Source organism: Orcinus orca, chromosome 2, assembly GCF_937001465.1.
Source record: "Orcinus orca chromosome 2, mOrcOrc1.1, whole genome shotgun sequence".
In the NCBI taxonomy this organism is placed as follows: Eukaryota; Metazoa; Chordata; class Mammalia; order Artiodactyla; family Delphinidae; genus Orcinus; species Orcinus orca.
The window spans coordinates 107,543,412-107,615,500 of record NC_064560.1 but is presented as its reverse complement, the minus strand read 5'-3'; the positions used below and the strand labels follow the sequence as shown (position 1 = coordinate 107,615,500).

Genomic DNA, 72,089 nt, shown 5'->3' with positions numbered 1-72,089 from the left:
GGGGTATCTGGAAGGCAGCACCTCCTTTCTTCCCTCCTTTACTTCCACAAGCCCTGCTTGCTGATGCTTATAATTCTTTTAGACAATTCCTTAGAAAAACAAAAACCTATGTTGGAAGGGAGGAAAACATTTTGAATATTAGCTATGCTTTATAACATGAGTAGGTAAGTTTAGCAGATCAAGAAAAAATTGGTGGGGGGCAGGTTTTGATAAGAGAACTTGAGACACCAAGCCTGTGTGTTGGGGTTTGTGTGGGTAGGTTTGATAAACTCTATGAAGCAGGTAGCAAAGGAATATAAATGGATGGAAGGGCAGAATTTATCTGTAAAATGGGGGTGTACCTGCCTCACAGTATTGTTGAGAGAATTAAATGAAATGATTATGTAAAGGACTTAATATAATAAGAAAGTAAGTACAGTTACTATTGTTTTTCTTGGTCTGAAAGAATGAATACATGTCACAATAAACTGGAATGGGAAAGAGGCAGAAAAGTGAAGTGTTCTCACCTCCTCATCCATCCAAGCTGCACTAGGCTAGAAGAGGAAGCCTCCGTGCCTGTGTCTGGCTGGGTCTCCTCCATGCCAAACACCTGGCCATTTGGAAATAACCAGATGAGGGACTGACTATTTCATTCATAGCCGACATCCTTGCCAAAAGAAGAGATTGCCTAACAGCTGTCTCCATCACAATGGGCTTCTTAGCACTTGTCAGTTTGGCCTAAATGGAGAGAATTTTATGGCCATCATGAGGTCTAGTTTGCCCCTGTGTTTTTATAGTAAATTACTACTCTTTTCTCCACTGTCTGATTTTTTCATGCAGTACCACATCTGACATGAATTGAAATTGTGCAAAACTAGAAGCGTTCCTAGTGGTTAGGTAATAGCTTAATGGAATCTGATAATTTCCAGTTGAGGCAGCTGATGGAATCCACACGTTAATACTACCACCTCACACTAAGTGAAGTTTTACAGCACTTTCCCATGCACTACCTCTCTTGAGACGGAGCCTCCAAACATGCATGGAAGTGGGTAAGGCAGGTAGAATCATCCAGATTTTCTGGACGAAGTAACTAAAGTACTTCCTGACTTAGATTCCTTGGGTAATGAGGCAGGGAATGAGCAAGGCTTGAAAGGGGTTTACCCAACACCACCTGGGGGAGAGCCAGGAACCTGGGACTACACTCCTCAGCCTTCCAGCAGTGAGTCCTGCTGCAAAGAGGTGGCATGATGGAGGGGCCAAGACTTTGGGATGAGAAATGGACTAGAATCCAGCTCCTTTACTGGCTGGGCCCTTGAGGGCAAGTCTCACCAAATCCCTGGGCCTCTGTCTTGTCATGAACAATGTGGGGCTTCCTGGGGCAATCATACTAATGTGAGAGTTGTCATGAAGCTTAAAATGGAATCGTAATGTTGAAGCATCTGGCACATCTTCTGCCCCCTCCACTGCATGAAAAGAGGTTTCAGGGTGTCATGATCAGCCTAATTACTGAGCATCATCATTTTCAGGCCCCAGGCTTACTGAGAGGTTGCCCTATACCAGACACTGTGCTGAGAGCTCACATAAATTTATCCCTTGTAATCGCCACATCAACCTTATGAGGAATTTATTATCCCCATTGGATTGATGAGAAAAGTGAGGTATGAAAGACTAAACAGTTTGACCAAAGCATACATTTAAGAAATGGCTGAGCCCAGATTCAAGGCTTCATTCCCTCCATTTTTATAGATTCGTAGAGCTGAAAGGAACTTTAAAAATCACCTGGGCCACAGGCTGAACTTCCGTGTCTCATAACTTAGAACTTAAGACTTTGACATGTCCAGCTGAAAGTACACAAATTCCATTCGACTTGTCAGTTTGAAAAAGTTTAATTTATCCCGACTTTCTACAAGTACCGGTGAGAGTTTCGGTCCCAGAGACCAAATAATACAGGAGATTGAGGAGGGTCCAGGTACCATTCTTTCTGTGAGCCAATGCCACACACTATTATGGAATATTAGCACCATGAATGGTGAGCCATGAATGGTGAGCCATTCATTAGCCATGAATGGCTGCTGCTTAGAAATAAAAAGTGACAACTCCCAGCTGGCATTTCTGAATACGTGGAGCCTTTCTGAATGAGATGATTTTCCATTTGGGGGAAGTAAGAGTAAGATGTCAATGAAGGCAGAGGCAGGTGTCTGGAACATCCAAAGACAGGAGACTACAGTTTTCCTCACAGTTTGAAAATGATAGAAATCTTATAGGCATGCATTTCACTAATAGTCTATACATCCCAGTTTGTTTTTTCTTAACATCTTTACTGGAGTATAATTGCTTTACAATGTTGTGTTAGTTACTGCTGTGTAACAAAGTGAATCAGCTATATGTATACATATATCCCCATATCTCCTCCCTCTTGCGTCTCCCTCCCACCCTCCCTATCCCACCCCTCTAGGGGGACACAAATCACCGAGGTGATCTTCCTGTGCTATGTGGCTGCTTCCCACTAGCTATCTATTTTACATTTGGTAGTGTATATATGTCCATGCCACTCTCTCACTTCATCCCAGCTTACCCTTCCCCATCTCCGGGTCCTCAAGTCGATTCTCTACGTCTGCATCTTTATTCCTGTCCTGCCCCTATGTTCTTAAGACCTTTTTTTTTTTAGATTCCATATATATGTGTTAGCATATGGTGTTTGTTTTTCTCTTTTGGACTTACTTCACTCTGTATGACAGATCCTAGGTCCATCCACTTCACTACAAATAATTTCTTTTCTTTTTATGGCTGAGTAATATTCCACTGTATATATGTGCCAATCTTTTTTTTTAATTGAAGTATATTCTTTATTTTTTTACATCTTTATTGGAGTATAATTGCTTTACAATGGTGTGTTAGTTTCTGCTTTATAACAAAGTGAATCAGTTATACATGTACATATGTTCCCATATCTCTTCCCTCTTGCGTCTCCCTCCCTCCCACCCTCCCTATCCCACCCCTCCAGGCGGTCACAGAGCATGGAGCTGATCTTCCTGTGCTATGCAGCTGCTTCCCACTAGCTATCTACCTTACGTTTGGTAGTGTATGTATGTCCATGCCTCTCTCTCGGTTTGTCACAGCTTACCCTTCCCCCTCCCCATATCCTCAAGTCCATTCTCTAGTAGGTCTGTGTCTTTATTCCTGTCTTACCCCTAGGTTCTTCATGACAATTTTTTCCTTAAATTCCATATATATGTGTTAGCATACGGTATTTGTCTCTCTCTTTCTGACTTACTTCACTCTGTATGACAGACTCTAGGTCTATCCACCTCATTACAAATAGCTCAATTTCGTTTCTTTTTATGGCTGAGTAATATTCCATTGTATATATGTGCCACATCTTCTTTATCCATTCATCTGATGATGGGCACTTAGGTTGTTTCCATCTCCGGGCTATTGTAAATAGAGAGGCAATGAACATTTTGGTACATGACTCTTTTTGAATTATGGTTTTCTCAGGGTATGTGCCCAGTAGTGGGATTGCTGGGTCATCTGGTAGTTCTATTTGTAGTTTTTTAAGGAACCTCCATACTGTTCTCCACAGTGGCTGTATCAATTTACATTCCCACCAGCAGTGCAAGAGGGTTCCCTTTTCTCCACACCCTCTCCAGCATTTATTGTTTGTAGACTTTTTGATGATGGCCATTCTGACCGGTGTGAGGTGATACCTCATTGTAGTTTTGATTTGCATTTCTCTAAAGATTAGTGATGTTAATCATCCTTTCATATGTTTGTTGGCAATCTGTATATCTTCTTTGGAGAAATGTCTATGTAGGTCTTCTGCCCATTTTTGGATTGGGTTGTTTATTTTTTTGATATTGAGCTGCATGAGCTGCTTGTATATTTTGGAGATTAATCCTTTGTTGTTTCATTTGCAAATATTTTCTGCCATTCTGAGGGTTGTCTTTTCGTCTTGTTTATGGTTTCCTTTTCTGTGCAAAGCTTTTAAGTTTCATTAGGTCCCATTTGTTTATTTTTAATTCCATTTCTCTAGGAGGTGGGTAAAAAGGATCTTGCTGTGATTTATGTCATAGAGTGTTCTGCCTATGTTTTCCTCTAAGAGTTTTATACTGTCTGGCCTTACCTTTAGGTTGTTAATCCATTTTGAGTTGATTTTTGTGTATGGTGTTAGGGAGTGTCCTAATTTCATTCTTTTACATGTAGCTGTCCAGTTTTCCCTGCACCATTTATTGAAGAGGCTGTCTTTTCTCCATTGTATATTCTTGCCTCCTTTACCCAAGATAAGGTGACCGTATGTGCATGGGTTTATCTATGAGCTTTCTATCCTGTTCCAATGATCTATATTTCTGTTTTTGTGCCAGTACCAGACTGCCTTGATTACTGTAGCTTTGTAGAATAGTCTGAAATCCAGGAGCCTGATTCCTCCAGCTCTGTTTTTCTTTCTCAAGATTGCTTTGGCTATTCGGAGTCTTTGTGTTTCCATACAAATTATGAAATTTTTTGTGCTAGTTCTGTGAAAAATTCCACTGGTAATTTGATAGGGATTGCATTTAATCTCTAGATTGCTTTGGGTAGTACAGTCATTTTCACAATGTTGATTCTTCCAATCCAAGAACATGGCATATCTCTCCATCTGTTTGTATTGTGTTTAATTTCTTTCATCAGTGTCTTATAATTTTCTGCATACAAATCTTTTGTCTCCTTAGGTAGCTTTATTCCTAGGTATTTTATTCTTTCTGTTGCAGTGGTAAATTGGAATGTTTCCTTAATTTCTCTTTCAGATTTTTCATCATTAGTGTATAGGCATGCAAGAGATTTCTGTGCATTAATTTTGTATCCTGCTACTTTACCACATTCATTGATTAGCTCTAGTAGTTTTCTGGTAGCATATTTAGGATTTTCTATGTATAGTATCATGTCATCTGCATACAGTGGAAGTTTTACTTCTTCTCTGATTTGGATTCCTTTTATTTCTTTTTCTTCTCTGATTGCTGAAGCTAAAACTTCCAAAATTATGTTGAATAATAGTGGTGAGAGTGGGCAACCTTGTCTTGTTCCTGATCTTAGTGGAAATGGTTTCAGTTTTTCATCATTGACAACGATGTTGGCTGTGGGTTTGTTATATATGGCCTTTATTATGTTGAGGTAAGTTTCCTTTTTGCCTACTTTCTGGAGGGTTTTTATCATAAATGGGTGTTGAATTTTGTCGAAAGATTTTTCTGCATCTATTGAGATCATCATATGGTTTTCTCCTTCAATTTGTTAATATGGTGTATCACATTGATTGATTTGCATATATTGAAGAATCCTTGCATTCCTGGGCTAAACCCTACTTGATCATGGTGTATGATCCTTTTAATGTTCTGTTGTATTCTGTTTGCTAGTATTGTGTTGTGGATTTTTGCATCTATGTTTATCAGTGATAGTGGCCTGTAGTTTTCTTTTTTTGTGCCATCTTTGTCTGGTTTTGGTATCAGGGAGATGGTGGCTTTGTAGAATGAGGTTGGGAGTGTTCCTCCCTCTGCTATATTTTGGAAGAGTTTGAGAAGGTTAGGTGTTAGCACTTCTCTAAATGTTTGATAGGATTCACCTGTGAATCCATATGATCCTGGGCTTTTGTTTGCTGGAAGGTTTTTAATCACAGTTTCAGTTTCAGTGCTTGTCATTGGTCTGTTCACATTTTCTATTTCTTCCTGATTCAGTCTAGGAAGGTTGTGCTTTTCTAAGAATTTTTCTGTTTCTTCCAGGTTGTTCATTTTATTGGCATATAGTTGCTTGCAATAATTCCTCATGATCCTTTGTATTTCTGCAGTGTCAGTTGTTACTTCTCCTTTTTCATTTCTAATTCTATTGATTTGAGTCTTCTCCCTTTTTTTCTTGATGAGTCTTGCTAATGGATTATCAATTTTATCTTCTCACAGAACCAGCTTTTAGTTTTATTGATCTTTGTGATCATTTCCTTCATTTCTTTTTCATTTATTTCTGATCTGATCTTTATGATTTCTTTCCTTCTGCTAACTTTGGGGTTTTTTGTTCTTCTGTCTCCAATTGCTTTAGGTGTAAGGTTAGGTTGTTTATTCGAGATGTTTCTTGTTTCTTCAGGTAGGATTGTATTGCTGTAAACTTCCCTGTTTGAACTGCTTTTGCTGCATCCCATAGGTTTTTTTTTTTTTTTTTTTTTGCGGTACGCGGGCCTCTCTTATGGCCTCTCCTCTTGCGGAGCACAGGCTCTGGACGCACAGGCTCAGTGGCCATGGCTCATGGGCCCAGCCGCTCTGTGGCATGTGGGATCTTCCCGGACTGGGGCACGAACCCCTGTCCCCTGCATCAGCAGGCTGACTCTCAACCACTATGCCACCAGGGAAGCCCATCCCATAGGTTTTTGAGTCATCATGGTTTTTTTTGTTGTTGTTTTTTGACATTGAATAACCAAATTTTTTTTTTGAATTTTATTTATTATTTTTTACAGCAGGTTCTTATTAGTTACCCATTTTATACATATTAGTGTATATATGTCAATCCCAATCTCACAATTCATCACACCACCACCATCCCCCCTCCACTTTTCCCCGTTGGTGTCCATACATTTGTTCTCTACATCTGTGTCTGTATTTCTGCCCTGCAAACCGGTTCATCTGTACCATTTTCTAGGTTCCATATATATGAGTTAATATACGATATTTGTTTTTCTCTTTCTGACTTATTACACTCTGTATGACAGTCTCTAGATTCATCCACGTCTCTACAGATGACCCAAGTTTGTTCCTTTTTATGGCAGAGTAATATTCCATTGTATACATGTACCACATCTTTTTTATCCATTTGTCTGTTGATGGGCAATTAGGTTGCTTCCATGACCTGGGTATTGTAAATAGTGCTGCAATGAATATTGGGGTGCATGTGCCTTTTTAATTACGATTTTCTCTGGGTATATGCCCAGTAGTGGGATTGCTGGGTCATATGGTAATTCTATTTTTAGTTTTTTAAGGAACCTCCATACTGTTCTCCATAGCGGCTGTATCAATTTACATTCCCACCAATAGTACAAGAGGGTTCCCTTTTCTCCACACCCTTTCCAGCATTTGTTGTTTGTAGATTTTCTGATGATGCCCATTCTAACTGGTGTGAATTGATAACTCATTGTAGTTTTGATTTGCACTTCTCTAATCATTTGTGATGTTGAGCATCTTTTCATGTGCTTCTTAGCCAACTGTATGTGTTCTTTGGAGAAATGTCTATTTAGGTCTTCTACCCATTTTTGGATTGGGTTGTTTGTTTGTTTTAATATTGAGCTGCATGGGCCGTTTGTATATTTTGGAGATTAATCCTTCGTCCGATGATTCATTTGCAAATATTTTCTCCAATTCCGAGGGTTGTCTTTTCGTATTGTTTGTGGTTTCCTTTGCTTTGCAAAAGCTTTTAAGTTTCATTAGGTCCCATTTGTTTATTTCTGTTTGTATTTCCATTACTTTAGGAGGTGGATCAAAAAATATTTTGCTTTGATTTATGTCAAAGAGTGTTCTTCCTATGTTTTGATCTAAGAGTTTTATAATGTCCAGTGTTACATTTAGGTCTCTGATCCATTTTGAGTTTATTTCTGTGTATGGTGTTAGGGAGTGTTCTAGTTTTATTCTTTTACATGTAGTTGTCCAGTTGTCCCAGCACCACTTATTGAGGAGACTGTCTTTTCTCCATTGTATATCCTTGCCTCCTTTGTCATAGATTAGTTGACCATAGGTGCGTGGGTTTATCTCTGGGCTTTCTATCTTGTCCCATTGATCTATGTTTCTGTTTTTGTGCCAGTATCATATTGTCTTGATTACTGTAGCTGTGTAGTATAGTCTGAAGTCAGGGAGTCTGATTCCTCCAGCTCCGTTTTTTTCCCTCAAGACTGCTTTGGCCATTCGGGGTCTTTTATGTCTCCGTACAAATTTTAAGATTTTTTGTTCTAGTTCCGTAAGAAATGCCATTGGTAATTTGAGAGGGATTGCGTTGAATCTGTAGATTGCTTTGGGTAGTATAGTCATTTTGACAATATTGTTTCTTCCAATCCAAGAACACGGTATATGTCTCCATCTGTTGGTATCATCTTTAACTTCTTTCATCAGTGTCTTACAGTTTTCTTCATACAGGTCTTTTGACTCACTAGGTAGGTTTATTCCTAGGTATTTTATTCTTTTTGTTGCAATGGTAAATGGGACTGTTTCCTTAATTTCTCTTTCAGATTTTTCATCATAAGTGTATAGGAATATAAGATATTTCTGTGCATTAATTTTGTATCCTGCAACTTTATGAAATTCATTGGTTAGCCCTAGTAGTTTTCTGGTGGCATCTTTAGGATTCTCTATGTATAGTATCATGTCATCTGCAAACAGTGACAGTTTTACTTCTTTTCCAATTTGTATTCCTTTTATTTCTTTTTCTTCTCTGATTTCCATGGCTGGGACTTCCAAAACTATGTTGGATAATAGTGGTGAGAGTGGACATTCTGTCTTGTTCCTGATCTTAGAAGAAATGCTTTCAGTTTTTCACCATTGAGAATGATGTTTGCTGTGGGTTTGTCATATATTGTCTTTATTATGTTGAGGTAGTTTCCCTCTATGCCCCCTTTCTGGAGAGTTTTTGTCATAAATGGGTGTTGAGTTTTGTACAAGGCTTTTTCTGCATCTATTGAGATGATCATATGGCTTTTATTCTTCAATTTGTTAATATGGTGTATCACCTTGATTGATTTGCGTATATTGAAGAATCCTTGCATCCCTGGGATAAATCCCACTTGATCATGGTGTATGATCCTTTTAATGTGCTGCTGGATTCTGTTTGCTAGTATTTTGTTGAGGATTTTTGCATCTATGTTCATCAGTGATATTGGTCTGTAATTTTCTTTTTTTATAGTATCTTTGTCTGGTTCTGGTATCAGGGTGATGGTGGCCTCAAAGAATGGGTTTGGGAGTGTTCCTTCCTCTGCAATTTTTGGAAGAGTTTGAGAAGGATGAGTGTTAGCTCTTCTCTAAATGTTTGATAGAATTCATCTGTGAAGCCATCTGGTCCTGGACTTTTGTTTGTTGGAAGATTTTTAATCACCGTTTCAATTTCATTACTTGTGATTGGTCTGTTCATATTTTCTATTGCTTCCTCGTCCAGTCTTGGAAGGTTATACCTTTCTAAGCATTTGTCCATTTCTTCCAGGTTGTCCATTTTATTGGCATAGAGTTGCTTGTAGTAGTCTCTTAGGATGCTTTGTATTTCTGCGGTGTCTGTTTTAACTTCTCCTTTTTCATTTCTAATTTTACTGGTTTGAGTCCTCTCCCTCTTTTTCTTGGTGAGTCTGGCTAGTGGTTTATCAATTTTGTTTATCTTCTCAAGGAACCAGCTTTTAGTTTTATTCATCTTTGCTATTGTTTTCTTTGTTTCTATTTCACTTATTTCTGCTTTGATCTTTATGATTTCTTTCCTTCTGATAACTTTGGGTTTTGTTTGTTCTTCTTTCTCTAGTTCCTTTAGCTGTAAGGTTAGATTGTTTACTTGAGATTTTTTTGTTTCTTGAGGTAGTCTTGTATTGCTGTAAACTTCCCTCTTACAACTGCTTTTGCTGCATCCCATAGGTTTTGGATGGTCGTTTTTTCGTTGTGACTTATGTCTAGGTATTTTTTGATTTCCTCTTTGACTTCTTAAGTGATCTCCTGGTTATTAAGTACTAGTTATTTATTGTTTAGCCTCCATGTGTCTGTATTTTTCACAGATTTTTTCCTGTAATTGATATCTAGTCTCATAGCATTGTGGTCAGAAAAGATATTTGATATGATTTCAATTTTCTTAAATTTACCAAGGCTTGATTTGTGACCCCAAGATATGATCTATCCTAGAGATTGTTCATTCCATGAGCACTTGAGAAGAAAGTGTATTCTGTCGTTTTTGGATGGAATGTCCTATAAATATCAATTAAGTCCATCTTGTTTAATGTGTCATTTAAAGCTTGTGTTTCCTTATTTATTTTCATTTTGGTACATCCCAGTTTTCTGAGTTAGTAAAAACAGAATCCACAGCACATTCAGAGTGCTCTAAGTACTTAATAATTAGGTAAAATTCTGAAGAGAAAACAGGATTTTCAAATATATGCCCATCAGCCCAGTGAAGAGTCAATGACACTCCAGATTCTTAGACCAAGCCTGTACAAACATATGGGGTTTGTCAATACCAGAGAAAGAGAATTTCAAGTTGAGTAATTACTCAGATAATTTGATTCTGGGAGAGTTTGCTTTCATCATGCAAACCAGCAGTTCCCCTCTTCCTGTCCTCCTCTGGTCTCCACCTCCTAGTCCTGTTTTCCCCTAGCATATTTTTTATCTGCATTATCTATAGACAACTATATCCACCTCCATCTCACTTTGACTGTATAGGTGATGGCCTTGGCTACGTATATGTACACATTAAATACAGTAGATGTTCAAGGGAATTGGATAGCTGAAGTGCAGTGGTCCAAAATCTGTTTTCCTCTACTGTACAGCTCTAGTCACAGTAAACTGTGTGTTCACAATCATCTAGTGAGTTAATGTGAATTAAGGAATTTAGACATTGTCTAAAATCCTGGACTGTCTTTTGCAGATCTGGATTATTTGGATGCTTGTCTAGACTTGACTACAGACATATCCAGGTGCACAGGCCTATTTCAACATATGTTTAGGCCATGTAGATGATCCAGATGATTCCAAGTTCAAGTATTTCCTACTTTTTTAACCTGAAGTATAGTTGATTTACAACACTGTGTTAGATTCAGGTGTACAGCAAAGTGCAAATATTTCCTGCTTTACTAATGCCCATCCCGGACCACTTTGAATACCTCTCCCTTTTACCTGGATTCTGGGTCAATTAGAATGTCTCTGAGCCAGAGTGTTGATTCAGTACTGATCTTGAGAGTAAGAATGGAGGACAGTAGGAAGCTGCGTGTCACTAGGCATGGCCAAAAAAAAAAGAATGGGGGACCGGCATGGATTCCAAAAGAAAAGAGCTCTGCCAAATAGCAGGATGAGAAGAATATTCAGGTTGACTCAATGGCCAAGATTTACAAGTGTATAAATGAGTTTAAGTTTTCAGTTTTTAAGTGGCCTTCAGTATACACATCCATATTGGTGATATAACAGAAAGAAACTGGTATTTGGAAAATTCACTCATCTATTTTATTCTCTCTCAAGAGCTAATTCCGAAGTTTGCATTTTACCCCTGACTACATGTAATGATTAGATAAACTAGATAACTGTTAAATCTCTAAGGTAATTGTTAAATCTGAGCTAGGATAAAATGTGATTGTAGGGGATCTGCCCTGGCCATGTTCTCTACTGATCTGTTGCTCTTTTCTTTGGGGCCATGGAAAGTAAGATGGGGAGAAATGTTGAGGGAGAAGGATAATGGTATATGAGGAGCACTCCTTAGAAGTTTGAACTCACTGGGTTGTAGATTTAGATATAGATTCAGAGACTTCCCCTCCCCCAAATCATGGACCTGTGATAAGAGTTAATAGGTGCTACTGCCTAGGGTATTCTCTTTCTTAGGGCACTCATGGAACTAAACAACAATGCAGACATGAAAAAAAGGAATTTTATTTTAATTTCAAACCCATTGTATGAATTTCTTTCCTAGAACACATATATAATCTGGTTGAGGCATAAATTGAGAGACTGGGAAACCACAGTCTTCCATTGAACTTTTGCCACAGTTAAATCACATGAGGTTAAACAAGAGTTAATTTAACATAATTCATAGGAAAAGGCAAATGCTGAATTTGTAAGTATTTCTCCAAAGGTGTGAATATTGCAGTACCCAGCCCACCAAAAACAAAATCAAAAGCCCTTTATTCATACTAGTGGGTGTGTTTAGCTCTAGGTACCCAGTGTCAGCCTGGCCTTTGTAATGGAATTGAATGCTTCTGCCCCAGTCATTACAAAGCTCCCATCTCAGGGCAGGACAGTGAGGAGTCGGGCGTGAGTCTTGCTGATGGCTTGTCTTTCCCAAAGCACGTTTTGTGGAACTGGGCCTTTAGGGCTTCAGTTTCCTGCACAAATCTTGGCCTCCGTATTTTCTCCTGCAGTCTGGTTTCTGGTTTGGATGAGCTCAGATGACCGGTGTCTCCCGGCTCGCTAATACCCCACAGGAGGTAAGTGTATAAAAGGCCAGAGGCCACGGTTGTTCATGGGAGGAGGACTACCTGGCAAAGGTGGGTGGTTTCCATGTGGAATACTGTTGAGAAGTGCTCCAGGGCAGGGACTGACCAAACTTTTTTAGTGGTCGAGGCACTTGTCTGAATTTCTTGGGATGAAAATCATTCCTAGCAGGTCGCTGGTCTCATCTGGTTGCAAAGATAAGTCATTTTTCTTCTGCATCTTTTCAACACATTGACCTTGCAATGTCTGCACGTGGAAGCGTCTCAGAAGTGTGACCAGGATGACCTTCATCATCACCATGGCAATGTATTTTCCCGCACAGGCCCGGGGCCCAAAGCCAAATGGCTGAAAGTACCTGTAAGGAACCTAGGAAAATGATCAGACAATTAGCCCGAGAAGTAAAGGCTAGAGTCATGCATATCTGTTTGATTCACCCTGAAAACACTGTGAGTCAGAATGCTCGGTTTCGGCGACTTGGCCATACTGCTCCTTCACGGAGAGGAATGACTGTAACTCAGATAAGCCTCTTTCTCCCTCCAGTTTGATTCACCCTTTGTGTTACGGACACAACTTCAAACAATCCCCTGTTTTGCTTTTCATGTAAATACTCAGCTAGCTCTGTGGGAAGACCATGGCTTTACTGCTGTTCTGCCAGTCATTGAGGCAAAGATTGTTTTTGTGCCAGGGCATATAACATGATGACAAGGACAAATTTAGGCAAAGGTGTGGATTCCCTGTCTATTAGTGCCAAGGATCTAAATATATTTAGTTATACAAATATTTAATGGGACACCTCTGCCTGTCTTGTCCCCATTTGGACTCACATAGTGCCTGGCACTTAATACACGCTCAGTAAGTTATTTTTGACCAATTGCCAACATGGCGTGGGTTGCTTATCTAGAAATGGAATGAATTAGACAACTGGTTTAACTAAGATCATATTTCCATATGCAAATGGAAAAAGGGGACACAGAGGGAACTATCAGGATAATTCAGGTTAAAAAAGTCATTGCCTAGAATTGACATAATGGAGGCAGAATCTCCAGTACACCTCAGTTACAGAAAAAGAAGAAGCTGAGGCTCTTGTAATTACAAAGTCTTATATAGAATGAGGCCTAGTGCTTGTGGGGCCATTTGAGAAACCAAAGGCCCACTGCCAAAACCAAATCTTTTCTTCTCACTTGATTTCCATCTGAAGCAGAAGTGGATTTCCTTGACTTAGATGATGCTACGGCTGAATCTACATGGTGACAAGGTGATAAGTTTAAATGGAAAAGTTAAGTTTAAATGGGTTGGTTAAAGAAAATTTGCCTCATTTTAAGCAAATTAAGGGCCTGAATTGTTCACCTTTTGACCTATTGTGTACCTCCATGAAGACATTTCTGAGAGCTGGAGAGCCAGCCTCCTTGCCTTGAGGACAGACATGGTAGCCATGTTCCAAGCTAGGAGAAATGTGTTTTCCTGGTGAGGTGTGAAGAGAATGAGTAAATAGAATGAAATATACATGGTGCAAACACAGAAACAGAGAGGACTTAAGAGTTGACATTTTCAAGAGTGGCACACACAGTTTTAAGGAAGGGCTCTTACATTCTTGGCAAAGTTTTCAAGAGTAAATTCATTGGGCTTGGGGAAAAACTCGAGTCTATGCATTCTTCCAATATTCAGGATAATGTTAGTCCCCTTTTTCACTGGGTAGCCATCGATGACATCATCCTCTAAGGCTTTGCGCATGACCAGGTCCACGACAGGCTGGTACCGCATGCTCTCATAAATAAAGTTTTCTACCACTTTTAGTTTTTGCATATCATCAATGCTTATGTCTCTTTCAGCTGTGGGATCAGATAAAAAGGACAAAGTAGGTCATGTTAGTTTCAACATGTGATGGGCATAAAACTCAGAGTTTCAGATCAGTATAGTTATAGGTCAGTTCGGTCTTGGTTGAAAAAATTTATATATATAATTGTAAAATATTTTATGTTTGGTCCACAGAGTGTCTTATGAAAATTCAGATTTGAAGTCAATTATCTTAACATCTGAGAGATTTCATACAAATGTCTGGATTTGTATAGAAATTAAAAAACAGGTTACATTGGACTCACATCCCCACATGACAATAGTTAGCTGAGGGTGGGTGGCTGATGAGCCCTTTAGAGGAACTTCCTCTCTGCAGCATCATGTAGACCGACCTAATCTGCTTCAAACATTTATTGCCACCTGTGTGGTTCTTGAGTTTTGTCCCCTACTCTGAATTCTAGAAGACGTTCATTCCTCCTCTAGTCAAGTGAGATGGTGAGATTAATGATGTTCACAGAAATTTTCTCTTCTGGTATCCAATGCAGTCATCTGTCAGAAAATATCACTGATAGCTACCCACCACCAGTCTCTCCCATCAGGAAACTTGCACAAGCCTCTTAGATAGCCTCATCCACCACAGGGCAGACAGCAGAAGCAAGAAGACCTACAATCCTGCAGCCTGTGGAACAAAAACCACATTCACAGAAAGATAGAAAAGATGAAAAGGCAGAGGGCTATGTACCAGATGAAGGAGCAAGGTAAAACCCCAGAAAAGCAACTAAATGAAGTGGAGATAGGCAACCTTCCAGAAAAAGAATTCAGAATAATGATAGTGAAGATGATCCAGGACCTTGGAAAAAGAATGGAGGCAAAGATCAAGAAGATGCAAGAAATGTTTAACAAAGATCTAGAAGAATTAAAGAACAAACAAACAGAGATGAACAATACAATAACTGAAATGAAAAGTACACTAGAAGGAATCAATAGCAGAATAACTGAGGCAGAAGAACAGATAAGTGACCTGGAAGACAAAATGGTGGAATTCACTGCTGCGGAACAGAATAAAGAAAATGAATGAAAAGAAATGAAGACAGCCTAAGAGACCTCTGGGACAACATTAAACACAACAACATTCGCATTATAGGGGTCTCAGAAGGAGAAGAGAGAGAGAAAGGACCCGAGAAAATATTTGAAGAGGTTATAGTCGAAAACTTCCCTAACATGGGAAAGGAAATAGCAGCCCACGTCCAGGAAGTGCATAGAGTCCCATACAGGATAAACCCAAGGAGAAACACGCCAAGACACATAGTAATCAAATTGGCAAAAATTAAAGACAAAGAAAAATTATTGAAAGCAGCAAGGGAAAATTGACAAATAACATACAAGGGAACCCCCATAAGGTTAACAGCTGATTTCTCAGCAGAAACTTTACAAGCCAGAAGGGAGTGAAATGATATACTTAAAGTGATGAGAGGGAAGAACCTACAATCAAGATTACTCGACCCACAAAGGATCTCATTCAGATTCGATGGAGAAATCAAAAGCTTCACAGGCAAACAAAAGCTAAGAGAATTCAGCATCACCAAACCAGCTCTAGAACAAATGCTAAAGGAACTTCTCTAAGTGGGAAACACAAGAGAAGAAAAACGTACAAAAACAAACCCAAAACAATTAAGAAAATAGTCATAGGAACATACATATCAATAATTACCTTAAACGTGAATGGATTAAATGCTCCACCCGAAACAAACAGGGTTGCTGAATGGATAGAAAAGCAAGCCGCATATATGTGCTGTCTAAAAAGTCCCATTTCAGACCTAGGGACACAGTCAGACTGAAAGTGAGGGGATGGAAAAAGATATTCCATGCAAATGGAAATGAAATAAAGCTGCAGGAGCAATACTCATATCAGATAAAATACACTTTAAAATAAAGAATGTTACAAGAGACAAGGAAGGACACTACATAATGATCTAGGAAACAATCCAAGAAGAAGGTATAACAATTATAAATATGTATGCACCCAACATAGGAGCACCTCAATACATAAGGCAACTGCTAACAGCTATAAAATAGGAAATCGACATTAACACAATAAGAGTGGGGGACTTTAACACCTCACTTACACCAATGGACAGATCATCCAGACAAAAAATTAATAAGGAAACACAAGTGTTAATTGACGTAATAGACCAGATAGATTTAATTGATATTTATAGGACATTCCATCCAAAAACAGCAGATTACACTTTCTCCTCAAGTGCACACAGAACATTCTCCAGGATAGGTCACATCTTGGGTCACAAATCAAGCCTCAGCAAATTTAAGAAAATTGAAATCATATCGAGCATCTTTTCTGACCACAACGCTATGTGATTAGAAATCAATTACAGGGAAAAAAAGGTAAAAAACAGAAACACATGGAGGCTAAACAGTACGTTACTAAATAACCAAGAGATCACTGAAGAAATCAAACAGGAAATCAAAAAATACCTAGAGACAAATGAAAATGAAAACAGGATGATCCAAAACCTATGGGATGCAGCAAAGCAGTTTTAGAGGAAAGTTTATAGCAATATAAACCTACGTCAAGAAACAAGAAAAATCTCAAGTAAACAATCTAACCTTACAGCTAAAGGAACTAGAGAAAGAAGAACAAACAAAACCCAAAGTTATCAGAAGGAAAGAAATCATAAAGATCAAAGCAGAAATAAGTGAAATAGAAACAAAGAAAACAATAGCAAAGATGAATAAAACTAAAAGCTGGTTCCTTGAGAAGATAAACAAAATTGATAAACCATTAGCCAGACTCACCAAGAAAAGGAGGGAGAGAACTCAAACCAATAAAATTAGAAATGAAAACGGAGAAGTTAAAACAGACACCGCAGAAATACAAAGCATCCTAAGAGACTACTACAAGCAACTCTATGCCAATAAAATGGACAACCTGGAAGAAATGGACAAATGCTTAGAAAGGTATAACCTTCCAAGACTGGACGAGGAAGCAATAGAAAATATGAACAGACCAATCACAAGTAATGAAATTGAAACTGTGATTAAAAATCTTCCAACAAACAGAAGTCCAGGACCAGATGGCTTCACAGATGAATTCTATCAAACATTTAGAGAAGAGCTAACACTCATCCTTCTCAAACTCTTCCAAAAAATTGCAGAGGAAGGAACACTCCCAAACCCATTCTATGAGGCCACCATCACCCTGATACCAAAACCAGACAAAGATACTACAAAAAAATTATAGACCAATATCACTGATGAATATACATGCAAAAATCCTCAAGAAAATACTAGCAAACAGAATCCAGCAGCACATTAAAAGGATCATACACCATGATCAAGTGGGATTTATCCCAGGGATGCAAGGATTCTTCAATATACTCAAATCAATCAATGTGATACAGCATATTAACAAATTGAAGAATAAAAGCCATATGATCATCTCAATAGATGCAGAAAAAGCTTTGGACAAAATTCAACAGCATTTATGATAAAAACTCTCCAGAAAGTGGGCATAGAGGGCACCTACCTCAACATAATAAAGACAATATATGACAAACCCACAGCAAACATCATTCTCAATGGTGAAAAACTGAAAGCATTTCTTCTAAGATAAGAAACAAGACAAGGATGTCCACTCTCACCACTAGTATTCAACATAGTTTTGGAAGTCCTAGCCATTTCAATCAGAGAAGAAAAAGAAGTGAAAGGAATACAAATTGGAAAAGAAGAAGTAAAACTGTCACTGTTTGCAGATGATATGATACTATATATAGAGAATCCTAAAGATGCCAGCAGAGAACTACTAGAGGTAATCAATGAATTTGGTAAAGTTGGAGGATACAAAATTAGTGCGCAGAAATCTCTTGCATTCCTATACACTAATGTTGAAAAATCTGAAAGAAAAATTAAGGAAACACTCCCAGTTACCATTGCAACAAAAGGAATAAAATACCTAGGAATAAACGTATCTAGGGAGACAAAAGACCTGTATGCAGATAACTATAAGACACGGATGAAAGAAATTAAAGATGATACCGACAGATGGAGAGATATACCATGTTCTTGGATTTGAAGAATCAATGTTGTGAAAATGACTGTACTACTGAAAGCAATCTACAGATTCAATGCAATCCCTCTCAAATTACCAATGGCATTTTTTACAGAACTAGAACAAAAAAAATCTTAAAATTTGTATCGAGACACAGAAGACCCTGAATAGCCAAAGCAGTCTTGAAGGAAAAAAATGGAGCTGGAGGAATCAGACTCCCTGACTTCAGACTATACTACACAGCTATAGTAATCAAGACAATATGGTACTGGCACAGAAACTGAAACATAGATCAGTGGAAGAAGATAGAAAGCCCAGAGATAAACCCACACACCTATGGTCAAGTAATCTATGACAAAGGAGGCTAGGATATACAATGGAGAAAAGACAGTCTCTTCAATAAGTGGTGCTGGGACAACTGGACAGCTACATGTAAATGAATGAAATTAGAACAATCCTTAACACCATACAAAAAAATAAACTCAAAATATATTAAAGACCTAAATGTAAGACCGGACATTATAAAACTCCTAGAGGAAAACATAGGAAGAACACTGTTTGACATAAATCACAGCAAGATCTTTTTTGATTCACCTCCTTGGGTAATGGAAATAAAAACAGAAATAAACAAATGGGACCTAATGAAACTTAAAAGCTTTTGCACAGCAAAGGAAGCCGTAAACAAGACAAAAAGGCAACCCTCAGAATGGGAGAAAATATTTGCAAATGAATCAACGGACAAAGGATTAATCTCCAAAATATATAAACAGTTGATGCAGCTCAATATTAAAAAAAAACAAAGAACCGAATCCAAAAATGGGCAGAAGACCTAAACAGACATTTCTCCAAAGAAGACATACAGATAGCTAAGAAGCACATGAAAAGCTGCTCAACATCACTAATTATTAGAGAAATGCAAATCAAAACTACAATGAGGTATCACCTCACACCAGTTAGAATGGGCATCAGCAGAGAATCTGCAAACATCAAATGCTGGAGAGAGTTTGGAGAAAATGGAACCCTCTTGCACTGTTGGTGGGAATGTAAATTGATACAGCCACTATGGAGAACAGTATGGAGTTTCCTTAAAAAACTATAAGCAGAATTACCATATGACCCAGCAATCCCACTACTGGGCATATACCCAGAGAAAACCATAATTCAAATAGGCACATGCACCCCAATGTTCATTGCAGCACTGTTTACAATAGCCAGGTCATGGAAGCAACCTAAATGCCCATCGACAGACGAATGGATAAAGAAGATGTGGTACATATATACAATGGAATATATCTCAGCCATGAAAAGGAACGAAATTGGGTCATTTGTAGAGATGTGGATGGATCTAGAGACTGTCATACAGAGTGAAGTAAGTCAAAAAGAGAAAAACCAATGTCGTATATTAACACATATATTTGGAACCTAGAAAAATGCTACAGATGAACTGGTTTGTAGGGCAGAAATTGAGACGCAGATGTAGAGAAGAAACGTATGGACACCAAGCGGGGAAAGCAGTGGGGGGTGCGGGTCATGGTGTGATGGATTGGGAGATTGGGATTGACATGTGTACACTCATGTGTATGAAATGGATGACTAATAAAAACCTTCTGTATAAAAAAGTAAAGAAAATTTTTTAAAAAAGAGAAAAATATCACTGTTAGTCTCTCCTCCTCATCTCATCAAGGACAACCTGGGTGGTAAAGTGGCAAGAACGCCCTCTCTCCACCACAACAAATGGGGTGCCTCATCAGCTCCAGGTGAGCTGGGGATTGATGGACACCTCCATGTCTCAGCTTGGCTCGACACTGGTCAGAGAGGCTTGGATTACTCTCAGAATTGGCAAAACTTCAAAGCATCCTGAAATGGGCTACTGTTTTTGCAGAATGAAAGTCAACCCAGGGTCCTGAGGCAGCTCTGTCTCCTGTACAGTTAGGTTATTCAGGAGTGGTCTCACTTGGTTAGAGAACTTTAACAACACAGCCCCTCACATACTGCTTTTCGAACACAGCAAGAGTCTAATGGGTGTATTTATCTGTGGTGGGGAGTTAGAGGGCAGATGATGGAGAAGGTAACAAAAGGCATACTTTTAGAAGTAATTACCAGTCCTGTGGGTCTAGGGGGAACAACTATACATGTACTAGTGGTTGTCCCAGTTTTATCTTTCAAGAGGACTGTCGTGTCAGGGGGATATCAAGGGGCACAAGAACTTTTCATGTCTCAAGGAAATTGTATTAAAGGTTTATGATCTCAAGAGCAGTTTCCCCTGTGTTGCCTGTACCCCCATCATTCTGTGACTCTCTCTCACTCCACTGAGCTTGTTTCTTGAATTCTCTTTTTCTCACGAGACTGAGAGCCCAGGACTGCAGGGATGGCACTGGCTTGTTCACCGCGGTGCCCTTGCACCTGGCACAGAACCCATAACCTGAAAAGGGTGCTTGAGAAAACATTCCAGAATTTGAAACCCGGATGTCATTCTGGCTCCTTGCTATCTACCTTCCCAGGCAGTGGCCCTCCTATGGCAACGCGTCTGCAGAACCCTTTCACATATTTAATCCGTGTATGAAATTTCCCCTTGTCATCTGTTTCAAGCAGCACTCAAATGGTTTTAAAGATAAGATAAAAAGTTTAAAAAATACATGGTGCCTTTTAACAACAAAATAGGTTGTTTCACAGAGACCTGTAAAGTCAAGAAAGAAAAATCTATATCATTACTGATACCTCTTCGCATATGTCTGAAATGTGTTCCTAAAGAGATTGCTTATGTGAAGCACACTCCAAATAAGGCATTCTGTTTTCTCCAGAAAGCAATTCTGACTTCTTCTGAACGTGGCAGTGTCTCCAGGGAAGGGTGGGGATATCCAAAGCAGTGGCAGAGTGATGCTGAAGCAATGGCAGAGCAGGGAGGGGACAGAGTGGGGAAGAGCTGAGTAGGGACCTGGAGGCTCTCCTGCAGAGGAGGAGGAGAGGGTGGGGGAGGGAAACTGATCGCTCCCCTGCCTCTGCTATCATCACCCTTACCTCCTCCCTCTGCCACCACCTGGAAGAACGGGCTGCTTGAAACCCAGAAACACTGCAGAAAATGATAGCCATTTCCCTGGGTGGACCGTCAAAAGCCTTTTGTCACTGATAAGGTAGCAAATCCTTGTGGAAGATCCCATGTTTTTTTACACACAGACAAATAGAACCGCATATATGTGTTTATGTGCCCATCAAAAAAGACCTTGAAGAATACACATCAAAATATTAACAGTGGGGCTTCCCTGGTGGCGCAGTGGTTGAGGGTCCGCCTGCCGATGCGGGGGACATGGGTTCGTGCCCTGGTCCGGGAGGATCCCACATGCCGCGGAGCGACTGGGCCCGTGAGCCATGGCCGCTGAGCCTGCGCGTGCAGAGCCTGTGCTCTGCAATGGGAGAGGCCACAACAGTGAGAGGCCCGCGTACAGCAAAAAAAAAAAAAAAAAAAAAAAAATTAACAGTGATTCCCCCTGGGGAATGGGAAGGAGAGTGGAAGGGATCAGGAAATAATACTTTCTGCTTTATACATCTCTCTCTTATTTGGATTTTTTTCCAGCCAGCGTGTATTTTTTTTTATATTAGAAAAACACAGAAACCTGTTTGGCATAATGAAAATACGACACATTGACTTGCTCTGTTGTTCTCTGGGTGGATTCTAATAAAGATTTTGACATAAGATTCTTACGACCTAGAAGCTGATATTCAGAAGGAATTGTTTTCTCATCTCTATTAGTTGCTTGATAAATTCTTACCAACAACAGTCTGGATTTCCTTCATTATTGCCTCTTCAACTAGGGGGTGCTTTGCAATGAGAAACAGCATGAAAAACACAGAGACGGACATGGTGTCTGGTGCTGCAATCAGCATTTCCAATACGCACTGGTTCACATTCTCTCTTGTCAGGTCACCACGTTTCTGAACAATTGAAAGCGGGGAGAAACATTGGCAACGTGAATGAACGGTTCAGAACAGGAGGGGAGGTGGCGCTCAAGGATTAATAACCTCAACAAAATGAAATCATAGAAATTATGTGTCTCTGTGTCTGATGATGGACATTTGCATTAACAATCTTCATCTCAAAGCTGAAGAACTTAACGAAATATCTATGTGTTCAGTGTCTTTGGATTCCCCAGTTTTCCTATTTTTATTGTGCAGAAACACAGAAGTTTCAGTCTTAAAGTTCAATCTTACCTGACTGTCTAATAGGGGGCTATTGGATTGGGCATTATAGAAATACTGGAGCATATAGTCAAAGCAGAAACATGCAACAGTTAACAGGAGAGAATTTTTAGACACTGATACAGTCATACACGTATGTTGTGTGGGAATTAGGGTCAGTTCAGGTCTGTACCTCAGCCAAAATCAACTCAGTGGTGAAATCCATTGAGTCTTCCAGTTTCTCTGCTATGAAAATCCTGCGTCTTTTTTTTTCTACCAGAATTTCCATTTCTTCTTTCAGCTCCTCGCTGGAAAAAACAGTGTAAATATTATCTACTTGTACACAGATATGACATCTAGATAAATGGATTTGTTTGCCATGTTTAAAAGTAAAATGATCTGCTTTAGTGGAAGCCATTAGTGCTCATGAATAACTGAATTTATACTTAATTCTTCACAAATATTCTTAAATTACATATTATATCATGTTAAGGAACCAGAGTTAGCCCATGTATCTCGGCAGTGGTAGCAAAATCAAGGCTGTAACTGTAGTTAAGGGATGAAAACTGGTACCAAATGGCTAAATCCAATTATGTTTTCTGCTATTTGATTGGGCCAGCACAGTGCTTAAGTTAAACATCAAAAACCAAAGCCAGTGAATGCCTTTAGTGGGAGCATGCACTCTCCAGTCTCCCACAGGCACCTCCATTTCCTGTGTCTTACATCCACCCAGCCCACTTTTATCTGCATAGTCTCGAAGACAATTGAGTTTGAGGTTCCTCTTCTACACAGGCAGGAAGTATTTTTCCTGATATTTATCTCATACCTTGCAGTTTCTGCCTCATAGTAACACTAAGTAAATATTTGTTGAACGAATGACTGTCTGCATCAATATACATATGCCTTTTGACAGTGTGCAGGAGGGAAAAACACCTTCGACAAAGGGTCAGGTTCTGGTCCAGGTTGTTGTCGTTCCACGTAACCTAGTTTAAGTCTCTGAGTCTTATGTCTCTTTTAAAGTGAAGGGATCAGGCTAGATGAACAATAAGGCCACCTTGAGATCTCAATTCTGTTATCTTTGACTTTGTCTTTAAGTGTATGCATTCACATATAATTGTATTGTTCCCCAATCTCAGGGAACAGTATTCTGTATTATGTTAAATGTACAGTAAATCTTTCTTTCAAATTCTTGTTGACACAGTTGCCTACACGCTTAAATACTCTGTTGACCTAAATAGCCTCTATGTTTACTTCAGTTCAACAGGAAAAGTAACAGAGGATTCTTTAAGATACCTCCTATCTTCAAAAGTTTTTTGGGGGGGCATCTCAAGGAAGATGTTTAAACATTCTGAGAGATATTCTTCAGGGTAGTATTTTCATTGTGTCATTCTAAATAAGGATGCCTACTATTGTTTATCTCTGTAAGTATGCTTTATAGGCGCGCGCACAAACACACACACACACTCACCATTCCAGACATACAGCAGGGATATATTCACGTTTATTCATTTACCTACCCATCCATTTGTTCAGCAAATATTTGTTGAGTATCTCCTACATTTATTCAATAGTGGGCTAGAATGCTCATAGCATTCCTACCTAAGCAGTGGCTCCCAAATGGCCTGGGATGTGTTGAAATGCCCCTAGACTTTGAATTCCTAGAGAATTTCTTGATGGAGCTGCATCCACTTCTAAGCATCTCCTTCCTCCCTGGGCCAGAATCAGGGGCCTGTGAATATCCACTGGGATTCCTCCTATTCAGGTTAAAATTTGCTTCTGCTTAAATGTATGTATTTGAATTTGTATGTCATTAAAAACTAGGAGAATTGAGTTAAATGTCAGTTTACAGGAAATAAGAAGTCTCTGACTTACAAATTATATTGCAAGAATTCCTCTGTTTGTACGAAAATAATGGTGGCTACGTTCCTAGTCCAGGCCACAAACACTTATTTAATGTATTCTGAGACTGAAAAACCTACATTTGACAAAACAAAAAGTAGAAAACAGTACTGTGCTAATATTGGGAATTCAAAGAGGGAAAAATATAAAATTGAATAAATAGGGATGGAAGTAGATGTCCCAGAAACCTTTACATAAATATATTTTTTAAAATATTGGTATGAAAGACAAATTCTATATGATCTCTCTTATATGTGGGATCTTAAAAAAACAATAACAAAAGGAGAAATCCCAACCTCAGTTTTACAGGAAGAGATTGGTGATTGCCATGAGTGCTGGGGGTAGGTTGGGTGTGAAATGTGTGAAGGGGGTCAAAGGTACAAACTTCCTTCCAGTTATATGATCAGTAAATCATGGGGATGTAATGTACAGCATGATGTCTACAGTTAATATACAGTATTGCATATTTAAAAGTTGCTAAGAGAGTAGATCTTAAAAGTTCTCATCACAAGGAAAAAGTTTTGTAACTATGTATGGTAAAAGATGTTAACTAGATTAATTGTGATGAACATTTCTCAATATATTCAAATATTGAATCAGGCTGTACACCTGAAACTAACATAATGTTATATGTCAATTATGCCTCAAAAAAAGTATCAGCATTATTGCAATGGAATGCAGGGGAAGGAGATTAAAAGATTTCTTTAGGTTTTTACTGCTCTAGATCAGAGGAGATAGTACATAGTGAACTAACCATTGGCAAATTTATATAGAGAGGGAATGTTGTTGAGATAATTTTAAAGAAACCAAAGAGAAACTTATAGCAGTTTTTACTGCTCTAGATCAGAGGAGATAGTACATAGTGAACTAACCATTGGCAAATTTATATAGAGAGGGAATGTTGTTGAGATAATTTTAAAGAAACCAAAGAGAAACTTATACAGTCTCATGCAGTAAGTTTCTATGGGCCTGCTGACCATACTGAAGCTAAACTAATGACCAAGTTTAACTGCGGACCAATAAGACTCTTGAGACGACCACAAATTCTGACAGCAGTGAAGAGATGAACCATTTATCTTACCGATTCAAGTCACAATAAACTCTGGTAGAAACAAAGAGAAATGTTTAAAGGACCAGGTGTCCAAATCATCCACCTAATACTCATCATCCGCTTGAAATACATAAAGCAACATCAAGCTGACTACCTGGAGACTAATACTACTGAATTTCAAAACACGCAAACAGGATGAAGTTAGCTCTTCAAACAACTTTGGGAAATTGTAGAGATGGAGAATTTAAGATAGTCAGGGACATCTGGGAAAGATATGAACAGAGGGATGGGGAAAACTAACATGTTTATTGCCTACTATGTGTCATGCTTTGTGCTGATTGCCCTTCATAGAGGATCTCATTAACCTGTATTGCCACCACGGAGGGTATGTTATATTTTACTTTGAAGAACTTCCCAAGGACATTTGGTTACTAAGTGGTAGAGATAGGATACAAACCAGGTCTGTCTACCTTTAGATCCCCTGTGCTTTCCACTGGTGGTTAGAGGTGGCATGTATACTGGCTGGCTACTTACACTCTGAAAACCATTGATTATCCAGTAGGTCATTGGGCATTTGTCTAGTCTTCTGCTAGACTAGTCTGACACCAAAGCAAAGCCATTTAATGACAATTTTAGGATCCCCCAAGATATAAGATGCATAACTAAACAAACAACACGTCTTAAAAAAGTTCATCATGAAAAAAATTCTCTTGCAACTACTGTCAATTCTGACAAATTGAATTAAGTTAAATTCATTCAGAAGCAACACAACAATAAAATGATTTATGTTTCCATTTTTCCAGACATGCAAAGGGAATTTTGACTAATGATAAGGATAGGTTCAGCCAACCCTTCTCTTCAACTCAAAATACACAGCAGTGTCCTAGTTCCAGAGATGGAGCTCTCAGCCTCCTAGGGGAAAACTGCCCTGGGCCAAAGTCTTCTTTTCCTCTGTGGTCTGGCCACATGCTGCCAAATTGCTGTAAGAAGTGTTTCACCGGCAACTTAACAGCTCCCTTGCGGTCTGGAGAGGAGAAAGCTTGCCGAAGAGGCCAGCAATAACTAAGACACAACACAGATCAATCCAATCTCAGCAATAAATATTCCAAAATATGTTACTTACACAGACTTTTCATACTTTCTGCGTAGCCAAGAAATCTTAAAGAAGATGTCTGGTTTGAGAAGGAGAGCTTGCCATGCATCAAAATAACCCTGGATTTTAACCACGATGGCCCTTTCTGGAAAAACAGAAAAAGATCAGAACAGATGAGCAAAAATGTGAGCCCAAGAATGGTACACTGCTCAGAGAAGATCCCCTGTAGACTTTCCTACCATCTGGGACTCTAAGCAGGTCAAGGTTCCACCTTCACTGGGTGTTTCAGCCAGGGGAATGCTACTAAACAAATCAACACTAATTTATTCTGCTTGGCATCTAAACTGGCCACGTTAACCAGAGATTTGCCAGTTTTCAAGTTTGTGCTAGAGACACAGCCTAGAATCTCACACGCTTCTCCATGGCTGAGCCTCCAACTCCCTTCTGTTTACCTGACCGTTTGAAATGAGAAGTAATTAATGCTGTTACGGCCTCAATTCTGGTGCCTGGAAAGGCAAAAAGCCTCCCCACTCTGTTTATATTTCAGTCCAGAGTGTAGAATTCATCTTGGAATCTTCAGTGCCTTGTCCTGAGTCTTGTGCACAGTCAGATCTTAACGGATGTTCTTGAATTAAATTGAATACTAGAGAAAAGAAAACCCCTGCTTTTTTCAAATTACACACAAGAGAAGGGAAGAGACATTTGCAGATGCAGAAACTGCAGTTCATAGAAATGAAGAAACTTGCCCAACGTCATACAGCCAGAGTGGCAGGAAGTCCCTAGGCTGGAGCTCGATTCTGTCTGACCTCAGGGCCATGTCCTTTCCTCTTTGGTGCACTGAGTCCCTCAGGCCAAATGAGAGTTTAACAAGGACCCGGTGAGCAGAGGGAAATACACATAAGTCTGTATGGGTTATGAAGGTTCTTAGACAGCAGTCTGCATCCATAAGTTAACAGAGAGCTGTACAATTCCCTTTACTTGATCCCTCCTAAGAGTCAAGGCTAGTGGGGAACCAAAGAGCAGGGACTGCTAAAATAGGTACCTGTCATATCTTAGGAGAGATGTACATGGAACAGGCAAACAGGACTTTCAGAGTCCCTGTGTGAAAGGGGATAAGGCAAGAGACTGTGACTTTCAGAGTGAATGGGGCTCCCATCCTAATGTCAATCAGATGGGGTTCCTATGACTCTGGTAAGGAGTCATTAAAGAGCCAGGGAGATGAGGCAAGGAGAGTGGAGCGGAGAAAGGGAGGGCTTATCGCTTGTCTGCTTGTCCAAATGTGGTCAATCAGGGAGCAGGTGTGATAGCTCAGCCGGTTTGGACAAGTGTGAAACTCGTGCCTTGTTCTTGTGCCTGTGATGTTCTTCCTTCAGATCTGCACATGGCTCATCGTCACACTTCATCTGGGCTATTTTCAGACATCCTCTCCACAGAGGCCTTCCTGACCACCCTTTGTCTCCACAAGAGCTTCAGCCTCCCACTGACCTCCCCCTTCACTTTCTAGCCCTTTGCTCTACTTTTTTTTTTTTTTTTTTGAGGTACGCGGGCCTCTCACTGCTGTGGCCTCTGCCATTGCGGAGCACAGGCTCCGGACGCGCAGGCTCAGTGGCCATGGCTCACGGGCCCAGCCACTCCGTGGCATGTGGGATCCTCCCGGACCGGGGCACAAACCCGTGTCCCCTGCATCAGCAGGCGGACTCTCAACTACTGCGCCACCCGGGAAGCCCTGTTTATTTAAGGCACTTATTATAGCCTAATATATTACTAGATAGTTAGTTGTTTACTGTCCATATACCCACTAGGATGTAAACTCTTTGAAGGCAAGGACTTCGTCTTGTCCAACTGGTCTATCCCCAGAACCTAAGTCTGGCATAAAATAGGCAATCAATAAATATTAGTTGAATGAATGTATGAATCAATGAGCATTGCTAGAAATCAAGTCAGGAGAAATTACATTAAGCTGACAGCAGCAGAATGGAATGAATCCACATGATTAATGTTTGTTCTTTTGTTGGCGGTAGAGTTGCATGTATGTGTTTAATATTTGATTCTGTAATATAGTGAGGAAAGCAGTTTCTTGAGTGAGACATCTTGCAAGGATTGTTATAAATGCTAAGTGACAAAGTTTATGTGAAGCAAGTTTTTATACTGCTTGGCACATAGTAGATACTAAATTTATGTTAGTTATCATCATCATTTCCAGCAGCCTCAGTACCCTTATCATCATATAGAATCAAAATTTTCATACTTAGTGGCTTTGAGGGAGAGGTGTGTATGTACATTTATGTGTGTGTGTAGATATATGGAATGTGTCTATGTGTTTGTGTGTGTATATATATAACTATACATACATATATACACATATATATGTCTATATCATGCCCAAAAGAATGGTTGGTAATGGTTAAATACATAGGTTTGGTGGTAGGATATATTTATGACCAAATCAAATGATCACATCTGTTAAGTTTCAGCTGTGGGTAGAATCCTATTTTCTAGAGCAATGAAGAGAGATACAAAAGAAATAGAAGATGGCCCCTTCTGTGGATATTTATGACCTTATAAGTGAACAAGGCAGACATACCAGGAAAAATATTTGGGAATACTTAGAAGGGTTTAAAGAAGAGCAGTATGCAAAAGAACATATCTTTGCTTGAGTCCGTTATCCTTCTTCTCATGCCCTGTTTAATACAGGGCTGAATGTCAAGTCATAAGAATGAAAATTTCAGGGCTTCCCTGGTGGCGCAATGGTTGGGAGTCCACCTGCCGGTGCAGGGGATGCGGGTTTGAGCCCTGGTTCGGGAGGATCCCACATGCCGCGGAGCGGCTGGGCCGGTGCACTGCAGCTGCTGAGCCTGCGCTCTGGACTCCACGGGCCACAACTGCTGAAGGCCGCCTGCCACGGCTGCTGAGGCTTCCGTGCCTGGGGTCCGTGCTCTGCAGCAGGAGAGGCCACAGCAATGGGAAGCCCGTACACCACAATGAAGAGTGGCCCCTGCTTGCCACGGCTAGAGGAAGCCCGCGCACAGCAACGAAGACCCAACACAGCCAAAAAAAAAAAAAAAAAAGTAAATAAATATATTTTTTAAAAAAGTGAAAATTTCAGTACCGTTCAAGGGGATCCCCAGGAAGAGCTTGTTAGAGGTGTCCAGCATGATGCACCGCACGAGGGTCAACACATCCACATAGCCCGACTCGTTGCGGACCTCCTCCAGCCTGTCCAGATGCTTGGTGATGGAATCAGCACAGACGGTCACCGTGCGCACCAGGCCAGAGCCAGACAAAGCTGAAGGGTACATGTCAGAGTGAGCCGCCTCCAACTCCAGGGCACACAAACTATCAGGCAATTTTGGCTTTTTATGTTTGGAGCTTAACTGACGACAAATTTTTATTCAGTAAATGGGTGGAAATTTTCATATTCTTTTCATTTTTCTATATTCTACTAATTGTCTACTAGAAAGTATCACTTTTATGATTAAAAATGAATGAATGAATGAATGACAAATCTTTTTAAAACAAATGATTCACAATTAAACTTTTATTCTACCTATGACAAATCATTTGTGAGATTGCAAATGAAACATTTAGTATTTGTGATCATAAATTACAAATCAGTAATTTTCTATATTATGTACATTTCTCTCTAAAGAAGGTTTGGATTTCACTTGGGTGATATTTTATGTTTCAATGAGTGGCAGAATATTGCTACAGAAGTATTCAAATTGGATCTTACTTTTTAGATCTAAGGTGCTTCCTGTTTAATTGTAGTTCATATGTGTAAAGTCCTAGTCTTATAAACTACCAAATGTATCCTTAATTTTGGTTTCTCTTCAAACTACATCCAGATTAATTGTACTCAATCAATGTCATAACAACAAAACAAAACTTTGTTGGTTGAACAGTCTTCTTCACAGGACTGGGAACACTGGGGACAGTGATAACCTATTAGCATTGTACTTCAAGTCCATAGTACAGGGTGGCCCTTGATATATATTTGTCAAAAGGAGGAATGAATGAATGAATAGATGAATGAATGAATGAAACCAGGTAGAGTGAACTGGCTCTGATCTCTCTCTTTCTTGGCTCCTGACCATCTGAGCATCTAGTGGTCCTAATGGTAGGTGGTCTAACATGAGTTTAACTCTTAAAGTCCTCCTTTCTCTGTTTGTTCAAGGTTGCTCTAAGCTTTCTTTAGGAGTAATCTCTCTTTTTTACGTCTTTTTTATTCAGACTTGCTGTTAAAGTCAGAGCCCTCAAACAAAGCAAATCAGCTGTGCTGCAGAAGCCCCTGAAGGCACACTTTGCAAATAAGAAAGGAAACCTGGTGAGTGGTCCTAGAGTCTAAGCATTTCCACCCATGTGTAAAAAGGAAGTTTGGGTTGGCAGCATACGTTCTGACTTTAGGAGGGACCTGGAGGTATGAAAGGCCAGGATGCTGTTTTCTTGGGTGACTGTCACAATCACAAGTGAGATAAATGATTCCTCAATGAATCAGTCCTTTGCATGGAAGGGTTGGCTTTGTTTATCACTCCCAGACTGATGTATGATTTGCCTCTACGTTCAAGAGCTTGAAACCACATTTCAAATGTATAAACCACATTTCAAATGTATAAAAGGAATGGGGAGCCTTTAGAACCTGGAAAAGGCAAGGAAACACTTTCTCCCTAGAGGCTCCAGAAAGGAACACAGCCTTGCCAGTGCCTTGATTTTAGCCCCGTGAGACCCATGTCAGACTTTTGACCCATAAAACTGTAAGGTAATGAATGTATAGTTTGAAGCCAAAGGCTTCCATTCCAGCAGCATATATAGTAGAGGGGGAAACCACTAGATAAGGAGGTTTGTAATCCAGTCTCTGCTCCTCCATACCTGGCTATGTTGCCTGGAGGAAAAATCACAAGCTCTCTAGAAATGTACTCCTTAAGTATAAAACTCAGAGTCTGGATGGAATGACATATACAACTCTTCTCAGTTCTAAAATTCTGTAATTTATTTGCAAATTGCTATTTTAAGATATCTGGGATGTCAGCCAATGATTCAGCAAACATGTTGGTTATGCTAAATCAACTATATGGCTGACATACTAAGTTCTTAACTGAAGTGATCTTAAGTATATAGGGTGCCAATTCTCCTTCACATTCATGAAATTGTTTGTGGGTCAACAAGAAGGACAGAGTTTGTGTTGGGTGAATATGTAGGCTCTGGAATTGTATCCTGTGCTACCATTTGCTGTTGGTGGAAACTTGGGCAAGCTATTTAAACTCTTTATGCCTCAGTTTTCTCAGCTGTAAAATGGAGGTGATAAGGGTATTTAACACATGGGGTTGCTGTGGGATTAAAGTTATCAAGGGCTTAAACAGTGCCTACTACATAGTACATGTATAATGAATGCTAGCTCTTACTGTTTCAAAACTGTGAAGCAGCAGAAGTTAAAAATGATTTCAAGAAGGCATATTCATAGACAAAAGAGCAGAATGTAGCCAGACATCTGAATACCTTTCATAAAGTAAGTTCTAACAGCTTTCCAAAGGACTGGATTATTGTTAAATATGACGCCTTTCTCATGCATGCCAATGCACTGCAACCCAAGTTTGCTGCCGAATCGGGATGTGTAGTGACTGTGCTTCATTACGTGGAACACGCTTGAGGACCTGCAGAGAAAGCAAACCTTGGAGTTACTTGTTGAGGGTCAGGAGAACTCAGTGTGATGAGTTTGCCTACCAGGTGGCTCTCATACCAAATGCCTGTTGATCTAAATGCAATGCATAATTTCTAGTATTCAGATTAAATAAGCACTTGTGTTAGCACAAGAACTTCCTTCTCCAGTTGAAACATTTCTACTGCTAGCTCTCTGTTTGAGCATCACTAAAGATCAACACACACACGCACACACACACACATACACACACACACACAGAGTTATTCGTTATTTCCCCTTATCTAACTCCAAGTCACTAAAATACTCCCCATTACTGTTGTCAGAGCTACAAGGCTGTAAGAAACTGAACCCTCCACACCACCATATTCCTGAGAGCCTCCAGCCTCCAAGCAGTCCCTCTCCAGACAGTCCTCCCCATGCAGAAGTGAGCCTCATAATCGGAAGTTGCTGGAATACCTGAAGTCTTATCTCTTTAGTTTGGAACCAGCAGTTCTGCCTTGTACCACCCGTCCCCCAGAGGCCCTAATCAGGCCTGGCCCCTCCAGGGGAGTATCATTATAGGACTGAAGGACATCTCCTGGGCACCTCTGGCCCTGGGCTTGGCTGGCTGGGCTGGCCTGGAAGGCTCTCTCTGGTGGTGACAGCAGCTGTCTTGGGGCTCTGCGTCCATCATGATTCATCAAGGTCTCCAGGGTCACAGAGTTCTCCCAGGACATAGGACACGCTGAGCCATTAGATAGCCCTTGCTGTGGCAACCCTGGGACCTTGCCAGGAACCCAGGCTTCCTTGAACTTCCTGGTTCCTCTTCCACTGCTCTGCCCTCTATTCCCACCCCCAGGCCTGGCTCTTAAGGCCTGAGCTGGGTCTTCAGAGCAACTAGGAAGGAGCAGGCAGCCCCTCCCCACCCATGTCCTCCTTCAGGTCTTGCTTCCTGCCCCAAATCCCACTCTAACTGGGGCACGATAAGGCAATGAGCATTATAACATGTTGTAAAATCCTAGCTGAAGACGTCATGGGGCCTCCGTGTGTGAGGAGAATATTGTCTTCTTAGGACAGTGGTACAGAATTCTTCTGCAGAGAGACTCACTTTGTTGAGAAGATGTTTCAATAAGATTGATTATAAATTAGGCTATGGCATTGGAAGTATAAATTGATCATTTAAATAATTTAACATTTGAGAGCATAAAGGATAAATGGATAGTTAGTCTCTTCAGGATAAAAGATGGGGTGGCTTTATGTCTTCTATTGTATTTTCAATACGCAAATCCAGATACTTCAGTTTGTATTCCAGGGAATTAATTTGACTGATACATAGATAAAATTTTGTCCTGTATATGACATCATGCTATAGAAGGGACTGAAATTCTTATTAACTAATAGACTTCAGAATTCTAGCTATTCGTACCGTCCCCTAAATCACTCTGTAATCAAAGCAGCAAGTAATTTGTATACTCTTTACTCACAAACTCAGATCTACAAATTTTAAGTGATTAGTTGACAAACAGAATACTATTTTTCTGCTCTGACCTGTAGAGCTTTTGAGTATATCATAAAATACATTGGTCTGTCCATATGTTTTGAGGAATTACTGGTCAATTAAAAACTTCAACCCAAATAAAGAGCGAATGATTAAGTCAGTTGTCCTTTAGGGGGCGCCAACATCTCAGTTATCCTGAGACAGAGGCTCTGACTTGGCAAAAAACAAAGCAGGGAAGACAGAAGTGATACACACAGCAAGCAAAGTGTCACCAAGGATGAGCAGTTTAAAATAAGGTCACTTATCAAAAGTAGGCTGGCTTTATCTAACTGGAGTAAATCAGGAAAGTGAAGAAGGGAAGGTTGGTGATGAACTAGGGTTGCCAGCCCAGAGCTCCCCTGATATTCAGGAGAACATTAGAGATCTTCCCACAATGCGGGCCGGCCTGTAACACCAGGTGAGGGAGATGTTACATTGACTGACTGACTGACTGACTGACTGACTTACTGACTGGCTGGGAGAGTGAGGACTTCTTACCACTGAGGAGAGACAGTGTGAGTCCCCACCCTCAGAAGGAACAGTGGGTAGTGTAAGATGCCTGATCCCTGGGGTAATTATTCTTCTTGAAACATGACTGAAGTCAAAAGACATCCCCAAAGATGGCAAACCTAACGTCTCTTCAAAATGAAAAGTAGCCAGGAAGTAAGTCCTTAGGTGGTAAAGAAAAAGCCACCCTCCCGTTCTGAGTTTAAAGAACTCACACACCTGTGGTCAGGTTCAAGATTGATAAGTACTAGAAATAGGGGGGAGACAATCAATGGAATATTTGATACCAAACATTTAAAAACACATGCCTTATGTAGACCTGTTCTGTGCCTGTGACTTATACTCCATCAATCCTACCACATTTTCCCTGTCCTTTGCCCTCTAATATCCTTACCCAGGTTTGATACTGAGGTCACTGCAAGAGAAAAAGAATCTTTGTAACAGAGAGTTCTGACTGTAACCACCCTAAGCTGACCAAATTTAGTATCTCTAATATGGGAACACCTTCCCTGGTCTCTTGATGTGATGCAATGTGAAGTGCCTAGGACTAACAGGAACGTATTATTACGCAACAATTAACCTGAATCGAATAGAGCCTATAGACCTAGTGTTCAGTTTATAAGCAATACCGGGAATAGAAGAATATGTTCAATGACACCATAATGAGATACTGAGAGAGATTTGGAATGTGGGACGTCCTGTAAGACAACTGATGTGGTCTCTTCAGAAGGTCAAGGTCATGGGGAAAAAGGGCAGAGGACTGCTCTTCTAACTTTCCTGTTCATTTGAACTTTTCATACTAGAAAGTTGGAAAAATATTTTCTTGTCGATCATTAGAGTCTCTCCCTTCCATGCATCCTCAAGTCCCTTGACCCTCTGCTTACTTTGTCCTAGTTGCCTGGTAAAACCTCAACCCTGGCTAAATCCAGCTCTCAGTTTAGCTTACTCTGTGCTTGCACCTGGCAGTTGAATGGGGCCAGGGAAAAAACCATACATGCACATGGACACACACACACACACACACACACACACACACACACAAACACTGGCAGGTCTCAGTTAAATTCAAGTGAGCCCTTAGTGCAGCTGGCAATTCTACTACATTTCCCAAGTCCAGTCACTCTCTCACTTTCCTGGATGACTGTTATATCCTGTCTCCTCTGTCCCCCAGTGTTGTACTTCTCACCTTTATTTCAACTACAGACTTCATTTCCTATTTTATTGAGAAAACAGAAGCAACTGGAACCTCTGCAAGTCCAACCACCAGGATCAGTGCCCATATATTCAGCCTTCCCTCCTGTTACTGTGGATGAACTTCCAGGTCCCTTTTCAAGGCCACATCCACTTGTTACCTGGACCCCCTTGTCATCTCACCTGGCACACTCCTTTTGTGTGCTGCATCAACACTTTCGTCTGTAACTCATCATTCCCATCAAAACACACATGGTTAATATCTTGTATCTTAACAAATAAAAGCTCCTTAGACCAAACATCCCTTTCATTTCTCTGCCTCCTTTATGGCAAAAGAGTGTCTGTACCTGCTGCCTCCAATTCTTCTCTCCCCATTCTCTACAGTGGTCAGACTTTTGCTCCCAGCACTGCATAGAAACTGCCCTTGTCAAGGTCACCCATGACCTCCCTGGTGCTAAATGCAATGCTCACATCTCTGTCCAGTCATGTGGCACTATCTGGAGAGTTGACAATTCCATCCTCCCTGACATGCATTCTCGCCTGGCTTTCAGACCTCCACACTCTCCTGGTTTTCCCTTCTCTGTGTGGTTGTCCTTCTCAGCTTCCTTTGCTAGTTTCTGACTACAGTCGAAGGTCTGAATGGTTAGAACTTCCTTCTTAATATCCTATTCAGCAGTACTAGGCAAGTCAAGTCAAAATATCTGAAATGGAATCCTGATTTCTCCCCATCCCGAAGTTGCTCCACCCACCTCATCTTCCATATAGCCCATATCTACCTGATAATGGTGTGGACAACCATCCTGGGTTTCCCAGCTTAAAAATCCCACAACGTGGGAAATCCTCTGGTTCCAAATAAACCAAGACAGTTGTTCACCCTACTGATAATACTATGTTTTAGCCTTTTATTGTTGGTATATTAATACTGCAACAATATATTCCTCTACAAGGGTAGGGATTTGGGAGTGATTTGTTCATGATACCTGTTGTACATAATAAGTTCTCAATAAATATTTATTTAATGAATGAATGGAGAGCCAATAATTTCTATGATAGTTTAGGGTCATCCAGTGCTTAGTATAAATTCTAATAAATAAATGTACATTTACAGAATAAAAGAATGAATTTCCTATAAATTCGGAAATGACTAAAACAGGTATACAAATTCTATAACCTTAACTGTTATGTTAATTGCTAACATATGGCCAAATATCATCCTAATTATCCTGTTAAATGCCAGTTCCTCTTTATGGATGCTATTCACGTTCTATTTTTGATATTTATGGCAAACACTAACATATACACATGACATATAGTGTCATGCATAACTTCTGTAGAACCTCAATAATTTAGCGCATCTCTGCCTGGGGAATCATGCATACTTTATCTACAGGTAATCAGATGGATCTCTCCCCATAGCCCCCAGTTGCTCAGGCAGAATCGTGGCAGCACTGGTGCCTGACTCCCACCCCATCGTGCTCCAAAGTTCTGCAGCCCCCCACTTCAGAACTAAGCTGCTTGGAAAAGTTGGCCCATAATCTCTACACAGGTGTAATAACTACAGACGTCAAAATTTTCAGAAGAGAAAATACCTGGCATATTATTCAAAGAAAAAGAAAGAGCTTTCTGACATCCAGTGGGGTCTTTTTAAGAGGTATGGGTAGTTCTGGAAGGACCTGAAGAGCAGGCAAGGGAAGATGGGGACAAACATGTCCTATTCCTGCGGGGAGCTCATCCCTTAAGAAAATTGAGCAGCTGGGAGGCAATTAAGGAGAACACAGAGACTCCAACCAGAGAAAAGCCTGTGAGGACAGGAAGGGGAAAGAACTGGGAAAGCTGGGGGAAGGGCAGAGTGAGTTTTGTCATGTTCTCAGCATGAATCAGCACCTGACCCTGTCAGGGTCACTAAGGTCACTTTCCTAATTAAGACAGCAGTTGCCAGATGCTACCTGCACTGTAAGGAGGATCCTATTTCAGCAACTGGTCAGGGTTCCTGGGAATTTATCTGGTGATCTAAGTACCTAGTGTCTAAGAGCAATTTCTGTCCTGGTCCTCTGGTCCTTTCTCATGTGCTTCATTCTTCCCTCCATGTCTAGTCTTGCACTCCCAGCACCTGAACTACACTTAAGGGTAAGAAAATTAGACAGAACTCCTCCAACCTGCTTAGGTGTTTCCCCAGGGAAAGGCCCTCTACTCTGGAAGCTTCTTACCTTTTTTCCTCCTCAAGCTCTGTAGCACGTTGCAATCATTTGGGGGCCTCTAAACACTACGGATGCCCAGGTCCCTCCTTCCCAGGAGACTGTAAAAGTTGGGTTTGTGGCCTGGGCATTGGGGTTTTGAACAGCTCCTTGGGTTACTTTAATATGCAGCCAGGGTGAGAAGCACTGTCCTAGATCCTGAGCTGCAGGCATCATCCTTCATTTAAAAAGTAGTAAAAACACATCTTTAGCAACAGACATCAAGATATCGAAATAAGTTTGTTTAGTTTTTAATATGAATATTCCAGCCTTGATTTTTAAATATGTCCCCGATTATTAACAGACTTACTTGCTAATAATGAGGGTTTCCTCTCCATATATCCAGACTCTCACGAATTCACCATACGTCTTGTTGTAGTAATTGCAGGCACTGCCATTCCCCATCCAGAGGAACCTGCAGTAGGAAATGAGGGGTCCAATTCCCAGAAAGTAGCCAGGACCTAGGAAAGTCATCAGATCAGTCAGTATTTCTGCAACACCAAAAAGAGCGATTGCTTTAAATTAACTGCTATTCTTGTTCTTTTGATCTGGATGTCCTTTTGTATCTTCTGATGTATATAGGTGAATCACACACACAAAATGATTAAAACAACAACACAAGTTAACATGATGCTCTTCACAGCTCCATGAGTAAAAAGTAGTCCAGAGTCTACACCACTCCAGTTCCATTTGGTCTCAAGCATTTCGGTCTGAACGGACTGAAATAGGTGTCTACTCTATTCTTGCTGTGTTAAATGGTGTCAATGAGTTTCAAATACAAGTCAATCAGTCCCTCTTGTAACAGGCATGAAAACCAGGACAAGTGACAAGCTGACAGGTCTGTCTGGCTGCGTAGTTTTGTCTGAAAACTTTGGGTTTGAAAGCACCAGTCAATGGAATGGGTGGGTTTGAATTAGTCTGTGGTTTGGGTGTCATCTTTTTAACTGTGAGAAACACGGTCTGCAAAGACAATGTCCCAACAAACAGCATACATTTCTTTTTTATTTCCTTCAAAAAGGATTTGGTTTAAGAAGAGAATCTTAAGCTAAATCTCATTAGACAAAATAAAGCTAAGCACTGAGGAATGAGGCAGTGTGTCTGATCTGTGTCTAGACCAGAGTCTGAGTCTAGTGATGTGGTTTTAGTGAAGAGCCGTGGCTCTTACACCCTTGCTGACATAGGCAATGACAGAATTGTGAGGAGTGTGAATCTGGTGAGCAGCCAGGGGAGTTGCTGTTGCTTGTATCAGAGAACAAACTTGGTAGCTTGATTTTAGTGGTGGTGGTGAAAAGTTCGTCAAAAGCTTGTTGGAATGGTTTTACGAGCTTTATTGTAAAGTTATACCATTTCTGTATCTTACTCCTTTAATTCCATTCTGTCAGTGAAATAGTCGTTCAGCCAAAACTCACACAACTATCTGAGACAGTACAGTGCTGATAATTTAGATAATCTAAGTTTTTGGGTGAATCATTTAAATTGGATGTTTAAACCCAAATCTGGCAAACAAGGTTTATTCCTTAACTTTGAAGTAGCTGGGTTAATGTGGAAAAGATTATCAGGGTATTCTTTTTGCCCTTAGTGGAAAGTCTTTGTTAATGTCTATATAAGCAAAACAAGTTTGGGAGTCTTGGGGTCAAGGGGTCTTAATCTTAGGATTGTTCTAATAACATTATATGTAGATGATTGACTTACAGAATTTTTTATGGGACTGGGAACACATGCCTGCCGTGAGGAATTTTCCAAGAAACTACAAAGCCGTCTGATATTTCTGGGAGTTCTGAGTTAATCTGATAGTGTAGAGTGGTGTTGTTTCTACTGGGATTATCTGGATAATTATATTATACTCTACTTTTGATTGATCCACAGAGCTTGTGGAAGATTTTTTTTTAGATTTTCAAGGGAACTATAGTGATCCCCATTTTTCATCCACTGTCCAGGTCCCATCTACCCCTTGTGGTGGCACCAACATCACCACCATGCCCAAAAATAAAAAAAAAATAAAGAATGGGATAAAGAGAAGGAATAGGTTCAAGAAAGGGAGAGGGCAGAGGACATGGATGAGGTAAAGTGGGAGGGAGACAGAAAGGAGTACAGAAAGCATTCCAGAGACATTTTCACCTTTAGACCAAAATTGGAATGAATTTAAATTAAAAAAATCCAAAACCTGGAATATTACCTTGTTCCACCGCATCTTAAATTTACTTTAAAGGATACTTTTGCCAAGTCTATTTTACCGAAACAAAATGCAGACTGGAAGGGATTATCTAAGATTTTTTTAATGCTTTCATTTAATATATGCAGATAATTGGTAGAAAAATGTTCACCTGAATTCATTTGCTAATATGCCTTGGGCTTCAGCCATCTCCTCAGGTTTACTCTTCGCTGTTTTGCAAATTTCCTTTACTTTCATGGACGAAAAGCCCAAGGAAACACTCTCCTTAGATACAGAACTAAATGACTGTGTTACCTGGTATTGAGGATGTGTTTTTATAATTCCAAACCAAGAGAAGAAAGCCAGTGAGGAGCAGGATTGCAATGCTGGCAACAGGCACAACTTCGGTCACCATGCTGATGATGTTATAATGCACTGAGTTCAGCACTTCCAAAACCATCTTGTGTTGCTTGATCTCAAGGGAAGCAATTTAAAGTCCTGTGGAAATCAGAGTGGCAGAAAAATTAGAGAATCCCCAAAGGTACATCTAGGACTCCTGTTGCTTCAGAGGATGCTGTACTGTAGAGATGGGTGCTTTGTTTTATAATATGATTGGACATTTAGACAAGACAAATTTGTAGTTACAAGTCAAAACAAGCAAGCCCAAGAGAGATCTATTGGCTTGAAGTGTAGCATTTCTGACCTTGGTAGAGTCTCAGTTTTGTTCAGACATTTGGTCTGATAGAACCTTATCATCTTGCCCTTGAACAGGTAGAGTGACTGAATTCTCAACTGAGAGCCAAATTTCTTACCAAAATACAAGAAAATGAAGCTCATTCCAGAGGTGGAGTCATTCTGTGACTTCATCAGCACCTGGTTTAGGCAATCTTTTCCTCTGGAGGCCAAATCAATTTTTTTTTTTTTAAAAAAAAAAGCAATCCCTCACCCCCTTCCTGTTCAAAATTACTTCCCCCAAAGAGTAAGGTTTTCCAGTAAGAAGGAAAACTTCTAACTTCTCACTCTCTTCATCCATTCTTCTTCTGACTTTTTGACCATCTTTATGACCATAACCTTAAACTCTTTATCATGTAGGTTGCTTATCTCCACTTCACTTAGTTCTTCTTTTGGGGTTTTATCTTATTCCTTCATTTGGAACATATTTCTCTGGTGCCTCATTTTGCCTAATTCACCATTTTTATTCCTATATGTTTGGTAGGTTGGTTTTGTTTTCAATCTTGGAAAAGTGGCCTTATGAGCAAGTGTCCTATGGGGCCCATCAGTGCACTCCCCTCTGGTCACCCAAGCAATAAGCTTTAGTGGTGCCCTCTGTGTGAACTGCGTGGGTCTGTCTGTTGTGGCAGGCTGACTACTGTAGGCGTGGTGGTTGGTGTAGCTGCACCTGTGTCAGGTGGGTTGCCAGGCCCTGCCTTGGGCATAGGCTGCCCCCTGTAGGTGGGCAGGGCTGTGTCATGAAATGATTGGCTACAGAGCCCTGGGAAAGGGGGTCCTTGGGCTAATGCTGGTCTAGTGGTGGGCAAAGCTTCGTCTCGGGGTGGCCAGCAGTAGGTTCAGGGCTTCCAGAGTTGGATCAGCCTGTTGATGGGGGGGGCCATGGCTTAGGGGTATCTGGGCCTGGTGTATGCCCACTGGTGGGCAGGGCCAATTCCTGACTTGTGTGGCCGTGGGCTCTGGGCTGACCCAGAGCTAGTGATAGCCCACTGGTGAGTGCACCAGACCCCGACACAACTGGCTGTAGTGCCATGGTTTTCCCAGGGCTATTGTCTACCCAGTGATGGGTGAGGACAGTCCCAGGCCTAGGGGTGACTCACTGGTGGGTGGCTCTGTGTCTGGCTTCAAGGTCCTGAGTTTCTGTTGTAGATGTTAGCTGGCTGGTGGGCAGTGGCAGGGCTGAGGAGGGGCCTCAGGGCTAGTGCTGACCCTCTGGTGGGCAGAGCTGGGTCCCAGGGTCTCTGGCTGCAGTGCCCTGGGTTTCAGGAGTGGGCGTCAACCTGAGGGTGGTTGGGACCAGTGCTGAGGCCTACCTATGGTTGGTGAGGCTGGATTTAGGGCTAATGTAGGCCTTCTGGTGTGTGGGCCTGGGTCTGATGGCTAGTGTCAGGGTCCTGGAGGTCCTGGGGCTTTACTGGCCTATTGGTGGGTAGGGCCAGTCCTGGAGCTACTGGGTACACAGGGTGTCCTTCGGCAGCAGGCCTGTTGGTGAGTGGGGCAGTATCCCTGCCCAGCTAATTGCCTGGACTGGGGCTTCTCGGGACTGAGGCAGACTCGCAAGTGGACAAGGGCAAGTCACTGCACTGTACTAATAATCTAGACAGAGAATTCCACAATGGTGATTACCAGCACCAGTGTTCTCTTAGTGGGATGTGCTCTCATTAGTGACTGCTGCCAGTATCTAAGTTCTTAGGCTGAGTTTCAGTTGCCTCTTGCCTCTCTGGGAGGCTCTCTAAGATCAACAAGTGAGTTTGACCCAGGCTTCTTTCAGATTACTTCTTCTGCCCTTGGACTTAGAGCATGTGAAATTTTATATGCACCTTTTAGGACTGGATTTTCTATTCTCCACAGACCTCTGGCTCTCCCAGAAGTAGCGCTACTGGCCTTAAAGCCAAATGTTCTGCAGGATAGAGAGCCCAGAAATAAAGTGCGTTGACCGTGCACTTGTGGCCAATTAATCTACAACAAAGGAAGCAAGAAAATACAATTGAGAAGAGACAGTCTCTTCCAAAAGTGGTGCTGGGAAAACTGGACAGCACAGTAAAACTGGACAGCTACATGTGAAAGAATGAAATTAGAACATTCTCTAACACCATATACAAAAATAAACTAAAAATGGATTAAAGACCTAAATGTAAGATCGGATACTGTAAAACTCCTATAGGGAAACATAGGCAGAACACTCTTTGACATAAATTGCAGCAATATCGTTTTGGATCTGTCTCCTAGAGTAATGAAAATACAAACAAAAATAAACAAATGGAACCTAACTTAACTTAAAAGCTTTTGCACAGGAAAGGAAATGATAAACAAAGCAAAAAGCCCACTTAAGGAATGGGAAAAAATATTTGCAAACGATGTGACCCAGAAGGGATTCATTTCCATAATATACAAACAGCTCATGCAGCTCAATATAAAAAAACAAACAAACAACCCAATCAAAAAAATGGGCAGAAGATCTAAATAGACATTTCTCCAGAGAAGACGTACAGATGGCCAACAGGCACATGAAAAGATGCTCAATATCACTAATTATTAGAGAAATGCAAATCAAAACTATAGTAAGGTATCACTGCACATGGGTCAGAATAGCCATCATGAAAAAGTCTACAAATAATAAATGCTGAAGAGGTTGTGGGGAAAAAGGAACCCTCCTACACCACTGTTGGGAGTGTAAATTGGTGCAGCCACTATGGAAAACAGTATGGAGGTTCCTTAAAAAACTAAAAATAGAGCTAACATATGATCCAGCAATCCCACTTCTGGGCATATGTCCAGAGAAAACTGTAATTCGGAAAGATACATGTACCCCAATATTCATAGCAGCACTATTTATTACAATAACCAAGACATGGAAGCATCCTAAGTGTCCGTTGACAGATGAATGGATAAAGAAGATGTGGCATATGGAATATACTACATGGAATATACCAATGGAATCTTACTCAGCTGTAAAAAAAAAAAAAGAAAAAGAAATAATGTCATTTGCAGCAACATGGATGGACCTAGAAATTAACATACTAAGTGAAGTTAGTATCAAAGACAAATATCATATGATATTGCTTTCATATGTGGAATCTAAGAAAAAGATACAAATGAACTTAATTACAAAACAGGAACAGACTGACAGACATAGAAAACAAGCTTGTGGTTACCAAAGCGCCTAGGTTGGGGGAGGGATCAATCCCAAAGGGGAGTTTGGGATTAAAATATATACACTACTATATATAAAATAGATAGCCAACAAGGACCTACTGTATAGCCCAGGGAACTATACTCAATATCATGTAATAACCGCTAATGGAAAAGAATCTAAGAAAGTATATACATATAAATCAACTATATTTCAATAAAAACTAAAGAAAAAAATAAATAAGTTTGATTTTAGCCATTACAAAAACACAGAAGTTCTGGGGGGTGCTCATCTTCTTGGTGTAGAACATCCAGCTGGGGAGCCCAATGTGGGGTTCATACGCCTGACTCATTGGGGAAGACATCTGCAGTCATAATTATCCTCTCATTAGTGAGTTGGCCACCCGGGGTGTAGGGATCTTAACCATGTCTCCCGTCCCTCCTACCTGTCTCGTTGTGGATCCTTCTTTATATCTTTAGTTGTAGAAGATCCTTTCTGCTAGTCTTCAGACCTTTCTCATCAGTAGTTGCTCTGTAAATAGTTGTAATTTTGGTGTGACCCTGGGAGGAAAGGAGTTCAGGATCTTCTTGGCCACACCCTCCTTCCTATGAGATTGAAGGAATGTGTGAGGATTCTGTAAGCATTCCTTTTGTTAATTTCAGTGTGGGCTCTGTGGCTGGCAGCCCTAAGCAGCCTGAGGGCCACTGGGAAGAAGGTAAGAATGTGCAGGATGGGGGAGAATTTGGGGGCTGGTTGGGCCAGGCTTGGTCTTGGAAGCAGAGATGATTGGGCCCCAGGAAAAAAGGGGTGCAGGCCAGCCACAGGCAGGAGGGAAGAAGGAACAGGGGCCCAGGGTTGGCTAGGGAAGAGGAGGGGAGGAAGGTCCCTCAGGGGAGCTGATTTGGGGAGCAAACTGAGGCCAAAATTATTCCAATGCCTAAGAATGAACAGAAGGTCTAGGAGAGTCCTACTGCTGTCATATGTTTCTGAAGTATGCTGTACTTAAATCCTCAAGTGCTTTTGTTCTTTTTAAAAATTTTAAATTGTGAAATATGCGTGCACACACACACACAGACTATTTTGCCAACCATGGACACCCCTCCTATTTGCCACATTGGCTTTAGAACCCCTGCCCGTCACTTTAGAGAACTAGAACTGTACAACTAAGTCCAAGCCCTCACCCCCTCTTTTCTCTGCAGAAGTGCCTATGCTCCAGAACTCAGTCCTCCATCCTCGTGTGCATGGTTTTTTGTTTTGTTTTGTTTTGTTTTTCTGCGGTACGCGGGCCTCGCACTGCTGTGGCCTCTCCCGTTGCGGAGCACAGGCTCTGGACATGCAGGTTCAGCGGCCATGGCTCACGGGCCCAGCCGCTCCGCGGCACGTGGGATCTTCCCAGACTGGGGCACGAACCTGTGTTCCCTCCGTCGGCAGGCGGACTCTCAACCACTGTGCCACCAGGGAAGCCCGTGTGCATGGTTTTAAATGTGCTCCCATCCCCTGCAGGAACTCTGATGAGAGTGTCTGTAATCAGAGTCCATGGCACTGCAGAGAGAGCCAAGGCTGGATACACAGGTTCAGAGACAGGTGTTTCTGGGTAGGAGGGGTTGCTCAGGACATGGAAGCCTTGGGGAACTCCAAGTGTCTGAGGACATGCGGAAGCAAGGGATCTTGAGGGCTGGCACTTGGGAGACCAGGGCTGTGGAAAACCTGTAGGTGGTGGGTCTGCCAGGGTGGATTTCCCCAGTGAATTGCAGAGAGATTGTGGTGTAAACCCTCCCAGTGACCTCATGTGTGACCCCTTTCTGTGACCCATAGGCCATGGGAAACATGACAAAGATAATGAAATGCCCAGAAACCAGTGAAGGCTCTGCAGTGTGCATGTGCTGGTTGGTGTGTGTGGTGCAGGAGGTGGGGAAGGGTACAGTGGGCTTCTGCTTACTCCCCCAATGCTGCTCTCAGCACAGGAAGGGATGCATCTGGGCCTCTTGCCCTGCTTTTCTGTTTTTCTCAAACGCTGGGACTGAAATGTAGAGGGCAGAGACTTGCACATGTGTGGAATAATTAGTGACCCAATTATCTCATTTTATTGAACCAAAGACACTCACCAGCACTGTGTCAGGCACTGAGGAGTGTACAGAGGTGACCAATTTAAAGTTTCTTGCCCCAGGAGGTTCACAGTGTCTGGGGACAAAGGCCTGGGTCCCAGCCCCAGGGAGAGGCTGCCACGGGAGAGAGATCCAGGCCAGTGTGAAGGACCACAAATGTGTACGAGGTTCCTGCTGATGGGGTGAGAAGAGCTTCCCCAAGGAGAGGCGCTGAGACAGGAGAAGACTTCTTTGGGTACAAAGGGGCTTTTAAGCTGAGAGTCAGCAGGAGTGAAGGCAGGAGGGGATGAAAGTTACATGGAGGAGGGCGCATGAGTGGTGAGCTGGAAAGGAGCAGCTTTGGTGACAGAAATGGCCAATGGGCAATCCTTGGAGTCCCCCACCCATAGGGGCCCCTGTAGGCTTCTTCATGGCATTGTGTGGGGTGGAGACAGTTGCAGGCCTCAGCAGCCTGAGTAACCAGGAGACCCCCCCTTAATGGGAACTCATGGATTTTACTACTTATTAACTTCCCCTGCTGGTGCACAGGGTCTTAGCAGCTATTTCAAGGTTCCCTCTTCCCTCAAAGATTTCTGGGCATTCTGGGTGTGTCTGATGTTATGCCAGGCCTTTGCTGATCCATAATGAGGATCCCTCTGCTTCTCCCTGTCGCTTCCCACTGAACCCTAGTTTGCCAGTGAGTCAGAACCCCAGTTGTATACATGGTTAAAGTCTTTTCTCATAAGGTCTTCAGGTCCATATCTTTCCGGAGATGCAACTAGATGCTGGGATGCTTCACCTCACACCACCCATGAAAGGTTTCCAGTGTGGCCCCAGCTGGAACTCCTGATGCAGAGGAAGAGAGGGAGGGTGGGCAGGACACAACCTTGGTTGAGCACATACTATAATGGCAGGATCAGGGCCTCTTAGGCCATCTCATTGCATCCAATGTGTGGGGTACATTCTATGCTCATTTTTTAGATGGGGAAACTGAGACTTAGTATTTCCATGATAGCAAAACTTGTACAGCTGGAAAGCAGCAGAACTGTCCAGGTCTATCTGGCTCAGAAGCCGCTTTCATCACACCTTCTTGTCTTTCTTCTCCGCTTACCTCCCAATGTTGTAGAGAAGGAAGTACAGCTAGCAATATGGTCACACACAGTTTCTGAGCCAAGACTGGCATTTGGGGAGCTCTCTACCAGCAGACCTTTGTTCTTCTCCCAGCTCTCCACAGCCCTTCTCTGGGCCTCAGGTCTCTGATCTATAGAATGGAAGTGTTATTCTGCTCATCTCCATGGTCCTTTCAGCGGTGACAGGTCATGATTTGTGCTCTGTCTCCCCTCACCCTCATCAAGGATGGTCAGGAGACCCTCGAAAGATGCCAGTCATGTGGTGGAGTGCCATGCGCCATGCCTGAGCATCTGGACAGTGGAGAGACTTCCTGGGTGGACCTGGGCTGCTTCCCCAGAAAGAGGAGCCAGCAGTGGTGGCTGGAGAATCTGGGGCAGATAAAGGATTCTGCCTTCAGGTTTGGGGGGGCCTTATTTTATGTACAAATGAGCATATTTTCTTCTTTTTATCCTATACCTAGCCAACTTTACAGTAGGAAGTAAACAAGCAGGTAGACAAATCTATGGGATATAATTCTGATTGGCAAAGCAGGGTGTAGCTGTTTTCTAAGGAGACTTGGCTGCCAGTAACCAGCTGTGAGACCGTGGACAAGTCACTTCATTTCTCTGGGCCTCTGCTTCCTTTTTTGCTCAGGAGTTGCCTGGATTACGTACTGGGTGGTCTGACATTCCTTGGCTTTGTGAATGAAATGGTAAATATGAGTAGCATCAGGGCCAGCTCCATGGGCGTGTGAAGTCACATGGAGTCCTGTACTTAGAAGAGCCCCATGCTTGGATTAATGTTCTGCTCTTACTGTCTTGATTTTAATACTTTTTTTTTTGAGCAAAGGGCCTCAGATTTTAATTTTGCTCTGGGTCCCACAGATTGTGAAGCCGGTCCTGGCTGGCAGTGCCTGTCCTCTGTTCCAAGGGCCTGGAGCCCTCTACCAAGTTGTGAGGTGGGGATGTTTCCCCTGGCCCTTCATATGACCTTTCGAATCCTCTTCTGTCACCTGGGAGCTAAGGCCTCCTGCAGGCACGGGCTACTACTGTAGGGTCTACATCGTGTCCTTCTGCATGTGCCCATCTGTGGCTCCCCCCACCAGCACCCACACTTCTTCCTGCTCCTTTTAGTGACCCAGGCTCTGTGCTTTCCCATGGTAGGGGCTTAGTGAACATTTGTGGACTAAGTAGTTGTCTAAATGTGTGATTGATTAGCACATGAGTGAAACAGCTCAGCAAATGTCCTGGTGGAAGGGACCCTGGTCTAGGAATCAGTTCTGGGCTCTGCTCACAACACTCCCTGAGCCTCCTTTGCCTAAGTAGCAAGAGAGGGCCTTGGGGAGATAGTAGGAGCTCTCCACCAGCACTGCCACTCTGAGACAGGCCTTGCCGGCATCTCTACCATCATGTCACCAGGTCCAGCTGACACAGACACCTGTCCAGGAGAAAGTCACCTCAACTGACCAAATGACGAGAGGTCGTACATATTCTCCTCCGGTAGACCTCTGGGGACCCCACACGTCATAGAGGAGCAGGATGTAATGCGGTGTTGAGGAGAGAGATTAGGGAGGAGATAGAGGTGGTGTAGAGATGAGAGTGATTTCCTAAATTCCGTTTTGAAGTCAGTTTTCAAAAGCAGAGACTTGGAAAATACCCCTCTCCCCACAAAGAAACGCCAGATTGTGAGAGACAGGAAATGTCCATCCAGAATTCCATTTTTCAAAGACAGTATCTGGAAGGTATTAGCCTGGTCTCCTGCTCTGAGGGACTGGAAGCTAAGTGGATGTTCTTTAGGCATCAAGCAGCTGGGCAGACACAATTTTGACTCCTTATTTACATAGAGTTTTGTCAGTGAAAACAGTTAATCGATAGTCGATCTAAGAAAGAGATGGAAAATTTTATTCGAGCCAATAATCCTGAGGATAATAACCCAGTAGACAGTCGCTCCAAGAACTCTGAGAACTGTTTCAAAGAGGTACAGGGAGAGGTCAGTGTACTTGGGATTTTGGCAAAAGTGTACATGAAATGAAGCAGTCATCTCAGTAGAAGATTGCTACTATTCATGAGGAAGAAACAGTTAATGGCTTCAGTGCTTTTCTAACTATGGGAAGATATAAGAAACTGGGTTCATAAAAATTTTCTGTTGAAAATATCCAACTATCTAAAGTCTTGTTCTGCCAGTTTTCCCTTAGCATAGGGTGCCTCACCCTGATCCTCACCCTGAATTCCTTTCAGGGTACATTGCATGTCAGTGATGGCAGTGGCTAATAATTTAATTCTTGTAGAACTGGATGGTGGGTAACATTCTTTATTTTACAGTCCCTTCCGTTTATTTAGGTTTTAATTTCAACCAAGGTTTGGAGGCATTTCATGACCAATTTGTCCCAAGGGACTAGGAATGTTTATGCCCATGTCAGGTGGGGATTTCATTGATAGGCCACTTATTACTGGACTAGGCCCTGTTAACAGTAGCCAAAAGCCTCTGGACTGCCTGTCTTACTAGTCCATTATGGTCCAGGAAATGGTTCTGTCTTGTTGCTTCTTCTCATATCTGGAGTTACACTATTAAAATCACTGATCTTATAGGACTGTATATTTGGTCAATAGATTCAAGTCATCTAATCATCAATAATTGTATCTGAGGCTCAGTCACACATTTGGTAATGCAAGAAATAATCATCTTCTAAAAGAGGCAGAGTACAAGTAATATAGCTAATAATATTAATAGGGTCACAAGTAAGTATTTAAGCTAAGAACTTCTGTTAGGTATGGCCCAGTGTCTCCCCAGGTCATCTGACCAGTGTGATCATCAACTGCTATCTTTAAGGGAAATGATATAATGTTAGTGTACATAAAAATTACCAAGATATCCACAGGTAAAAAGTGAGTAGTGGGTCATTGTGACACCTTACAGCGTTGAGGAAAGAATGTTATCTTCTAAGGAGTTACCTGGTTGACGTCAGAAGAAGAAAAAGTGATCTTTATGGTTAAGCAGGTATTTTTGCCATTGGGGAGGTCTGGTTAATGCATAATGCAGATGTACAGTGAACACTGCAGAGGAGAAAAGGGGCCAAAGGGCAGAGAAAAAGCTTTATGTTGAAATTTATCTAGTCTTGCCTTAAAATGTGAATTTTTATTCACCAACATCAATCAATTTACTGTTGAGGTTTAAAGTGAACTCAGAAAGCAGTTACCAGCAAAATCATCTCTACTTACAGAAATCTTGCTTTAATATACCAACCATATCTCCTCACAGGAGGGCCTTGGTCCTTGCTCACTCCAGGGGAAGCTCTCAATTCCTTTCCTTTCCTTTGCTTGTGAAAAAGCTCTTTAACCTCCCAACAGCCATCTCCCCTGACATCTGAAGGAAAAGAGGTTTGTTTCCTAGTGAGTTTGGTCTGAGAAGGGGCTGCACTGGGAAAGCAGAACTGTTTCTGTGTTCCCTCTGAGTTAAGTCTATGGACATTTGAAAGTCTAGGCTAAAATATCGTAAGAAGAAGTTGACTGTGTACCAAGAGATCCCCAGAAGGGCATTACCATGGTGGATTGACTGTCATCCAAGTTTTAGGCTCTGCCTTGTGGGCTTCCACATATATCTTCCCCACTCTCTCAGCACCCGTCAGTCCACTCAGGCTGATGGAATTTTCAAGTGGTGGACTCCAAGCCTGAATATGATAATTGAAAATAAGAAAGTGTAACTGCCAGATGGACCACGCATCCAGGCACTTTCTGTCTGCAGGTACACAGAAGGGCAGATGAGAATCACACTGCTTCTTGATGAGCATGAGAAATGGGAAAGAGGATTTAGTTATAGGATGTGGGTTCATCTAATGGCACCAGATGCAGTAGCCCTACACATCCAGCTCCCCAGGAGAGAAATGTTTTTCCAGGTAGAACACAACTTATAAGGCCCTGACAAGGCCCCTTCTTCCAGCACGTGCATGAGTGAGCACTGCCAGCAACTACCTTACCTGGTTTCCATGGCTGACCAACTTCCTTCAGATTGATACAGTCTGAAACTATGTTAATACTATCTGCTCTTGTTTGAATGGGAACAAGGCTGCCTAGGGTATCTGTTGTGGATCAGGTTCTCTGGAGAGTAGACTCTGAGACAGAGATTTGTGTGCATTGGGAGTGCTCTTGGGATGAACACCTATGGTGGAGTGAAGGAAGCAGGATTAGGAAGAGGGAGCTGAGCTGCCATGCAGAGTGACAAGGTCAGCCAGTCCCATGGGAGGCCCTGGAGCTGGAGTGGTCCCTTAGAGTTGTTCTGTATCAAGGTAAGGGACCCAGGCTTTGTTCCTTGCATCCATCACTGGATGTGGGTTATCACTAGATGTGAGTTATGGGAAGGGGTCATGGCTTTGGGTGAGTTCACTCTCTTCAAATGAGAGCAAGTCCTAGAGGAAAATTAATCTGAGCCATAAGATGCCAACACTCCTGCAGCTAGGGCAATAGGTGCCTCAGTTCTACAACTTATACTCCTTCATTCCACACTGTGACTTGTGAATATGAGCCCTGATCCCAGAGCCTGATTCACAGTGACTGTTGAGCCCCGTACAAGCCCAGCCATGTCCATGCAGCGGCATGTGAGATGAGAGTCAGAAGTGGCTGCATGGGATTTCATTCATTTGAAACCTTATTATTAGTTGTTACGGCCTCAGGCATCCTCAGGGATGATAAATCCACATGGCGGAGGGAACATATGGCCATCACATCCAGTGGTGTGGTTGGAATCTGGGTCATTACCACACTAACCATACACCTCCTCTCCCACCATGCTGAGGGACTACTATCCCTGAGCCCTCCGTTCATTCTTCTGTGTTTTTCCACCTGCAGCTCCCTGTGCCTGGGATGCTCTCTGCCTAAACTTAGCCCACCTCTAGCTGATAAACTTCTTCAGGGTCATCTTTCAGGCCAGCTCTTTCCATTGCCTAGCAGAGTTTCTCATGCCCTCTCTGAGACCCCAGAGCACCAGTTAGTACTGCTTCAGGCTTCTCTCTCCATAATTGTGGGTCTGCTGGTCTTTCTTCTGCTGAGCTCCTTAAGGCCAGGGACTGGATCTCACCCCATATGTATCTCTGAGCACAGAGCCATACGGACTCGGTGCATGAGCTGAATGGATGAAGGAAGGAACTTGAAAGCTTTGAGTCAGGAATGAAGGAGAGCAGTCAGGCTGAAGAGAAGGCATGGTGGATTGAACTAGAAAGAGTTCATGTCAGGAAGCCCAGCAGGGAAGCTCCTCATCGTTCTTGACCTGAGCTGCACAGTTTCACCTGAAACCTTCTGTCAGTACGCCCTTTCCCGTGTCCACAGGTGCTACCGCCCTCATTTCTCTACCCTGTGCCCAGTGCTATGGCTGAATATATCAGCAGTAGTGCCCAGTCAAAATGTGTTTAATAAGTGAGAGAATTCAGAATTCAGGGATAAAAGCCAGGATTGGGATCTAGCTGGAGGAGAAAGGTTTAATTTATTTTGAAAGCAAAAATGATAGGCTTGGATGACAGGCTGTAGTAGCTGGAAAACAAGGAGGGCACGTGTCACAGGTGAAGGCAGGTTTGAAGGTGGAAGAATCAAGTAAATCAGGTTTGAACAGAGTACGGTCAGCTCATAGGGTCCGTACACTGAGTACGGATATTTAGGGCAACAAAGCAGCACTCTAGTTAGGAGAAAATGTGGAAATCATATTGCAGAGCAGAAGAGAAGCATGGCACATAGATCAGGTGAGAGCTCCTGTTCTATTTGTGTTGCTTCACCTTAAATACTGCAAGCAATTTTTCAAGATCTTTCAAATACCATGTGCTTCTATTCAGAAATGACGACTATGGGTTTCCTGCTCAGACTACCCTGGCCTCTCAGTGGCTGTCACTTGGAACCTTCCTTTGCTGTTTCCCATTTAGAAATGTTCACTAAGTGTCCACAGAGGCTCACTTGCCTCCCTGCAGAGCACCTGCTTTTTGATAAGCTACAAAATCAGCCTCACCATATTCTAGCTCCATAAAAATAGATTTCTCTTTGTAAAACACCACACAAAACTTCATTATATAAAACAGTTGAAAATTTACCAAAGATATATATATATATATATATATATATATATATATATATATATATGTATATATATATATGGAGTGGAAAAAGCATTCAGAATAAACATACAAACAAATGTAGCGACTGTTTTTTTCTCTAACCAGGCACTGTCCTGCCTGACTTCCTGAGAAGCTCATCCCTCCAGGGGTTCTAGCTGGCTCTCTTTCTGAGTTCTGTCCATCTGCCTCAGCTTCTGTTCCAGGATTTTGTGGAGTTTATTTCTACCTTTTCTGAGGTTTGAAAGAAACTGCACTGTTTTCCTCTTTCTTTCTACATAGATTTTCACACAAAACACAAGGATGAAAGCCTTGTGGTAGGGGTGACTTCTTGAACCAGTTGAAGACCTAGAAGTTTGTGTAAGCTGCCTGAACAGAATCATTGATTTTGTGGAGCTGTGGTGAGCCATCAAACTGCACTGGTCTCATATTTCTTGTAAAATGAGGATTATCATAACATCTCCCTCATGAAGATGTTTTAAGATTGGATAAGAAGAGGACACAGGGCTTCCCTGGTGGCGCAGTGGTTGAGAGTCCGCCTGCTGATGCAGGGGACACGGGTTTGTGCCCCGGTCCGGGAAGATCCCACATGCCGTGGAGCGGTTGGGTCCGTGAGCCATGGCCGCTGAGCCTGCGCGTCCAGAGCCTGTGCTCTGCAACGGGAGAGGCCACAGCAGTGAGAGGCCCGCGTACAGCAAAAAAAAAAAAAAAAAAAAAAGAAGAGGACACAAAATGGTCTTTTGTTTTTCTATGTAGACCTAGATTCATTTTCTACTAAGTGTGTTGGTGATTTGTATAGAAAGAAATTAAATTCTCTTCCTTCTGTTAAGTGATATAAATTTATGAATTTATATCATTAGGGAATTTATGAACTCTTTTAACTATTTATAAACATTTAACCATAAAGATGCAGCAATCAGTTAGAAGACAGGATGGAAGAAAAGAATTCACTTGCAATAGTGACAAAACAGGTAAAATACCTCCCTGAATAAATGTAATCATATAAATGGATATACACCAAAAACACATTTAAAACGCTAAATTAGGCACACCAAAAAAGGAGGTTACAGAAGAAGCCTTGAGCATCAAAAAGGTCTGCTATGTTTGAGATTCTGTATATTTGAGAAGACTTTCATACTGATATATCCATATCAAAAGATGTAAAGTCTCCCTAAATTAATCAAAACTTTATTACTTTCATGACAAAATTCACATTTTTATGCATATAAATTGAATCTAAGGTCACATGAAAAAGAAACATATTCTTGGAGAGAAAAATTGTAGAAAACTGTAAATGAAAAGGTACTGGTCATACCAAATATTATGTTATAAATCTATAATAATTAAAACAACATGGTAAAATTACATGACTAGATCATTAATATAGAATAGAAAGTAAGGCATATACATATTGGGAATTTATTACATTATTAAAGTTGCATCAGTTAAGGAAAATATAACTTATTCATTTAACGGTGTTCAGACAACTAGATCATTATATGAAAAAAAAGTTGGATCTCTAAATCACTTGTAACACCAAATTAAATTCCAGATAGACCAAGAAATCCCAAGAAGAATAAAATAATAAATGTAGTATGTGAAAGTATGAGTGATTTGACTCATAATAGCTGAATGTGAAAGGATCTTTTAATAAACCACACACACACGCACGCATACACACACACACACACACACACACACACAAATTGGTAAATTCTACTACATAGATATAACAAAAAAGTGTGCATAAGAAAGAATACTCAGAGGGAAGAGAGCAGAGGGAAGAAGAACTACAGTCCTGCAGCCTGTGGAACCAAAACCACATTCACAGAAAGATAGAAAAGATGAAAGGCAGAGGACTATGTACCAGATGAAGGAACAAAATAAAACCCCAGAAAAACAACTAAATGAAGTGGAGATAGGCAACCTTCCAGAAAAAGAATTCAGAATAATGATACTGAAGATGATCCAGGACCTTGGAAAAAGAATGGAGGCAAAGATCAAGAAGATGCAAGAAATGTTTAACAAAGATCTAGAGAATTAAAGAACAAATAAACAGAGATGAACAACACAATAACAAATGAAAACTACACTAGAAGGAAGCAATAGCAGAATAACTGAGGCAGAAGAATGAATAAGTGACTTGGAAAACAGAATGGTGGAATTCACTGCTGTGAAACAGAATAAAGAAAAAAGAATGAAAAGAAATGAAGACAGCCTAAGAGACCTCTAGGACAACATTAAACACAACAACATTCACATTATAGGGGTCCCAGAAGGAGAAGAGAGAGAGAAAGGACCCGAGAAAATATTTGAAGAGACTAGAGTTGAAAACTTCCCTAACATGGGAAAGGAAATAGCCACCCAAGTCCAGTAAGTGCAGAGAGTCCCATACAGGATACACCCAAGGAGAAACATGCCGAGTCATAACACGCCGAGTCATATAGTAATCAAACTGGCAAAAATTAAAGACAAAGAAAAATTATTGAAAGCAGCAAGGGAAAATTGACAAATAACCTACAAGGGAACTCCCATAAGGTTAACAGCTGATTTCTCAGCAGAAACTGTACAAGCCAGAAGGGAGTGGCATGATATACTTAAAGTGATGAGAGGGAAGAACCTACAACCAAGATTACTCGACCCACAAAGGATCTCATTCAGATTCAATGGAGAAATCAAAAGCTTTCCAGACAAGCAAAAGCTAAGAGAATTCAGCACCACCAAACCAGCTCTAGAACAAATGCTAAAGGAACTTCTCTAAGTGGGAAACACAAGAGAAGAAAAGGACCTGCAAAAACAAACCCAAAACAATTAAGAAAATAGTCATAGGAACATACATATCAATAATTACCTTAACGTGAATGGATTAAATGCTCCACCCGAAACAAACAGAAAAGCAATATGGATGCTTTTCTATCCATATTGCTGAATGGATAGAAAAGCAAGCCGCATATATGTGCTGTCTAAAAAGTCCCATTTCAGACCTAGACACAGTCAGACTGAAAGTGAGGGGATGGAAAAAGATATTCCATGCAAATGGAAATCAAAAGAAAGCTGGAGTAGCAATACTCATATCAGATAAAATAGACTTTAAAATAAAGAATGTTACAAGACACAAGGAAGGATACTACATAATGATCAAGGGATCAACCCAAGAAGAAGATATAACAATTGTAAATATTTATGCACCCAACATAGGAGCATCTCAATACATAAGGCAACTGCTTACAGTTCTAAAAGAGGAAATCGACAGTAACACAATAAGAGTGGGGGACTTTAACACCTCACTTACACCAGTTGAAAGATCATCCAAACAGAAAATTATTAAGGAAACACAAGCTTTAAATGACACAATAAGCCAGATAGATTTAATTGATATTTATAGGACATTCCATCCAAAAACAGCAGATTACACTTCCTTCTCAAGTGCACATGGAACATTCTCCAGGGTAGATCACATCTTGGGTCACAAATCAAGCCTCAGTAAATTTAAGAAAATTGAAATCATATCAAGCATCTTTTCTGACCACAACGCTATGAGATTAGAAATCAGTTACAGGGGAAAAAAACGTAAAAAACACAAACACATGGAGGCTAAACAATACGTTACTAAATAATCAAGATATCACTGAAGAAGTCAAAGAGGAAATCAAAAAATACCTAGAGACAAATGACAATGAAAACATGATGATCCAAAACCTACGGGATGCAACAAAAGCAGATCTAAGAGGGAAGTTTATAGCTATACAAGTCTACCTCAAGAAACAAGAAAAATCTCAAACAATATAATCTTACATCTAAAGGAACTAGAGAAAGAAGAACAAACAAAACTCAAAGTTAGCAGAAAGAAAGAAATCATAAAGATCAGAGCAGAAATAAATGAAATAGAAACAAAGAAAACAATAGCAAAGACCAATAAAACTAAAAGGTGGTTCTTTGAGAAGATAAGCAAAATTGATAAACCATTAGCCAGACTCATCAAGAAAAAGGAGAGGACTCAAATCAATGAAATTAGAAATGAAAAAGGAGAAGTTACAACAGACACTGCAGAAATACAAGGCATCCTAAGAGACTGCTACAAGCAACTCTATGCCAATAAAATGGACAACCTGGAAGAAATGGACAAATTTTTAGAAAGGTATAGCCTTCCAAGATTGGACCAGGAAGAAATAGAAAATATGAACAGACCAATCACAAGTAATGAAATTGAAACTGTAATTAAAAATATTCCAACAAACAAAAGTCCAAGACCAGATGGCTTCACAGGTGAATTCTATCGAACATTTAGAGAAGAGCTAACACCCATCCTCTCAAACTCTTCCAAAAAATTGCAGAGGAAGGAACACTCCCAAACTCATTCTATGAGGCCACCATCACCCTGATACCAAAACCAGACAAAGATACTACAAAAACAGAAACTTACAGACCAATGTCAGTGATGAATATAGATGCAAAAATCCTCAACAAAATACTAGCAAACAGAATCCAACAACACATTAAAAGGATCATACACCATGATCAAGTGGGATTTATCCCAGGGATGCAAGGATTCTTCAGTATACGCAAATGAATCAAGGTGATACACCATATTAATAAATTGAAGAATAAAAACCATGTGATCATCTCAATAGATGCAGAAAAATCATTGGACAAAATTCAACACCCATTTATGATAAAAACTCTCCAGAAAGTGGGCATAGAGGGAACCCACCTCAACATAATAAAGGCCATATATGACAAACCCACAGCAAACATCATTCTCAATGGTGAAAAACTGAAAACATTTCCTCTCAGATCAGGAAAAAGACAAGGATGTCCACTCTTGCCACTATCATTCAGCATAGTTTTGGAAGTCCTAGCCATGGCAATCAGAGAAGAAAAAGAAATAAAAGGAATACAAATTGGAAAAGAAGAAGTAAAACTGTCACTGTTTGCAGATGACATGATACTATACATAGAGAATCCTAAAGATGCCACCAGAAAACTGCTAGAGCTAACCAATGAATTTCGTAAAGTTGCAGGATGCAAAATTAATGCACAGAAATCTCTTGCATTTCTATACACTAATGATGGAAAATCTGAAAGAGAAATTAAGGAAACACGCCCATTTACCATTGCAACAAAAAGAATAAAATACCTAGGAATCAACCTACCTTGGGAGACAAAAGACCTGTATGCAGAAAACTGTAAGACAATGTTGAAAGAAATTAAAGATGATACCAACAGATGGAGAGCTATACCATATTCTTGGATTGGAAGAATCAGTATTGTGAAAATGACTCTACTACCCAAAGCAATCTACAGATTCAGTGCAATCCCTATTAAATTACCAATGGCATCTTTTACAGAACTAGAACAAAAAATCTTAAAATTTGTATGGAGACACAAAAGACCCTGAATAGCCAAAACAGTCTTGAGAGAAAAAAACAGAGCTGGAGGAATCAGACTCCTTGACTTCAGACTATACTGCAAAGCTACAGTAATCAAGACAATATGGTACTGGCACAAGAACAGAAAAATGATCAGTGGAACAAGATAGAAAGCCCAGAGATAAACCCATGCACCTGTGGTCAACTAATCTATAACAAAGGAGGCAAGGATATACAATGGAGAAAAGACAGTCTCTTCAATAAGTGGTGCTGGGACAACTGGACAGCTACATGTAAAAGAATGAAATTAGAACACTCCCGAACGCCATACACAAAAATAAACTCAAAATGAATTACAGACCTAAATGTAAGACCGGACACTATAAAACTCTTAGAGGAAAGCATAGGAAGAACACTCTTTGACATAAATCACAGCAAGATATTTTTTTATCCACCTCCTAGAGTAATGGAAATAAAAACAGAAATAAACAAATCGGACCTAATGAAACTTAAAAGCTTTTGCAAAGCAAAGGAAAGCACAAACAATACGAAAAGACAACCCTCAACATGGAAAAAAATATTTGCAAATGAATCAACGGACAAAGGATTAATCTCCAAAATATATGAACAGCTCATGCAGCTCAATATCAAAAAAACAAACAATCCAATCCAAAAATGGGCAGAAGACTTAAATAAACATTTCCCAAAGAGGACATACTGCTGGCCAAGAAGCACATGAAAAGCTGCTCAAGATCACTAATTATTAGAGAAATGCAAATCAAAACTACAATGAGGTATCGCCTCACACCAGTTAGAATGGGCATTATCAGAAAATCTACAAACAACAAATGCTGGAGAAGGTGTGGAGAAAAGGGAACCCTCTTGCTTTGTTGGTGGGAATGTAAATTGATACAGCCACTATGGAGAACAGTATGGAAGTTCCTTAAAAAGCTAAAAATAGAATTACCATATGACCCAGCAATCCCACTACTAGGCATATACCCAGAGAAAACCATAATTCAAAAAGGCACATGCACACCAGTGTTAATTGCAGGACTGTTTACAATAGCCAGGTCATGGAAGCAACCTAATTGCCCATCGACAGACGAATAGAGAAAGAAGATGTGGCACATATATACCATGGAATATTACTCAGCCATAAAAAGGAAAAAAATTGGGTTATTTGTCGAGACGTGGATGGATCTAGATACTGTCATACAGAGTGAAGTAAGTCAGAAGGAGAAAAACAAATATCTCATATTAACGCATATATGTGGAACCTAGAAAAATGGTACACATCAGCTGGTTTGCAGGGCAGAAATTGAGACACAGATGTAGAGAACAAACGTATGGACACCAAGTGGGGAAAGCGGCGGAGGGGTGGGGTGGGGGTGGTGTGATGAATTGCGAGATTGGGATTGACATGTATACACTGATGTGTATAAAATTGATGACTAATAAGGACCTGCTGTATAAAAAAATAAAATTCAAGAAAAAAAATGTCCAAAGTGGTACCTATTAAAACTCTGCTATGGTCCCCCCTCCCCAAAAAGAAAGAATACTCAGGAGAAAGGAGAAAGGACAAACACAACTGAGAAAAATGCTTGCAACCTGTTTAACTGATAAAGAGCTATCTTCCATAATATATTTCTTTGTTCCATAATTACTTCTTCATATATAAAAAAACTCCTGCAAGTAAAAGTGAAATGGATAAATGATAAGAACAAATAGTTATTAAAAAAGGAAATATAAATGATTTAAATATGAAAAGATGCTCAACTTCAGTGTTTAATAATAGAAATGCAATTAAATGTATGAGATGTCTTTTTTGGTTGCCTTTTGGATTAACAAAGATTGTCCAACTAGAAAAACTAGGGGCTTTATCAAAGATGAAGTCTAGTGAGCCAAACAAATGAGTTCTATGCTTCCAAGATTCAACCTATACTCTGTTTGGATTTTGGACTTCTTGAAGAAATGTAGATGTATGTGAAGTAAACTGGCATTTAAAAATAGAGTTTGCAGGCTTTCCTGGTGTTGGGAGTGGTTAATAATCCGCCTGCCAATGCAGGAGACACTGGTTCGAGCCCTGGTCTGGGAAGATCCCACATGCCATGGAGCAGCTAAGCCCATGCGCCACAACTACTGAGCCTGCACTCTAGAGCCCGAGAGCCACAACTGCTGAGCCCGCGTGCTGCAACTACTGAATCCCATGTGCCTACAGCCTGTGCTCCACAACAAGAGAAGACACCACAATGAGAAGCCGGCGTATTGCAATGAAGAGTAGCCCCCATTCGCCGCAACTAGAGAAAGCCCACACGCAGGAGCAAAGATCCAACACAGCCAAAAATAAATAAATTTATTAAAAAAACAGAGTTTGCAACAATACTAGAACTATAATTGTTGCAGGCAAAAATCATCAGTAGATGCTAAAGAGTGGAAAAGTCATGACTGAGATACACAGTATTTATACAGTTTCAAACTCTCTCCCTATAAGCTACTTATTAATAACAAAGTGAGAAGTAGTAACTGTACAGTAGTGAATCCAGGCAGCCACCATCCTGTGAGGAAGCCCAACTTGCCACACATAGAAGATCTGAAGCTCCCAGTGACAGACATCAAGTACGTGATGTATGTGAGTAAAGGAGGCTTTGAATGATCCCAGCCTTTAGATTTCACATTTTCCAGCTGAGAACGCCAACATCATGGAGCAGAGACAAGCCATTCCTGATGTACTTTGTCCAAATTCCTAAACCCCAGAATCCACGAGCATAATAAATGGCTGATTAATGGTGGTGAGTTTGGGGATAATTTATTATGTAGCCCTAGTAACTGGAACAGGTGGCGTCTGCCAAATTTCTCCACCATAAAGTTACCATTTTTCCCTTTGTAAGAAGTAAATAATTTGTAAGGAAGTACTTTCAGACTAGATAAATATCTGTTCCTCATTAAGTTTTCACCCTTATCAAACTAGTTTTAGTGTCCTTTGATGATTTTTTAATTCTACCATTCCTTCTATATTTCTGAATTAGCATTTTTCTATAAGGAAGAGCTTTTCTGTTCCCCTACGTGTATATGTATGTATCTATTCATAACAGTGTGCTTTCATGGATTCTTATTTTATACAGTGGAGTATAACACACTTTTATTACTGATGCTCAAGTTGTTGCAGATTTGTCCTGTAGAAGATCCTTTGAGCTAATCCTGGGTCATTTCCCCAAGTACTCATTGAGCATCTCCTTAGTTTCTGGTACAAAAAGTTGTCCCAGGCTCATCTTGTGCTTTTCATGATCCAGTTCTGGAATACAAGGCTTTTCTCCAAGGAGCCCTGGTCATTTTAGTGAAGAATGGTAGCTAGAAAACAAGACATAAGTGCTAGATGTGTTCATTGCTATTGGGGTGTCATTGCTTTAAGTGCTCTCAGTGGGCTGAGCTAGAAAATTGTTTATATACCTATTTATCTGTTAAAAAGCTTAAGTTCATACGGATACCTCCAATTTCAATCTATAACCTCAGGGAACATGCTAATGTTTCCTTTATCCATGTTTGTAACTCTTCTCTGATAGTAAGAAATCTGACCCTGAGTCCTCTTAAAAAATTTACTCATTTGCTCAAAAGTAGGATACACAGAAAGTAGTTTCAGAGTTACTAACCCATGAACTGAGAAATGCAGTCTACTAACTGTAGTTCAGCATTTGTTTTCAGTCATTTTTTAGGTAAAATTTATATAGGGTAAAATGCACATAAGTGTACAATCTGATATATTTTGGCACAGGAACAAACACATACTCCTCCTACTGAGTCATAGAACATCCCATCACCCCGGAAAGTCCCCTTATGCCTCTCCGGAGTAAACCACTTTTCTGATTTTTTTTCACTATAGATAGTTTTGTCTTTTGTAAATCTTCATGTAAATAAATTCATACATTGTCTACTCTTTTATGACTGGCTTATTTCACTCAGCATAATGTCTGTGAAATTCATACATCATCTGTCAGTAGTTTGTTCATGGTTATTGCTGAGTAGTATGTATCTTATCCACAGTTCATTTATCTATTTTCCTGGGGGTATTAGTTTGGGTTGTGTTCTTTTTTGACCATATGAATAAACTGCTATGAATATTCTTATGCAAGTCTTTTTGTGGATATACATTTTCGTTTCTTTTGAGCAAACACTTTGATGCAGATGTGCAATAGGTACATCCTTAACTATATAAGAAAATAACCTTTCCAAAGTTGTACCATTTTAAACTCCCACCAGCAGTTTATGAGAGTTTCAGTTGCTTCACATCCTCATCAACATTTAGTATTTTCAGTCCTTTTAATTTTAGCTATTCTAGTAGTTTTAATTTTTATTTTTTTGAATGGCAATGACTTGGAGCATTCTTCCCCAACTTTTTAACCATAGACATCCCCAAGTCTTGGGGTTTGGCTCATTCTCCATTCTCTCTCTTCCTTTGAATTTAGTTCAGGGAGGGAGAATGTATGGTTCTTAAGATTTTTGAAATTAAGCTTGAAGAAATGGATCAGAAAGTTCAAGGATGCTCCTTACATTCCTAATTCACATTTCGATAAGCTTTTATCAATGAGACAAAAGGTTTGTAATTAATCATGTGCATATAATTTACTTGGGTTTGTTCTGTTTTGTAAAGCTGATATATTTATAAAGAAAATGAGTATCTGGCATTGTTTACATGCTAACACTTCCAGAGTTTTTATGAAAATTATACAAGTGGAAAGATGAATTCTCATAAAATTTTCCTAGCATCTTTTTTTATTTTTAGAAAGTTATTTTTAGACTGTTCAAGGCTAGCATCAACATATTGCCAGACCAATAATTGTACTGGGTGTTTTCATAATACTTTCCTTTGTGCATACTTTCAGTATGGCCACCACACCCCTATACGGTATTATCTGCACTTTATAGATGAAGAAATGTGGGCCTCATGAGAGAGGTGAAGCACCTTTTTACAATATCACAGTTGGTAGCAGATCAGGAATTAAAATGAAGGAGTCTGTGTCATGGCCCATACTGATTCCATTAGGAGCTGCTGGGGCCTCCTGGTGAGCGCAATGTGTTCCTTAGCCCTAAAAACTTCTTGTTCCTTTGTTTCAAACAGCACCATGGAACATCTCAGGGGCCATACACAGCCAGGGCCAGGGAATGTCTAAATTCGAATGAGGGCGGGGGTGGTAGACCCCAGAACTTTCAGCCAGGGGCAGATGTCTCAGCTGGTTTCTCCTAGAGAGGGACGCATCTTCAGTTGAGCATAGGTGGGGAGTGGCACTGTGACCTGCACTCTCTCGCCCTCCTTCCATGATGGGGAGCTGAAAGAGGCCCCGGTGTATTCCAAGGACTCAGGAATCTCTGTTAGGATGGTCAGGGTCTGGATTGGAACATCCAAGAGGGCTGAGCCTACCCTCTACTCCTGGATGCATGGTCAATAAATTCTTCATCTCCCCATTCCTGACTCTCTGGACAGAGAATTTCAGTCATTTCAAGGCAGCCTCCATCCATATTTCTAGGTCCTTCACCTTGGTCCACATTAGAGTGCCAACACCCTTATCCAACTATTTCATTTCTTGTTCTTCATTAGGAGGTTTTGGTGGCATAATAGCTCAGGAAACATCCTCCAGCTGCAATATACAAGTTATTTTCCAAAGGAAAACCTCAACCTGAACACTGATATGTCTAATAATATACTTGTCCAGTGTAGATGTTTCTCAGACTGTGGACATCTTTGACTGGAATTATAGCATGAGAGACAAAGTATTAATTTGTAAGGACAAAAATCTAGAAAATATTTCAAAGAGATGTGGCTTTAGGCTGAAACTTATGTCAGTTAAAAAAATACAGAGTTTCATAAAATAGAAACATTCATGGCCGAATCTAAAAATAGGCTACTTATAGGAATTCCCTGGAGGTCCAGTGGTCAGGACTTGGCACTTTCACTGCTGAGGGCCTGGGTTTAATCCCTGGTTGGGGAGCTAAGATCCCACAAGCTGCACTGCGAGGACAAAAATTAAATAAATAAAGATAGGCTACTTGGGTGTCCATTAAAATACTGTATTTATGGCAAACAGTGTACCTTCCTCAGAAGATGCTGGGGCACAAACCTGAACGTGTCCTCCTCTGTGTGTTAGAGGATTAAAAAAATTAAAATCATGATTCTCATGCAAACGTAAAACAAACACATGTGAAAGATTTTATCAAATTCACTGATTGAATGAGGGCACTTATAAGATATTGTAACTGGTTCAAAGAAGAATTCAAAAGACCACAGGTTTGTATGGCGTAAAGAAATGTTGAAGTAACTTTGTATATGGACTTGAAACTTGCTGTATTATTTTCTTGGGGGTCCAGAATTTATTTTCATGTCTTTAGTCAAGAATTCTTTGTATTGCTATCCCTTATTTATAATTTTCAGAGTTGTAAAGTAACTAAAGGCAAAAAAAGGCACGAAGCCCTCATAGAATCGAATAATTTGAGAAGGCTCTAACATCCCATTGAAAGGCTATCCAATAATTTCCTTTACTTATTCCAAAATCTTACATGTTTCCTCACACTTGAATGATTTTCTTGGTCATCTTTTCCATTTCCTGGTTTCTAAGAGAGAGTTTTCCCTCTTTGTCAGGAAGCCTTAGATTGTGGGCTGGGAACCAGGCAAGCCTGGGGTTCAGACCTCAATTCTGCATTTACTAGGCATGTGGCCTCATTGAAATCCCTCCTTCACTGAGTCCACTTCTTACAATGGATGTAAGGATTAAAGTGCCTGGTACATAGATATAACAGAACCAAACCCTTACTTGCTAATTCTGTGTGGGATGTGGATCCAAATTTAATGTAGTCAAACCTATCACTACCCCTATTTTAGAGATGTGGAAACTGAGGCACTGAGTGTTTAAGGCACTGACCCAGGGTTATGCTTTTCAGTCATGTGGTGGAGCCGAAATTCAAACCCAGGCCAGCTGGTTCTGCTGCAACACTCAGCCTGCACTCAGGAAATGAAGGTGCCATGGCACTGCTTAGTTTCTTTTTAAAAATAATTTATTTATTTATTTATTTATTTTTGGCTGCGTTGGGTCTTCGTTGCGGTCCGCAGGCTACTCATTTCAGTGGCTTCTCTTGTGGAGCATAGGCTGTAGGCGCACAGGCTTCAGTAGTTGTGGTGTGCGGGCTCAGTAGTTGTGGCACATGGGCTTAGTTGCTCCACAGCATGTGGGATCTTCCCAGAACAGGGATCGAACTTGTGTCCCCTGCATTGGCAGGCGGATTCTTAACCACTGCGCCCCCAGAGAAATCCCTGGTTAGTTTCTTTAATCCAACCACATCTTGACATGAGTGACTTGGCTGATTACCCTAGGAAGTCAGCTATGGAGTTGGTGGTCACACCTCACTCCCTGGTCACTCTACCCCTGTTTGGCACTGGGGTGGGTGCCATGTGTCTCAGTGCTCTCCCTGAAACCTGCTGTGTGAAGATTCCAAGATCTGCTTGTGTTGTTGTTTGTTTTTATTTTTTTATTGAAATGTAATATAAAACTTGTAGAAAAAGGCACAGCTCAGTGAATTTTCACAAAGTGAATGCATATGCATTTAAGCAGCAGATCAAGAAACAGAACCTGACTGGCACCCCAGAAACCAGCTTGTGCTGTCTGCCAGTCACGACCCCAAGGGTGACCACCACCCTAACTGCTAACACCGTAGTGCCACTTGCCTTTGATCCTTATGTAAAGGCAACCACATCATCTGCATTCTTTTGTGTCTGGCTTCTTTCATTTAACATTCTGTTTGAGATTCATATTGAATGTAGCTGTAGTTTGCTTATCTCACTGCTGTATGAAAATGTAATTTATTTTCCAGTCTATGAATGATAGACAGTTTGGTAGTTTCCAATTTATGGTTCCAGCATACACCTTTTGGCTCACAGAGTTACTACTGCCATTATCTGGGAAAACAAGAGCATCCAAAAATTGTTTTTTACTGAGCACACATACAGCATACACATTTATTCATCCCCAGATAGAGCCTAAGGTAGGGCACCTGTGGTGAACGACAAATTATTTTTCTTAATTTCAACCCATGATGGTCTGATATTTAAAAAATACAACAAAAATAGATTCGAAAATGAAATGAAAAACGCTTAAATCAGTCTCTGTCTCTTCACTGAGACAAGTCCTCTGGTCATGTACTTAAATAATGTGGCTGTGTCACATTGCTGTAAAATGTTTAAAAGCTGACTCTCCATATCTGTGTTTATCTCATCGTGAACTCCAGCTTGTAAATTCTTACTTCTGGATTCTATGGAGATAAAACTAATGTTCATAGTTACAATAGAGATTGGGCTTTTTAAGGAGTTTCTACAAGGTACAAAAGAAGAAAATTATTAGCACTTTATTTGTCAACATCATGTTTACCAAAACACAGTCACAATAAATATGTTTGTTTATGCTGACAGCCAGGGAGCTCTGAGGAATGGTATTCAGCTCTCAGCATCACGAGAAGTATTGTTTTCCTACTTAAAGTAGAACATAGTTACAATATCAGAAAAATTGTCCAACTTTCTATGTTCATGGCACACTTTGAACTGTTAATGCTTTGGATGGCCCATCTAAAATAATCAAAGACTCTGAACACCACTAAGGATTTAAACACTGCTTAAGATTGTTACAATAAAATTACAAGGTACAGCAGTCTTGCCTTATCAGAGGTTTTGCTTTCTGTAGGTTCAGGCACCTGCTGTCAACCAGGGTCTGAAAATATTAAATGGACATTTCCAGAAGCAAACAATTCATAAGTTTTAACTTGAGTGTCATTCTGATTGCTTGATGGGATCTCGGGTTGTCTGCCTTGGTCCCTCCCAGCACGTGAATCACCCCTTTGTCCAGCATATCCTGCCCCATTGATCACTTCACAGCTGCCTCAGTTTCCATCCACTATCATGTTATCATGATACTTGTGTTAAAATCACCCTTATTTTAAAAGGGTTTAAAATCACCCTCAATAAAGTCCCCAAGTGCAAGAGTAGCAATGCTAGCAAATCGGATATACCAAAGAAAAGATGTAAAGTGCTCCCTTCATATGAAAGTTTTCAAATTACTAAGTAAAGAAAAAAAATGTATGCTGAGGTTTCTAAGATCTATGGTAAGAAAGAATCTTCTGTCTGTGAAATTGTGAAGAAGGAAAAAGAAATTCATGCTAGTTTTGCTGTCTGATCTCAAACTGCAGAAGTTATGGCCACTTGGCTTCCCTGGTGGGGCAGTGGTTAAGAATCCACCTGCCAGTGCAGGGGATACGGGTTCGAGCCCTGGTCCGGGAAGATCCCACATGCTGTGGAGCAACTAAGCCTGTGCGCCACAACTACTGAGCCCGTGTGCCACAACTACTAAAGCCCGTGTGCCTAGAGCCCATGCTCCGCAACGAGAAGCCACCGCGATGAGAAGCCCGTGCACCACAATGAAGAGTAGCCCCCGCTCACCGCAACTAGAGAAAGCCTGTGAGCAGCAACAGAGACGCAACACAGCCAAAAATAAAGAAACAAACAAAAAGTTACGGCCACAATGTGTGGTAAATGCTTATTAAATTGGAAAAGTCATAAAATTAGTACAAGATATTTTGAGATAGAGAAAAAGGCCACATTCACATAACTTATTACAGAATATTATCATATTTGTTCTATTATTAGTTACTGTTAATTTCTTACTGTGCCTAATTTATAAATTAATCTTTACCACACGTATGTATACCTAGGAAAAAAGCATTGCACATATAGGGTTCAGTACTGTCTGAGTTTTCAGGCATCCACTAGGGGTGGTGGATTGTTTCCCCAGGATAAGGGGGGAAGTAGTGTAGTGCACTGTAATTACAACTACATGGTGACGATGTTTCAGGCAGATTGTAAGTGCACGCATAGTTGTGGCTTTGTTCACTTAGTCACCTGGGAAATATTTGAAAAGAATTTTTGGTGCCCTGATGGGGCTCATTTTTGTCAAAGAGAAAGTCTCCACACATCCCTGTGTCCTCGACACAGTCCCCTGGAGTTCCTGTCTTTTCCTCTCAGAAGTGATAGCCCCTTGGGCTACACTGAATCACACTCCTACTCAGCTCAGCATTCTGTCTGGAAAAATCACTGAAATTACATGCAGCAAAGACATTTCACGCAAATGTGATTGCTCCGTGGTGAGGGATTTGAGGAACAGAAGCTGCAGTACAGGATGGAGCAGCACTGGCCCCAGCATCTGTAGACGAGCCTCAGACAGGAACCTTCCTCAGCACAGCATTAGGGGCACCTATTTCTTCATCATAAAGCACCAAATTCACAGATACCAGCCAAGTTTTAAAAGAGCAGCAACAGTAGAGGTATAATCTAGGTGCCACATCCAGCACCCTGGGAGGAAGTAATCAGCCTCCTGAAGGATGGAAGACCAGGTAGCTAGTGAGAACCCTTGGTCTTGATAGACATTAATAAATGTTTTCATTATATTGTCTAATAACTTGAGATTTAGGGAAATAATTCAAATGGAATCTTCTAGGAGAGCATTAACTGACAATATAATTTTAGGGTCACCCTCAAGCTATGTCAGTTCAAGCAAAAGTAAGAGAATCACTTGAAAATTATATGGAGCAAATAGTTGGAAAAATATATAAATGTTCAAAGTCTGTCCAAGGCTTCTGAGGATAACTGGGTTCCCAAATAATTCCATTTACTGTTTTATACTCGGACAGTCCTGTGGTTTATGGTTTAACTTCCCTGTGCTTGTCTGTGTCCTGCGGAAGTCTGGCCAGCACCAGGTCTCAGCACACTCTGCTTCTGAGGGTCCGGGATAACCACCTTTAGCCAGCACCTCCTGGTCCTTCCTCTTTCCCATCCCATGACCCACCCTGGTCCTCTCACCAGCCTCCCCGTACTCAGTGTGTTCTCTAGGTTCTTCATCCCACACTCTCCATCTTCATAGGCTACTTTCTCCACCGTGGTCCTTCAACATCTGCCCTGAGGCAAGTATTTAAATCAGACAGGTAAAGCCCTTACTAAGGAAGAAAAGCTGATGTTTGTGTTGGTTTTTCTTGAACTCTGTAGACCAGATACCAGCATTGAGAGAATTCCCGACCTGAGTCCCTTCTCTAGAAGGCCAAGTCTCTGAGCAGAGGCAGAAGAAGGAATCCAATAGAAGATTATGGATTAAAAGTAGGGTTTCGACCACCTCAACTAATTAGAATGGCTACTATTAAAAAATGGAAATTAACAAGTGTTGATGAGGACGTGTAGAAATTGGAAACTGGTGCACTGCTGGTGGGAATGTAAAATAGTGCAGCCACTATGGAAAACAGTATGGCTGTCCCTCCAAAAATTAAAAATAGAATTACCATATAATCCAGCTATTTCTCTTCTGTATATGTAGCCAAAAAAATTGTAAGTAGGGACATGAAGATATATTTATACACCCACTTTTTTTTTATAAACATCTTTATTGGAGTATAATTGCTTTACAATGGTGTCTTAGTTTCTGCTTTATAACAAAGTGAATCAGCTATACATATACATATATCCCCATATCTCCTCCCTCTTGCATATCCCTTCCACCCTCCCTATCGACCCTCTAGGTGGTCACAAAGCACTGAGCTGATCTCCCTGTTCTATTACACCCACGTTTATAGCAGCATATTCACAGTAGCCAAAAGGTGGAAGCAACCCAGGGGCCCATCAACAGATAAATGGATAAACAAAATATGGTATATTACAATGAAATATTATTGAACCTTAAAAAAGAAGGAAATGCTGACACATGCTGCAAAATGGATGAACATTGAAGACATTATGCCAACTGAAATAAGCCAGTCATAAAAGGACAAATACTGTATGATTCCACTAATATGAGGTATTAGATTCACAGGTACCAAAATCACAGAGACAGAAAGTAAAGTACCCAATCAAAAAATGGGCGGAAGACCTAAATAGACATTTCTCCAAAGAAGACATACAGATGGCCAAGAAGCACACGGAAAGCTGTTCAACATCACTAATTATTAGAGAAATGCAAATCAAAACTACAATGAGGTATCACCTCACACCAGTCAGAATGGCCATCATCAGAAAATCTACAAACAACAAATGCTGGAGAGTGTGTGGAGAAAAGGGAACCCTCTTGCATTGTTGTGGGAATGTAAATTGATACAGCTACTATGGAGGACAGTATGGAAGTTCCTTAAAAAACTAAAAATAGAATTACCATATGACCCAGCAATCCCACTACTGGGCATATACCCAGAGAAAACCATAATTCAAAAAGACACATGCACCCCAATGTTCATTGCAGCACTGTTTACAATAGCCAGGTCATGGAAACAATCTAAATGCCCATCGACAGACGAATGGATAAAGAAGATGTGGTACATATATACAATAGAGTAGTACTCAGCCATAAAAAGGAACGAAATTGGCTCATTTGTAGAGATGTGGATGAATCTAGAGACTGTCATACAGAGTGAAGTAAGTCAGAAACAAAAACAAATATCGTATATTAATGCATATATGTGGAACCTAGAAAAATGGTACAGATGAACTGGTTTGCAGGGCAGAAATAGAGACGCAGATGTAGAGAACAAACGTCTGGACACCAAGGGGGGAAAGTGGCAGGGGGTGGTGGTGGTGTGATGAATTGGGAGATTGGGACGGACACATATACACTAATATGTATAAAATGGTTAACTAATAAGAACCTGCTGTATAAAAAAAATAAAATTTTAAACAAAAGAAAAAAGTAAAGTAATGGCTGTCAGAGGCTGGGGGTGGTGGAGGAAATGAGAAGTCATTGTTAAATGAGTATAGAATTTCAGGTTTGTTAGATGAAAAGAGTTCAGGAGATATTAGTGATGATTGCACTACAATGTGAATGTAATTAATATTTAATATCACTGAACTGTACAGTTAAAGATAATTAAGAAGGTAAATTTTGTGTTAAGTGTATTTACCAGAGTAAAAAAAATTTTTAAAGGAAAAGAAAAAAAGGGAGGTTTAAGCTTGTGTCTCCACATATGTGCATCTCATCAGTGTATTAGTGCCACTAGCTTGATTCCAGTTCCTTAATAACACAAGGAAGACTTGAAAACTTCATGTGCCAATTTATTTCCTCCAATTTCCCCTGTAATTAATAGAACCATAGTTCATGGGGAAAAGAATAACTAGAATATAGGCCAAGTAGACCAAGTCTGGCCCACATCCAGATGTTTTTGGAGTGAAGTGTTGAAGCAGTCAGCTGCATTCGTCAATGGGCAGAATGTCCTTTGCCATTTCTGCCTCACTTAGCACAGCCTTTCTGAGACACTGTCTTGCTTTACGCTGTAGGACCAGAGCACTGGGGTCAGGCTAGGAACAGAGGACAGGCAGATGACTCCAGGAATTAGATGCAGTGCTGAACTGAAATTTAGACCCCCATCCCTGGGCTGGTAGTACCACCAGCGAACAGTGCAACATGCTGTGCAGAGTGTAGCCTGAGCCTTCTGGAGGGGAAAATGACAGTTGAGTGAGCATGTACTGGGCTGAGAACCAGGAGACTGAGTGCCTTCCTTGTCTTGGTGTCCATGAGTTGTGTGGCCTTAGGCAGAATTCTTAACCTCTAAGCCTTTAGGGTTTGTAGATGGTAGATCTTTTTTGCTCCAGCAATAACATTCCTTAAGTCCATGAAAACAGTAAAAATCATGTAAAGAATTTCTCCTGAACCTCTGAGATATGATTAATTCCTAACAAGAAAACATGCAATTGTTTCATCCTAATGAACTTAAGTTACCTTTATTTCCATGGTCTATAATTGCAAGGTCTTTTGAAAGGGGTGGGTTGATTAACTCTTTTTTTATTTCCTTTGTTTTCTTGTGATTAACAGAGGGAAGCTTCTTTGATTGCCTTTATGGCCACTTTTAAATTACCTGCATTCGTATCGTTAACAGCTAGAAGCTTTGAGAAAGTATCAGCATTGAGGGTACATCTTCCTGAGACTGAGTAAAAAGCAGGTTGTTTTATAAGAGCTGTTTCTACCCCTGCTGTTGTTAAATGCTTTTAACCCAAGTGGCCTGACAGGGAACATGCTCATAAAGGTCTCAGAGAGTGCCGATCAGAACG

The 72,089-nt window shown here is 40.8% G+C and overlaps 1 protein-coding gene across 1 annotated transcript; it reads right to left on the bottom strand.

Moving 5' to 3' along the window:
- Positions 1–12,125: 12,125 nt before the first annotated feature.
- LOC101270659 (aromatase-like) lies at positions 12,126–39,929 on the bottom strand. The gene is made up of 9 exons (XM_033408405.2): positions 39,785–39,929; positions 37,628–37,778; positions 31,707–31,861; positions 29,323–29,499; positions 26,244–26,358; positions 22,364–22,478; positions 21,765–21,927; positions 13,725–13,966; positions 12,126–12,503 (listed from the first exon to the last, which is right to left on the bottom strand). Exons 1-9 carry the CDS (start codon positions 39,927–39,929, stop codon positions 12,255–12,257), a joined length of 1,512 nt encoding a protein of 503 aa, XP_033264296.2. The 3' UTR covers positions 12,126–12,254.
- Positions 39,930–72,089: the final 32,160 nt, after the last annotated feature.

Bases quoted from the DNA above. Each gene is read 5' to 3' on its own strand.
- LOC101270659 (XM_033408405.2), bottom strand. From the start codon at position 39,929: ATGGTTTTGGAAGTGCTGAACTCAGTGCATTATAACATCATCAGCATG. The intron at 31,862-37,627 runs GTAAGTCTGTTA...CTTTCTCTGCAG, and splicing joins GAAACCCTCATTATTAGCAA to GTCCTCAAGCGTGTTCCACG. The intron at 12,504-13,724 runs GTAAGAGCCCTT...TCATTTTCCTAG, and splicing joins TTGAAAACTTTGCCAAGAAT to GTTCCTTACAGGTACTTTCA.